The sequence below is a fragment of the Glycine soja genome, chromosome 9, assembly GCF_004193775.1.
Source record: "Glycine soja cultivar W05 chromosome 9, ASM419377v2, whole genome shotgun sequence".
Classification (NCBI taxonomy): domain Eukaryota; kingdom Viridiplantae; phylum Streptophyta; class Magnoliopsida; order Fabales; family Fabaceae; genus Glycine; species Glycine soja.
Genome location: NC_041010.1, coordinates 2,480,219 through 2,541,166, shown reverse-complemented (window position 1 = coordinate 2,541,166; position 60,948 = coordinate 2,480,219). Strand labels below are relative to the sequence as shown.

At 34.6% G+C, this 60,948-nt stretch overlaps 8 protein-coding genes, 1 long non-coding RNA gene and 1 pseudogene across 18 annotated transcripts; 5 read left to right on the top strand and 5 right to left on the bottom strand.

Moving 5' to 3' along the window:
• Positions 1 to 624: 624 nt before the first annotated feature.
• LOC114367502 (YTH domain-containing protein ECT2-like) lies at positions 625 to 4,936 on the bottom strand. 4 transcript variants are annotated; one of them, XM_028324690.1, is made up of 8 exons: positions 4,809 to 4,935; positions 4,124 to 4,268; positions 3,972 to 4,045; positions 3,459 to 3,887; positions 2,567 to 2,977; positions 2,214 to 2,426; positions 1,015 to 1,636; positions 625 to 987 (listed from the first exon to the last, which is right to left on the bottom strand). In XM_028324690.1, exons 2-7 carry the CDS (start codon positions 4,206 to 4,208, stop codon positions 1,022 to 1,024), a joined length of 1,827 nt encoding a protein of 608 aa, XP_028180491.1. In that variant the 5' UTR covers positions 4,209 to 4,268; positions 4,809 to 4,935; the 3' UTR covers positions 625 to 987; positions 1,015 to 1,021. The 4 variants fall into 4 exon arrangements, with proteins under 4 accessions (XP_028180491.1, XP_028180492.1, XP_028180488.1 ...); XM_028324691.1 differs by having other exon boundaries at positions 625 to 1,636; positions 4,124 to 4,233; positions 4,809 to 4,936; XM_028324687.1 differs by having other exon boundaries at positions 625 to 1,636.
• LOC114367503 (protein WHAT'S THIS FACTOR 9, mitochondrial-like) lies at positions 4,896 to 9,492 on the bottom strand. 2 transcript variants are annotated; one of them, XM_028324692.1, is made up of 4 exons: positions 9,058 to 9,492; positions 7,372 to 7,446; positions 6,423 to 6,631; positions 4,896 to 6,281 (listed from the first exon to the last, which is right to left on the bottom strand). In XM_028324692.1, the coding sequence occupies exon 4, from the start codon at positions 6,147 to 6,149 to the stop codon at positions 4,932 to 4,934; it is 1,218 nt and encodes a 405-aa protein (XP_028180493.1). In that variant the 5' UTR covers positions 6,150 to 6,281; positions 6,423 to 6,631; positions 7,372 to 7,446; positions 9,058 to 9,492; the 3' UTR covers positions 4,896 to 4,931. The 2 variants fall into 2 exon arrangements, with proteins under 2 accessions (XP_028180493.1, XP_028180494.1); XM_028324693.1 differs by lacking the exon at positions 9,058 to 9,492 and adding an exon at positions 7,757 to 9,047.
• A 1,425-nt stretch (positions 9,493 to 10,917) lies between these two features.
• On the bottom strand, positions 10,918 to 18,010 carry LOC114367247 (DEAD-box ATP-dependent RNA helicase 14-like). Of its 2 annotated transcripts, none has more exons than XM_028324394.1 (8): positions 17,843 to 18,010; positions 16,441 to 17,672; positions 15,152 to 15,373; positions 14,726 to 14,794; positions 13,921 to 14,190; positions 13,470 to 13,820; positions 12,663 to 12,940; positions 10,918 to 12,467 (listed from the first exon to the last, which is right to left on the bottom strand). In XM_028324394.1, the coding sequence occupies exons 2-8, from the start codon at positions 17,644 to 17,646 to the stop codon at positions 11,363 to 11,365; spliced, it is 3,501 nt and encodes a 1,166-aa protein (XP_028180195.1). In that variant the 5' UTR covers positions 17,647 to 17,672; positions 17,843 to 18,010; the 3' UTR covers positions 10,918 to 11,362. The 2 variants fall into 2 exon arrangements, with proteins under 2 accessions (XP_028180195.1, XP_028180196.1); XM_028324395.1 differs by having other exon boundaries at positions 16,441 to 17,667.
• Positions 18,011 to 22,110: 4,100 nt separating this feature from the next.
• LOC114367414 (solute carrier family 25 member 44-like) lies at positions 22,111 to 25,658 on the top strand. 2 transcript variants are annotated; one of them, XM_028324593.1, is made up of 6 exons: positions 22,111 to 22,390; positions 22,678 to 23,047; positions 23,532 to 23,704; positions 24,156 to 24,297; positions 24,472 to 24,631; positions 25,112 to 25,658. In XM_028324593.1, the coding sequence occupies exons 1-6, from the start codon at positions 22,323 to 22,325 to the stop codon at positions 25,150 to 25,152; spliced, it is 954 nt and encodes a 317-aa protein (XP_028180394.1). In that variant the 5' UTR covers positions 22,111 to 22,322; the 3' UTR covers positions 25,153 to 25,658. The 2 variants fall into 2 exon arrangements, with proteins under 2 accessions (XP_028180394.1, XP_028180393.1); XM_028324592.1 differs by having other exon boundaries at positions 23,508 to 23,704.
• Positions 25,659 to 26,439: 781 nt separating this feature from the next.
• Positions 26,440 to 29,371, top strand: LOC114367372 (ADP-ribosylation factor 1-like). Its single transcript, XM_028324539.1, has 6 exons — positions 26,440 to 26,590; positions 27,470 to 27,620; positions 27,750 to 27,820; positions 28,625 to 28,744; positions 28,817 to 28,935; positions 29,049 to 29,371. The coding sequence occupies exons 2-6, from the start codon at positions 27,473 to 27,475 to the stop codon at positions 29,143 to 29,145; spliced, it is 555 nt and encodes a 184-aa protein (XP_028180340.1). The 5' UTR covers positions 26,440 to 26,590; positions 27,470 to 27,472; the 3' UTR covers positions 29,146 to 29,371.
• Positions 29,372 to 33,244: 3,873 nt separating this feature from the next.
• LOC114367485 lies at positions 33,245 to 35,019 on the bottom strand. Of its 2 annotated transcripts, XR_003657221.1 has the most exons (6): positions 34,942 to 35,019; positions 34,358 to 34,412; positions 34,105 to 34,188; positions 33,812 to 33,903; positions 33,594 to 33,721; positions 33,245 to 33,513 (listed from the first exon to the last, which is right to left on the bottom strand). It is a non-coding gene; the product is annotated as an uncharacterized LOC114367485 (long non-coding RNA). The 2 variants fall into 2 exon arrangements; XR_003657220.1 differs by lacking the exon at positions 34,105 to 34,188.
• Positions 35,020 to 35,718: 699 nt separating this feature from the next.
• On the top strand, positions 35,719 to 41,315 carry LOC114366852 (annotated as a pseudogene).
• Positions 41,316 to 42,608: 1,293 nt separating this feature from the next.
• LOC114367955 (probable ribose-5-phosphate isomerase 4, chloroplastic) lies at positions 42,609 to 46,882 on the top strand. The gene is made up of 4 exons (XM_028325234.1): positions 42,609 to 43,087; positions 44,832 to 44,949; positions 45,044 to 45,110; positions 45,805 to 46,882. The coding sequence occupies exons 1-4, from the start codon at positions 43,040 to 43,042 to the stop codon at positions 45,875 to 45,877; spliced, it is 306 nt and encodes a 101-aa protein (XP_028181035.1). The 5' UTR covers positions 42,609 to 43,039; the 3' UTR covers positions 45,878 to 46,882.
• An 84-nt stretch (positions 46,883 to 46,966) lies between these two features.
• Positions 46,967 to 50,186, top strand: LOC114367954 (coatomer subunit epsilon-1-like). Its single transcript, XM_028325233.1, has 6 exons — positions 46,967 to 47,310; positions 47,453 to 47,604; positions 47,709 to 47,844; positions 47,970 to 48,125; positions 48,649 to 48,728; positions 49,854 to 50,186. Exons 1-6 carry the CDS (start codon positions 47,059 to 47,061, stop codon positions 49,948 to 49,950), a joined length of 873 nt encoding a protein of 290 aa, XP_028181034.1. The 5' UTR covers positions 46,967 to 47,058; the 3' UTR covers positions 49,951 to 50,186.
• Positions 50,187 to 52,086: 1,900 nt separating this feature from the next.
• On the bottom strand, positions 52,087 to 57,845 carry LOC114367833 (UDP-arabinose 4-epimerase 1-like). Of its 3 annotated transcripts, XM_028325041.1 has the most exons (12): positions 57,695 to 57,845; positions 57,552 to 57,595; positions 56,477 to 56,616; positions 56,051 to 56,175; positions 55,591 to 55,704; positions 55,395 to 55,502; positions 55,186 to 55,277; positions 53,785 to 53,926; positions 53,583 to 53,677; positions 53,179 to 53,308; positions 52,616 to 52,760; positions 52,087 to 52,525 (listed from the first exon to the last, which is right to left on the bottom strand). In XM_028325041.1, the coding sequence occupies exons 3-12, from the start codon at positions 56,535 to 56,537 to the stop codon at positions 52,290 to 52,292; spliced, it is 1,248 nt and encodes a 415-aa protein (XP_028180842.1). In that variant the 5' UTR covers positions 56,538 to 56,616; positions 57,552 to 57,595; positions 57,695 to 57,845; the 3' UTR covers positions 52,087 to 52,289. The 3 variants fall into 3 exon arrangements, with proteins under 3 accessions (XP_028180842.1, XP_028180844.1, XP_028180843.1); XM_028325043.1 differs by lacking the exon at positions 56,477 to 56,616 and having other exon boundaries at positions 52,094 to 52,525; XM_028325042.1 differs by lacking the exons at positions 57,552 to 57,595; positions 57,695 to 57,845 and adding an exon at positions 57,405 to 57,424 and having other exon boundaries at positions 52,094 to 52,525.
• Positions 57,846 to 60,948: the final 3,103 nt, after the last annotated feature.

Sequence of the window (60,948 nt, the reverse complement as noted above, 5' to 3'; positions counted from 1 at the left end):
AGATATATGTCTCCTATTTTATTCAATCACAGAAGTCAGGTTTAGCAGGAGTTAATCCCTCAGAATGTAGCGAACTAAGGCTTGAATTTCCTGTTATCTCTGAAAAAAGATATTAAATATGGACACTTCTGCTAAGGGAAATTCAAGCGTTAATTTGTAAAACCAATAATGAAATTATAAATTGTGGGTTGCATTAATTTCTTAAATTTTCAGCGAGAGAAAAATTACAAGAACCCATTAGAATCAAAATGTAATTAAAAGCATTGAATTGTGGTGAACTCAAGTTGCTGAGAAGTATCATTGCAAATCACGCTTCAAATTTTATATATTATAAGTAAATAAATTTTTTATTTACTTTTTATTTTGGCTTCAAGAGTTAAAACAATGATAATTGTTTTCTCACTTGTCATTTTCATTTCGATTTTATCTGAACAAAATTATCAAACAAGACTATTTCATGCATTCTTCCTTTTCCTTATTAGTTTCTTCCAAGAAAGCATGTAAAACAACTGATGTGTTTCTGATCAGAAGCTAACCTATTTTCCTCCTCTTAATTGACTAGGTGTGATAACTGGGTGCTACTTTTCAAATCATTAAAGTTGTCTATCAAAGAATTCCATCAAGTTGATGAAATGGCAATACTGAAATAGACTTTAAATAAACCAGATACGGTTATACTGTCATCTTAAAAAGCTCATTTAAGCTGTAACTCAACAAATGTGGCCAGAAGTTTTCACCGATTTCTCAACATATTGAATTAACAGACTCACCCCTTGCACGTTAACCACCAACAGGCTAAAAGCAAAAAAAAGGGGGGTTACATTATCCTATAGAAGCTATAGAAGTCAACACCCGCTCAAACACCCACGATATATAACAGCCTTGTGCAAAGCATCATTAGCAAATGAAACGAAATGATCAAGAAGAAACTCAACTTCCCAACTGTAAAATACAAGTGGGCAAACAATAAACTCATCTTTTACCACAAGACTAACACCAGATGTTTACCACAAAGCTAAATTTAACGATGTGATTCACTTTTAACAGAAAGAACACCTTTTCCCGGTTGCAATGCCATTGCATCAAGTGGGATACTGCCAACCTTCAAGAAACCAGAAGGCAAAGCAAACCCATTAACTTTTACCTGCATTGAGCCTTCCGTAAGAGCATCACCTTGTTCTTTATTACCATTGCTGACAGAGTGCTTAGCCTCAACTTGTTTGGGGGCAATAGTGACTGAACCAATCTTTAAGATAGAAGAAATATCTTCTTTATCCACAGCAATTTTCTCAGCTTTCTCATCATCCACATGCTTGATGCCAGTGACATCAGAATTACTAACAATCTGGTCAGGGCTTGAAACTGAAATCTGTTTGAAGCCATCAGAATCATCCTTGGGCTTCAAATTCTTCTCATAATTGTCTTTTAGTAAATCAACAACAAAATTCAACTTTTGGGGAGCTTCTAATACTGGTACAAATATTGGACTATTGAAACTCTTGACTAGCAACTTGGCTTTCTCATCCTGCATGATCTTTTGACGGTTTTCATAGTACATAAAGTCATCAAGCAAAGATGTCTTCAGTGTATTATTTTTGAATATTTTCAGCATTTCCAAACCTTTCCAATACATTATCTGCAAATAAGCAAGGGATATTAAATAATCAATGTAACAAGTTTAAGCAATAAAATAGACAAAAAGGATAATAAGCTACATTTATTGAAGTCAAAGCAAAACAATAACTGTATAATAATATTTAAATCCAGCATTAAAACAAAGATATAAAATGTGATGTACAACAATTCACCAAGTTCAATTGAATAAATTCATGTCAGAGATCATGCACACTACACTTCTTCACCCATTCAAACAACCATCCATTTCTGTAGCAAGATAGTTCAATCAAATCTACCAATCCAAAATGAATGCAATGACATAATTTTTTACTTCTGCTTTCAATTCGTCAAGAAACTAAACTTAAATCCATCACCAACACTTCAGTTATCCAAGCATTCATGAGAGAAGACAAACAATTATCTGACTCTCAACAATTGATATAATAGAATAGTACATCAGATAAATTGCATCAATCTGTTTTACACAGAACAGGCTCAGTGCAACTCTACTCATGTAATAACTTACACTATTAAAATGCTAAAAGAAGAACCTGCCATTTCAAAACTTATTAAAAAATTGAGCAGAAATAATATACCTCTTGTGTGTCTCTGCTATTAGTTACTGGCTTATTTTCATTGTTCTCCAGTGTAATGTGCCTAAAATTTGGATTTGGTACATCTTTTATGATGTGCCACTTCAAAGGAAAGCTTCCACTCCATTTATCTTGCTGCCAAAAGTCCATATTCTTGTTAAAATCAACTGTACCAACCATCTCTGCTACCCCACAGAACTGCCCACTTGCATTAACCTGCATTGAAAAAAGCAACATTACATAAGAAAAGTCAGTGTGATTAGCTTGCATATAGGTGATAGAGAATAGAAAAATATAAAATTATAAAGAACCAGGATCAAAACTCATTGAACATATCATTGATAATGAACACTCACAGAAAAAAATAGGAAAATAGGGCACACTTCAGACTTTTCAGCTGCTATTTTCTTTGCATCCTCATAAGCATTCTCCAGCTTCTTGTTTCCATGAGGTGTTGATGACCACACATTATATTTAATGCTTTTGTGCACATCATCCTCACTGTATGATTTTATAACAAAAAACTTTGCATTTTCATAGTCAAGGGAAAAGTCCTCCTTATTGTATTGATCAGGATATATGACAATGTTCCCCTGTTCATTAGCATCTCCTGCCATGGTTGTATAGGCTTTCACAGACAGCTGATGTTTTGATCTACTAACTCTAGGGCCTTGATTTTGCTCACCCAATACATCAGAGCTCCCATTTCCACCATTTGGTACTACTTTGCCATTGTGAAGCTTTGGCCTAAGTTTAGCAGCTGCAGACTGTCCATTAGAATTAGATCAAAAATCAGAAAATTCAGTATTTGAAGAAGCTATTTCCAATTGATGATAAGACATAACATTCCTAATAGAAATTGTAACTACCAAGTTGAAATGAAGAACCTGAGTTTCTATCCTACAAAAACAGAACAGTATAACAATCAAACAATTTTCAAGAAAAGTAACACTACGATAGAGGAAAATCCACATCAATTATCAAACCACCAGACATCATGAACAAAAGTTTAGCTAGGTTTTATTGATATGAGGATCTTCTAAAAGGCCACAAACTAATGCTCATCTAACCCTTGCATCCACATGTGTATTTATGAACAAAAATAACACATTGATCAGGGAAACATTAACCAAGTATAGTAGTAGTAGCAACTAATTTCACTCAGAAATGCTAATACTCATTTAACAATCTGCAGTAATGATCAGGAGAACAACTAAAATGTAATCTAAATAGGAGTAAAACTACTACCCGATGAACAGCCGGCAAAGCTAAATTGAGAAATCTACTCCCATCATAAGCTCTCGGCCTTTCTGATACCCTGGCCAAGGAACTTGTCTGATTTGATAAAAAATTTGAAGAATTCCTAGGAAAGTTACCAGAAGCTGAATTGAACTTATGTCTCAAACCTCTTCCATCAGGTTTACTGACAGAAGCACTGGCTCCAAAAAAGGAATCTGCAGAACTATCAGAAAAATTGTCTGGTTGAACAGAGGGAATATAACCAGGTGCAGAAACTGGACTTTGATAATTGGGGAGGGTATAATAATGTTGTCCTCCTCCAAGTGAGCCATCAGCTCCAATCATAGCACCAGGAATGTAAGGATTATATGGATTGTATGGAGACTGTGCATATCCATAGTTATAATATACATACGGCAAACTTTCATTTTGTGCACCCTGAAAAAAAACCAGAAACATAAAAATCAGCCACTGCCCCAACTTAGGATATAGAGTGAAACAGAACACAGAAGTTAAACTTACCATGAACTGAATATTGGGACCATCTACACCAAAAATCCTATGGTGGTCCTCCCATTCCCCGGGTGTTTCAAATCCTAAACACAGTGAATAACAGATAATCAATATTATGCACTGTCAAAATAAAAGTAACAATATGATGCTTTTATATTTACCTGTACAGTAATACCCATAATTGGTGGCAGCAGGGTAATACACGTTCTGATAACAAAAATACTCTGGGGCTCCTTCATTAATCATGACCTCAGTTTGTTCAAGATTTGGGCTTGTGAAGTGTAAATTTAAATCAGCACCTTCAATCTTAAGTTAAAGTGATAGACAAATTATTGACTATCATGCTACCTCAGGGATGAAGATGATACACACAAATGATTCATATCATTAATGGAACCCGAAAACATCAAAAGCTCAAAGAACAGAAATTACAAAAGATCATCAAACACAAGTTTAACACATTAACTACAGAATACATATTGATTAAAATAAAGAATGTCACACAACAAAATCAATCAACTTCAACTATGAGGCATATCGGAATTACACAATTTCAAGGGCAATAAAGAGACCATATCTACATGGTAGCAGGACAAAAGTAATCAAGTTAGAAAAGGCTTTAAAACATGTTATGACTCGCCAAAAAATAAATATCAGTTATTGACTTATGGTAGGCTAATAAGTACAAGCACAAAATAGAGTATAGCAGCATACATAGCCACACGCCCACACCACATACATAAAACATTTAAAACACCTAAAAATAAGCAAGGCTAAAGAGTTCAAGAGTTAATCAAGCTTTTTATTGAAGCTAATCACAATCGTGCGTAGAGATGAAAAAAATACCTCAAGGTTACGATATCACTAGATGTGCTGGTTCATTTTCAACTTCTGCTTATTATCAGCTACTTGTTTCTTTCTCTGTTTGTAAAAATTTCATGTTTACCTCAAGTGGTCTGGTATAAATTTTCACGCAACCTGTTCCAAAGAGCAACTTGCCATCTCATGTCCCTTTTCATCTAGATCATTTGAGTCTATATCCAATTTTGCATTACTATTAGAAAATCGATTATTCACCCTCCTGTTCCTTAAAATCACTTCTGATTTCTTCATCAACTTGATGTATTTCTTCCTGACCCTCAACAGAGGATGCTTCTCAATAGCTGATTTATTGCTGTAAGCTTCCTTTAGAATGACTGTACAAGTTTTGTTCCTGAAAGATAGATAAAACATATGGGGATGCCGCTCAAACGCTCTATGAACTTTCTGTGGCAACCCAAAATACTTCTTGAGGCAAAACAACTTCTTCCTCTCGGCTGAATGCTCGACAAAAAGGGAAAGCAGTTCGTGAAGAACTCCCACAAGTCTTTTATCTGCTATGTCAGAGTTTGGATCCAAGTTTGAAAAATAATCGTAAGGTGAAATATATGGAAGCTTCTGAAATTCATTTAGCCAGTTCTCAATCTTCCTCCTCAACCTTAAACCCTTTGATGGAAAAAATGGAAATTCAATGGCTTCCATTGGACCCCCAGAGTAAAAACCACTTTTCATTGCATTTCTCTCCATTACAGAATAAATCTTTTCTCTGCTTTCAAGAGCCAACCCCTTCAATCCATCTTCCATCTCTACAAACCTGAAAGGTTCATCAAGAATTTGCTCCGGGTGCTGCAGAAAATCACTAGGCAACCCCAAATACCACTGCATCCCTTGAATTATCTTTAAAGGTAGAACATGCTCTCTGGTCATCAATATCATCTTCCTCAACCTGGACCTTAAGTCCTCCCTGCATTCTTCATATACTCTCTTCTCATCCCTGTCAATCTCAGCAACTTCCGGTGTCAACCTGAACCATGGAAGATTGTATTCAGGACCCGTAAACTCCTCAAAGATGGATGGATACTGCCTCATAAACCTTGCAACCTTCATGGGAACATCTAACTCTAATCCCCTCTTTGACACTGCAGAGATAGGAATGCAGCCATTGGGATCCCGGACAATGCAGTTTTTGAGGGCAATGATAGGCTTGAGCTGAATGGAGTAGTGGATGTGCTCAATTGAGTCATAGTATGAATCCTTTTTCCATTTCATATACATATTCACATAACTGTATCTCTGGATGTGCAAAAAATGATATTTAAAGGAGAGTTTGATTGTTTTGACTGCAGGTTCCTTAAAGTTGAAGAACATTGGAGTGAATAAACTTCAAGGCAGCAGTTTTCAGCGAAATGAAGTGGTGAATCTAATAAAAAAAATACTTGGGTTTGTGATTGACAACTAGTTCCTGAGAAAGCTTAGTATTATGTAGGAAGAGAGTTTGACCTGAAGAAGATTAAGGGAATGATTCAGTCACAAATGGAATCAAAAAACAAAACCTCTAAACCAATAATGAAATAAAGTTTAAACAAACATGATGGCATAGTTCAAAACAGAGCTAACAAACAAAATTATTGTTTAACTTACAGCACTGGATGTGGTGGTTGGACTACCCGGTGACGATGTCATAGGCGGCGGTGTTGTGATTGTGAGGAACCGGTGGAATGTGGAGAGAGAAAGGGTTGGAGAAAAATAAATCCACTGTGTAACAACTGTATGCATTAGATAACCTAAACCATAGTATGTAGAAACACTTGCAAACAGCTCCCGTAACCTGAGGATTGATACTGTGAAACCTAACAAACACGAAGGATAATAAAAATACAAAAAAAATGAGCCACAAACAGCAGCATGCCAAGAGGACTAAATTAAATGTAGAAACAATAACAAGAACCGCAAGTTCAGTATATCAATGAGTTTTACGTCAGCTGCCAAAAGCCTAACACAACCATCCACCTTTTACCCAGACTCAGCACCGCCAGTGAAGCCACAGAAAGAGAAGTAATGTAGAAACAGTAACAGACAAAAAAAAAGTCTTCGGGAAAAAGAATTTCATTACTCCCTCTGATCTTTTTTTCTTAAACATCACTATATCAATCATATATCAAGTAAATTCCATCCTACGAAAATGAACCAGTTTGAATTTCTAAACACCATTCCCTAATTTACTTTTCTATATGGATAACTAGGAACTTATTTTTGACTAGGCATGTGTACTAGTGATGCGTAACAATGAAGAGGAAAATTAGTCTTCTAGAAGAGGAAAATACTTGTGAACATGATTAAAGCAAGGAAGATCATTATACTATATATACATGGAATGAACATGATTCGATTTTGAAATTAACGATTCATATACAATGCAAGAAAACATTCAAACAAGGCCTATTTAAGAAAAAAAAAATAGTAATAATAAATTCCTTTTATTCAATTTTGCTTTCAAAGGGAGTGGGCTGCTAGATATATATTAAAAATGAAAAAACATGTAACAAGGCCTGCTTATGCATAGTAATTAGATTAAGGGAGAGAGAGAGACCTTTTATAATTGCAAGGCTTATAACAACTCAGTTCTTGTACCAGTCTCCGTTTGATACTTATATGACCTTGGTATCTGTAGAAAGAAAACAAATTTAAGTGAATGATTTCACTTAAAACAGGGCTGTATATTTCAATTTCCTATCAATTTACTTGAGGTTAAACACGTATCAGATTGCTCAAGTCGTGTGACAAATAAAAGTTCAGTACAATACAACAATTAAAAAAAAAAAACACATATCAGATTTGTGTTAAATAATTAAAAGACAAAAAGCCAAGAAAAAATGACGTTTATTATTTTGAAACTAAACCCAAGTTGGGAGATTTCTATTCTACCACTCAAATGACAAGACAATATTGGGTTAGATGATGTAATATGCAGTTACCATTTTGTACGATGCTGATTGTTGCATCAATTGTAAGGTTGCAGGAATTAACTGGTTCTATTTTTGAGTTAAGGTAAAGTTCACAGGTTTCCCCATTTCACATTTTTGGCCTAAAATTATCCTTTAGACACACTCCCACTCATGTGTAGTCTCTCTCATTCTCACCAACAACACCCCTGGAGCACATAACATTTTTTTTTTTACGATACCCAATTAACTTAACATAGTTACCCCCACAGAGTACTTTTCAGATTCAACCTACCCTTTCTTTCTAGCTCCTATTTTTTTTTTCTTCGCTACACCTATTCTTTCTTCTTCCAATCAATTCGAAAAAATCCAACTTACCCCTTTTGTGTTTTGGGGGGATCAAGTTCCTTGCCAACTATCGACCCCGATCTCTTTTCATTTTTTTTGGTATTACTAGCCTATCCTTCGTAAATCACACTAAAGCAGAGCACCCAACTATGGCAAGGCCCCCTTAAGTAAGGGTTAGGTTAGTCAATCCGGCCCGAGACGCGTTCGTTGACAAAACCGCCATAGGAATGGAGACCTTTCAATAGAGCGGAGGCAAACTGATAAAAAAGAGGCCCTACTCACTACAAACGAATACACCACAAGATCGAACTGCACTCATGCCTCTCCCGCATCAAGTTGACCGACCCCCTAGGTAGTTCTTCTATCAATCATGTACGTAGGTAGGGTCCTCCATTCTGATTGGTATATCATGAAAAAAGAAAGCCATTTGCACCAGGCGCACTGCAATTTCCCTTGCCTAGATGTTCGCCTTTCTAAGTCAAGTAATGGTGACCCGCCGAAGACTGGAGCCTCAAAACATGTTGACGAAGACCCCCGAACTGAGGGGACGACTTTCACTCCCCGGAAGAAGAATAGCCCCGCTCTCTAGCCGACTGATCCCGTGGATCATATAACTGGGAGGGAACGTGTCACATTAGAGGTGAACGATCAGAGATGTCCGATAATTACCACGATGAGGCTGGTCCCTCTTTGATTTTAGTAGACTAAGCTATTACAGCCATAATCACTCACCCTACGAACCTAGATACCAATGCTCCCCTCTATTTGAACTCACCCACACCGAACACAAGAAAGGATCATGTCCCTTTGCTTTGACCCTTCAAACCTATGAACCTCAGAACCCCCAAAATTTATCCACCGAACACAGGACACTCAAACCTCTGAACCCTCATCTTATCCAAACGAAGCACATAACAAAATGAAATTCAAACCAACATCAATAGGATTGTCATACTAACATCAAACAAAGCAAAGATGAAAAGAACCTTGCTGTTATAGTTTTCCCCTAACGAACCCTTGACGGCAACAGTTATCACGGACTCAGGTTGGTGCGGAGAGGCGAACTGACGAGCGCGGCGTTGCAACCCAGGTCACGGTGGCAAGGCGCACTGCTGCAGCTGAGGCGCTGATCACTGAAGCGCGCGCCGTTGCGACGCTGCATTTTCCGGCGGAGAGTGATGGTGGGGTGCGGCGAGAGTGACAGCGGGTTAGCTCGAGGGTTCCTTCATCAATACTCTGTGAAGCAGTGTACTGTGTACTCTCTCATCTTCAATAATATGTAACATCATGATGAAATTATATTAATTTTGTGCTAGTATGCGACGGAAGTATGAAATATTTTCCTCCCCATATTAAGATGAAAAAGATAATTTTGTCCCAAAATAGGGATGGAATATAAATTTCGTCTCAATTTAAAAAATATTCTTTTAAAAATTTTTGTGACGGATGTTTGTGGCAAATTCCATCGTAAATTAAAATTTTCGGCACCAAATATTTTTCTGTAAAAAATTTCCATTCTAATTAAACTTTTTTCTTGTAGTGAGTGCCACTTCTTCACATATATATATATATATATATATATATATATATATATATATATATATATATATATTGTTTTTCAGCATTGGCATCATCATCAGCATCCAGTATAAGCTAACAGGTTTAGATGATGAGGAAAAAAGTAAAGTAAATGCACAAACAAAAAAAAAAACATCGAATATAAAGCAATGTCACAGAAAATCCAGTACATGAGAAGCGCATAATCATTTGCATGTAGCCTACATAAAATAAAATCTATATAGAAAGCAGAATTAAAGACAACACTCGATCGCACACCTAAACCAGGTCACATAAGCATTGTTATTCAACAAGGGACTCAATGTGATTCAGATTCCTAACAACAATTTCACCTAACAAAGAAGCATTGAAATTAAAACTCTCAACGATTCGGTCTCCAATGCTGAAATCTTTATGCTCGCTCTGAAGAAACACAAGAATTAACTGAGGAAAACGAAAAGAAAAAAAAAACGCGGTTAGGTTAAATGAAAATGAAAGCAAAAGGGCGTAAGAAAAGAGAAACGCAAAAATGAAGATATTTTACATAAAATTAATTAATTATATTAATTATTAATTTTGACATAAAATAAAATTTTAAAGATGACAATATATTATGTAGATATTTTACATAAATTTACAATAGTATATAAAGTATGAAAAAAAAAATTCCGTACATTGCACATGTACCAAATCTAGTTTTTCCAAAATCTGAATAAACATAAGAAACTATGTACGAACATTTCTAAATTCTAATCATCTCTTAAACCATTTACAATTTTTTAAATTTAAAAATAGAAATGCTTCACTCTTGGCCGGTAATTTCTCGGTTCAAACAGTTCTTTACTAAGCAAAGAGAAGCTAGGCAGCTACAAAATGGTAAGAAAAAGTTATGTAAGCACGGTTTACTATAGGACAAAACTTAGATCCAATCCAGTTTTTTATGTGTTTTGGTATTGTCCTCCCATCAAAATGGGAATGGCAACTCAATAACCTACATTGATCACCGATATTCCAATTCAGATTGGAAAAAAAAAAAAACACTTTACAAACTGCATCTAAGTTTCATTTTGTAAAATAAAGACTTGAATTATTTTGTAAAATAACTTGAATAAATATACGTAGTTATTAAATATTAAGTCATGTTGGAAACACTCCCAACTTTTAAAAGATACATTTCGACGCATCAGATTTGGTAAATTAAGTTTTCAATTTTAATATCCTTTTATATTCAATAGTTCGTTTTTATATTCTTTTACAAATGCCCTACACTCGTTAGCAACAGCCGAAAAGAAACGGGAAAGGCAAAAAATTAAACAATAACCCCAATGTCAGGTGACTAGAACTCTAGCCGAGTACAAAACAATAATTGATTCCGCTACAATTGTTTATCCCAATTCCACAACTAATACTACATATGAAATATTAAATAATGCCCTCCAATTCAACCAACCAGACATTTGCATGTTCCCTTGGCAAATAAGCAAGCTTGATGAGCCATTACAAATTGATCAAAATTAACCACCTGCGTTACCCAATAATGCTGCAGTATATCATATTAGAATGTTCACTCAAATTTCTTACACCAATACCCCTGAATGAACCTCTTGCCACAAGGTAATCACTATTTAAAGCCAAGCCAAACTTAAACAAAAGCGGAAAGGTTAACATAACCACCAGTCCACTCTGAAGACAAAAAGTTAGAATGTCTTTTCAAAAAAGAATCGAATCAGGGCTCTAAATATCAGAAACTGATTGATGACTAAGGTCTGCTACAGCTTCTGGATTACCTGGATCAGTGCTACTAACAATAGGTTGCTGCTCCACTTGTTCAGTTCCCAAAAACGAATTCCCTTGTGTGCCAAGACCAGAAGACACGGGAAGCATTCTTGGATCTGAAGTTCCTACTTCATGCGCCCTGATATCCTTTTGATCAGGAAGTTGTTGATCTGACCTATCACGCCTATCATAACTGGGGCTGCGGCTACGACTGCGGCTGTAACTTCGACCACGGCTACGGCTACGACTACGACGTGGACTAATACTACGGCTATAGCTGCGACTACGACCACGAGACCAGCTGCGGCTTCGACTACGGCCCCTGCTCCAACTCCTGCTTCTACTTCTGCTACGACTTCTGCTGCTACTTTTGCTATAGTCCCATGTTCGGACTCTTTCAGGGCTACGACTATGACTTCTGCCTCTACCTTTGGAAGAAACATCTCTTCTATTGTCAAATCTTCCACGTCCACGACCTTGTCCACGCCCCTCCATGTTGTACCGATCATCCATACCACGTTCACCCCTACCCCAACCAACATGACCCCCACGAGGGCCACCGGATCCCCTACCCCTGTTGCCCCTACCAGGAAAGAAATCACCTCGCCCACCTTGCCCACTACCTCCATCCCTCATGCCACCACGACCACCAAAGCCACCGCCACGTCCACCAAAACCACCATCCCTAATGCCGCCACCACGTCCCCCAAAGCCACTGCCACGTCCACCAAAACTGCCATCCCTCATGCCACCTCCACGACCACCAAAGCCACCACGACCACCAGTATCCCAGCGCCCACCACCACCACCACCAGAGTCAAATCGACTCATCCCACCTCGATCCTTTCCAAAGTTTGATGGCCCACGCAAAGCCATCTGTCTTAACTCTGGAAGCACGTGCTGATTAGCACCCTCTAAAACTTTGATTAAATCACCCGCATGTTTCCAGTCCTGCTCAGAGAAAAAGGTATATGACACTCCAGTAGCACCCGCCCTTCCAGTTCTTCCTATACGGTGCACATAGTCCTCAATTCCAGTGGGGAAATCATAATTGATCACCACCCTGTATCATGGAAAATTCATAAAATTCAACTACAACGCATCATCACACAACTCCTAAACAAAGCTAAGGCCATAATCTGCTAAATAAAAGGAACATCATTATCTAGCACATGCAAAAGTCATACAAAAGATTTCATAATATGACCTATTCATTTATATGCTTGAGTATAAGCACTCCAGACACAAACAGGCTAACCTTATATCCTTAATATCAAGCCCACGAGCTGCAACATCAGTCGCAACCAGAATTGGTGACTTCCCAGTCCGGAACTGACCTAAAACCCAGTCTCTCTCACCTTGAGACTTGTCGCCATGAATTGCAGCAGCCCCAAAAGTCCGGCCAATACTACGAGCAAGCTGGTCACATAACCTCTTTGTGGAACAAAATATTATAACCTTAGAACCCCGTTCTTGGGATCTGAGAATCTGCTCCAAACGCCTCTGTTTCTCCATTTGTGGGACAACTTCAACATACTGCCAGTTTACAAATTACATATATGCAAGGCAAAAAAGAATGTAAATCACCAAGAAACTAAAACAAAAATATTGTTCTTCATTTGGAACATATTACAGTAAATTCATTCAAAGAGAGAAATAAAGATGGATTATTTAACTGATTGCAAATGAAAGTCAGGATACAAGATAATAACATTTTTTTTTATCGGCACAAGATAATAACATAATGACCATGAATACAACCAGACCTAAGCTCAATAGATAATGCCATAAGGCACAACAAATATATCCTAGAAAACGACAATTAAGAAAAGTCATTCACACAAATTAATGCATGCAACCAGACCTAGTCTGTATTTTAATTTCTGTAAGCAATTACACATTTTTTTCTGTAATAATGCTTGCAAATATATTTTCTATAAGTGAACCATTACCACATACTTGCAGAGTGCACTAAATGTGACAACATTTCCCCCTCCTCCAAAACAAGATAAAAATAGAAGTACCATCAATTTTGATTTTAAATGAATGGCCATTAATTAAATACCTGTGTTATAGCTTTATTTGCAGCAAGCTCATCCACATTTCCAATGTTAACCTGGACAGGATTAACAAGAAGATCACTAGCAATTTTTCTTACTTCTTTTGGCCAGGTTGCCGTGTACATGAGAGTTTGTCTGCGAGGTGGAATCTCATTCACAATCTTACGAATTTGAGGCTCAAAACCCATGTCAAGCATTCGGTCAGCCTCATCAAGCACAAGGAGTGAAACTTGCCCAAAGTCAATTTTCTTCATTTCAAGTATATCGTTGAGCCGACCAGGTGTGGCAACAACAATGTCTGCTCCCCGGTCTAACTCTTTTAGTTGAAGGGCTTTAGGTGCTCCACCGTATAAGCACTACAAATGGAAAAGAAATCAACAGATGCACCAAATGATTAAGGCAAACATTAATAGATTAAAACTCAACAAAAAGGAAGAGATAACACTTGGGACAAACCGTGCAAGAGACTCGCGATGATCGGCCAAATTTGATGACCTCATCTTGGATCTGTGTCGCAAGTTCACGTGTTGGAGCCAAAACCAAGACAGTGGGGCCATTCAGAGAATTATTACGTCGCTGTCTAAGAAGAATGAAGGCAGGCATTAAGTAGCCTAATGTTTTCCCAGAGCCTGTTTTGGCAATTGCGACTATGTCTCTACCTTGTAGTGCAACAGGCCATGTTTGAGCCTGTATTGGTGTTGGACTTGAGAAACCAGCAGAATATATCTGAAACGAGAGTATATGGCAGCTATCAGATCAATGAATGGTGCACAAATCCAATGCCTTTTGATTTAGAAAACACAAAAATGCATTCAACTGTGAGATAATTTAGCAGACAAAAAACAAAAGGACCCATAGGTTATGGTTGCTTACTGAAGCAACTTGAGGCAATTAAAAAAGGCAAAAAAGACATAAGAGGCAGAGCCAATAAGCAACAAATCCCAGGTCACACAGAAATTTGAAGAAAGGAGGGCCATCCACCCTTATAGAAGATGCCCAAGAAAGGCTCCAACCCATCCCTTTTGCAGGCTCCAAAAATCAGGATAGTAGTTGCACGTGTAATTGTGCCAATAGCAGGTTAGCAGTGCAGCGTACGACATATGCTCCTGCTCTGGAGCAGATATCGCACCTGCGACAAGCGAAAATAGATAAGTTTAAAAGTAATTTTAAGTTAAAAAATGGGGAACAGGAGTAAAACAATTTCTTTCCTAGGAAGCACCAATGCATACAATACCATACAACAGGAGAACAATAGACTTACCTCTCTCAATATCTCTGGAGGGAACCCTGTAGCGTCAAATGTCATGAAAGGAGGTGGAATGTTGTCACCCTGTCCAGCAAGACATAAATATTGATGAAAAGAAAATATAAAGATATACAAAAAATATAAATTTAAAATAAAGTCAGTCATTCTACAGGGAAATAAAAACAATAGAACCACAACCATGCCGATTATCTGTCACAATATCCCTTAACAGTCAAAAGCAGATCATATCATAACATACATACATATACACGATTTTCAGTTTGATTTTGAAGCATCTTAACTGTTTGCAACATATGATACAATTACAACTAAATCATAAAATCAAATATGCCTAGGGTCTTGTAAAAGCTTGGTCGGTATGCTATTTGTAGTAAGATACTAAACTAAATTTCATACACAACTTCCAATAAAAGTACTGACCGTAGCTGTAACTTCATGTTGCTGACAGTAAATTTCAGCCGGTGAGAGATCAGTAGCATCTGAAGAACCCATATAAGGAGGCCTCATTGAAGGGTTAGTAGAGAGAGGTGAAGGTCCTCCTATTGGAGGAACAAACATGCTAGGCACGGCATTCCCAGCAATACCACTTCCATTTCCACTTGGCATTACATTTTGAAAAGGAGCATTGCCAATCCTCATATCCTGCAATGATGTTTTACAGAAGCATAAAATGGAAAAATATTGAATTAGGATAAAGAACAAGCAATATTTGGGGGGGGGGGGGGGGGGGTGAAGCTTTGTAACATGCATTATCAACACAAAGATCAAAGATCAAAGGCGCCTTTAAAGCACTCAGAGGTTTAAAACCTTGAGGTAAGAAATACAAAAAAATTATCAACATTAGAAAAATGAGTAATATATTTAACTATTTTGCAGTAATATGGCATATTAATAAGAAGTTCACCATAGAAAACCACTAGTTCCTTGTGCTAAGTGTCTCTCAAGGAGTGGAATATGTTATTTTAGACATGCTGATTATTTAAGCCCTTTAGCATCACTGTTGGCAAGTTGGATGCTTGAGTTTTTAGAGGTACCAATCAATAAGGCACTAAGGCATGTCTTAACTGGTCCAGAAAGATGCACCACTGGTATATAATTTGGATTGATGCAAAATAGTTGAATATCATTTGAGAGAATGGAAGGAGGGAAGCTTTAACCTTATATCTCCTGGAAGGAGGGATGTTGGTTGGAGAGAAAATGAGAAGTATACCATTTTTATGATTGCAAAGCAAATAATAAGTACGAGGAGGGGATGATGGAACACATGTAAATTTTGTGCCCTCACATGAGAAGAAAATGAAAGTGATTTTTTATTGAAATGACACATATAGTATACCTATCAACTTATCCACCCACCATTACATTCAAGGGTATAAAAGTCATTTAACATGAATAGATATTTTCTTTCCACTTCCCCAAACAACTCTATTCTTACTTATTTTTGTTCTGGGGGGAAGATGAATTTCGGCCAAGTGCACCATTGCAGCAATTTCACTGAGAATTTGTTTTTCTAGAAGGTAGTGAAGATCAAAAGGAGGTTTCCATTTGTTAAATCAGTATTTTAAACAGTCAATGACATTTTATTAGCATTGAAACAACTTTAAAACATCATTCTAGCAATCAAATACCAGCACAAATAATACAATAATTAGTTAAAGATTGAAAAGTGAAGCAATGGTTAAAAATAATACTAGAAAGAAAAAAAGTACCTGCTGATTTCTTGGAATCGGTATTGGAGTTATATCTGGCTGCTGACAACCCATTGTTGACATATCTTTGGTAGAATTATAGTCATACTCATTCCCTGCTCTACCATGTAAATTATCCTCGTGACCCATCTTTTGGCCAGCAGGGTGGACATTGGATGGATGACCATGCATCATGCCTGGGCTCATCTGGCTATGAAAGTTAGGACCATGTTGGTAATATAAATCAGATCCAGAGGGTGACTGTTGCATACTGCCAGATAAGGCCCTGAATTGCTGTGGTTGGCCAGCATTGACACCTACATTAGGCACTTGACCAGAACCAACTTCAGCAGGATTGTTCTGGTTGTTCTGAACGGGCAAGGCACTCCTTTGTGGATAATGAGACAGCGAATGTCCAACCTGGCTTCCATTTTTAAACTCCGCTACCTCTACCTTTGGATATGTAGTTTGTTGGTTTTCAAAGGGCTGACCATGCATGTTATGCTGAACCTGCTGAGAGTTAGGTTGCCCGGGTGATACCATGTTTGGCTGAATGTGCTGGGAGTTTGGTTGCCTGGATGTAATCACATTTTGCTGATACGACATGTAATGCATGTTTTGGGAAGTGAATTGATGTGCTTGTGGTTGTACAATATGAGAGCCCTGATCCTGAGGCATTCCTTGCCCAAAATGCTGGGAATGGATCGCCTGCGGCGGCATCTGATGATGCATTTGCTGTCCTTGCGGTTGCATCATTGGCTGCCTGGCTTGATGTCCTTGAGGCTGCTGCATCATTTGCTGCCCGTGATGGTTCTGCTGCTGTGCTGCCTGAGCACCCTGAGAGGACTGCTGCTGAGTAACATGTGTGATATGGGGACTCTGCTGCTGCTGCTGCTGCTGCTGTGGCAGCATCGATTGGCCATGCTGTTGGGCAAGATGCTGTTGCGAGGATTGTACTTGCAGCATCTGCTGCCCGTGCTGCTGCATCATCCCGCCAGGCTGCATTGTATGAGCCGCTGGTATAGGTGCCAAGCTCGGCGCAGAAGCCACAGGCGCAGGCACAGGTGGCGTCGGTTTTTCGTATTGTGTAACATTGGTTTCAGGATTCCAATAGTATAAAAGACCAGTGCTGCCATCAATCAACCCCTTCCACGGTTGAGGAAGGGTAGGGTCATCAGGTGCATATCTGGGACCAAGCCCAGTAGAAGCTGCCTCCGCCGTCGCCATAACGAATTACTATATCTATCTCTACACTAAAAAAAACTATTCTTCAAACACAACATTCAAATCCTATAGAGATTTTAAAAAAATAGCTAGCGAGATTGAATTTTAATCAAACACAATCAGAATCTAACGGTTTAATACACGACGAACACAATCCAAAATTATGAACCCTAGAAAACAAGTGAGGAGCGAAACATACCTTAGGTTTTTGGGTGAGAATCTATGAGGGTGTGTTGTTAATGATGATCGAGCATGGTGATGCTGTGTGTATCTGAGGAAGAAAAAATTGGGTAAACAAGAAAAGGCAAAAACAGAGGCAGCTTTGGTTTTGTTGAATGCAGATGGGTTAGGGTTGAAGAGAATGAAGATGTAGATTGTGAAATTTAAGCTGAAATTCGGTGGACCATACGATTGGGAAATCACGGTTAGTGGACGGCTGCGATCTTCGCTTGTTCTTGTGGGTCCGCTGAATATTATTTGTACGCTCCTGATCGTCTTCGTTTTCCAACTACAAACCTTTGCCGGTTGATTTTGTTAAATATAATATAACTCCAATGAGAATAATAGAGAGAGAAAAGTACAGGGAGAATCACAACAATGTGTATTTTCTGTAAAAATAAACTTATGTACAAAAAATATCTCGAAGATTACAAAAGATCATAAATCTTAATAACATATATAAGAGAAAACATTTTAAACCTTAATAATGTATATATGGACGGTCATAATTAGATTATTGATAACAAAATCAATGATTTTCACTTTTAGTGCATCCAAAGCCACAGTGTTATGTTTTACTTTAGGGTAAAAATATAGAATTCTAATTATTAATTTTTTATTAACTAATTAAACTCGTTATCATGTTCATATACAAAACTATTAATTTCTCTAATTTAACTAGTATTTTTGTGAGTGCAATGCAGCATAGGCATTTAATTTATATATTTACAATAAATAAATATTTTTGCAGGTATAAATTATAAATTATGCTATATATTATAATCATGAAAAATATGGTTAATATAAGAGACTCTATTAAATATGGTCAATTATATTTTTCAGAATAAATTAATTATCAATAAAATTAATAGATATTTTGTAATAATGTCATCTAATAAAAAATAAAAAAATTAAATATATAAATTATATTTAAAGTTATTGATAAATAATTTACATTTTGATAACAGATTATTTCAAGGGTTGATAATTTCTTTAAACATTATTAAATTTAAAAATAAAGATTAAAATATCAATTGAAAGAGACATATTAAAATCTTTAAAACGTTATCATTGAAGAAAAACTTCTAAAAAGTACTCTTATTAAAAAAAAAAAACAGCTTCTAAAACATCTCTTGTTTAAAGTATCTATTTTAAATTATCTATAGCTTCTAGTATTTTAGCATGTAAAATACACATAATAAATATTTGTTTTATATAACTAAAATTTATAATAAATAAATACTTTTGAATATAGAAATCATACTATAATTAAAATTTATCATAAATAAATATTTTAAATATATAAATATATTTTATATTTATGAAAAATAATTTATATTGTAATATAAGATTATTTTAAACTATTAATATTTAATATATATATATATATATTGAAATTGAATTTTAAAATAAATATATAAATGACAATTTCACACAAATAAAAAGTTAAGAAAATAATTCCTAAAAGTGTTTGCATTGAAGAAAAGTTCCTAAAAATAAAGATATTTATGGATATACGTCACTTCCAAACATAAATTGACTCAAATAATTTAGGTTAAATATTTTTGTTTTTAGGTCCAATCAAAATCAATTTATTGAATTTTGTGTTGGATCACAGGTTTTAATATATGAAAAGTTATGTTCGATAAATTAATTGGTAACTGAAAACTAAAAAATAGATTATTAAATTATAAATATTTGATAAAACTAATTATTGAAATAGTTGAAAAATATAAAATGACAAAAAAGTAATAAAACTATTATTTATTTTAAAAAAGTAATTAGGAAAATAGATAAATATATTAAAGATAAAAATGGAAGAAATATAAAAAAAAATTATAAGCTAGAAGCTACTAAAAAAATGTGTTTATTGAATAATTAAACAAGTTTTAAAACTAGAAAAAACTAGAAGTTAACTAAAATGTTTTGTCGAACATAGCCTGAGCTAATTATTTTTAATTAATGATATCATAACTTCAAATTTTATTTTAAAAATATCAATTGAATTATTTGATTTAAGTGGTAGTTGTATTTAATGACACTACTCATCTTTTCAAGGGATAATTTTTTCCACCAACAAGTATAGCTTATCACATTAATAATCTTTACTATAAATAAGGGTATAAAAAAAATTAACAATTAATGCAATTAAAAGTGATCATATGTTTCTTATACTATTTTTTCCTGAATATATGTTTCTTATATCACTATTAAGGAACAATAAAAATGTTCTCATTTGTTTTTTTATATATAGGAATAAAGGTAGTAGTTCTTAATGATACTCTTGTTCATTATAGTTGTTGTTCTAATTTATACAAGGAGAATTATAAAAATATATCTCATTTTGGTGTGTATTTTTTGGTTAGACACTTTTACCCTTACTTTTTATTAAGTAACTACTAGGTCAAATGATTTTTTATAGACCTTATTAGTATTGACTTAACAAAGGAAAAAGTTTTGCAATTAATAAGACTATAAGTGTCTTTGTACATAAAGATGAAGCCAATTGTCTTACTAATACAATATAAGTTCCATTTTATATATAGTTATGCAAATATACACTTGTATGTAGAGTTGGACAAATGGGCTCGAGGCGTGAACCACCCATAAAACCCAGAACCTTGTATATGGGCTTGATTTGTTTAACCTGCTTTAAAAGTGGAAGTCAAAGATGCAATGATTTTAATGGTTTGCAACAAACATTTAGAGACTACCTATAAATACCAAAGAATAAAAACAATAAAACTTCGCTTGTGATCTCTTTTGTTAATATTGTCTCATTCTATTTTAGTGTCTAGACAAAAGACTTGAATCAAATATTGTACACTTACCTTATTGAGGCATTATAGTCATTGATCTTACTATTATATTTTTTTTATAGTGAAAATGATGTAAACTTAAAAGGCTTTGTGTTCAAAGAATATTAGACAATTGCTTAAAGAAACAAGTAAATAAATACTTGTGATTGAGCCTAAAGAGACCTGAGTCAAAGAATACTTGTAGTAATTATTCCACTAGTGGAATCATTGGTAGAGTATTAACGACTGAACATAGTACTAAGTTAGAGCAAACTAATATAGAAATATTTGTTTTCTCATCTTTCCCTACTTTTATAAGTTTGAATATGTTTTCAAACAAGTTTATAAACCTAACAGGTTTTATAGTTTACAGTTTCAAAATTTGAATTTGTACCATAACTCAAGCTAAGCTTTGGGATTTGGTATTCAAATGGCATGGTCATTTGGCTTCATAGAGTAAGTGGTAGAATCTAATTCAAAGTCTACTTATCTTTGGTCTAGCAGGGTTGTGCGCGCGCCTTCTCATGCTTGTTATAAGTTGTTTTCAGTGATCAAATCTTTCAAAAGTTCAGTGATCAGGATGTTCGGAGTCATGCTTTAAGGAAGGGAAACCAAGTTGTTGATGCATGATCAAAGTTTGGCATTTCTATTAATGTTATTTCTATAATTTTTTATATTTTATTTTGTCTTTTATTTATAATGCTGTAAAGGCTAATTTAATCTTGTAGTTCTTAATAATAGTTTATTGTTGTGGCAATAGCCCTTGTTTATATATATAAACAAGGGAGAATTCTTTCGTATGACTGATTTGAAAAATTTATAAAAACACAATTCAATCTCTCTTATTATCTTTTCTTTTGGATAAAAAAAAATCTCTATTTCTTTTTAGTTTCTTACATTAACTACAAGTTAATTACTCACTCTCATGACTTATTTATCTTCCTCCTCTAGTCCCTTTCTCTCTCTTTTATTTTATTTTTAAAAAATGTACAAATTATTTTTTCTACTATATATAGAAGCTAGAAGAATTAAATTTTATGATTTTTATTTGCTTTGTTTTTCTGTAAATAAAATCTCAAAATTCATCTTGTTTATAAAAGAAAATGTTACCCTCATCACTTTACGAATATTTACAACTCAAATAAGAGTATTTCTCATAAAAATACACGTGTTATTGATAAAAAAATATCCAACTATTCTTTAAACCTAATTTAATGAGATAAAAATGAATAAGATAAATTAATCATATATTTTTAAAAATACAACAATTTATTTTATTTTCATGAATCATCACCAAAAAAACTTAATATTCAAATTTAAAACAATTATAAAAAACATAAAAAATTCAATTTAAAATAAACAAAAGGACTAACCAAGGTGAGAAGAAAAATTATTTAATTAATTATTATTTAATAAAATAAAGCAAGAGAAATCTCGTCCCCTCGGAATATGGCTCGAACATTCTCCCCAAGCGGTTACCCCTTCCAAATAGGCAAAATACCAACTTTCATTCAAGCACTTGTAGTTCTTTCTTTCTGTTAGACACAGCAAAACACAAAACATTGTTCGTTTTCATATTCATAGAAAGCTAATTAAGCAAAGTAACACCGAGAGAGGGGTTCGTTAAAACACTGTTATTTGTTAACAGTACTGTTCGTGGCCATGGAAGCAGCTGAGCCTGCCACCGCTCCTCAGTTGGCCCTCGCCGACACAGACATCAACTGGGACAGGTACTTACTCTGTTATTCGCTTCACTTACTTACACTTCAAAGTTCAAACCTGTTTCTTTTATCGGCAAAATGTTAGTTCGTTAGAATATTAGTTTTGTTAGCATAGACGATGGATTGATTGAACCCGCGATCTTTCGTCTCTTTCATTCTCTCTTAACTATTCAAAGTTCAAACCTTTAACTCTATACTGCATTCAGAAAGGTATAGGTATATATGACTTGAACTTGATCACGAACTAAGTTGGTTTTTTTTTTTTTTTTTGTGGGTGTGTGTGAAAATGATATTAGGTTGGATAAAACAAAGTTCCACATGATTGGCGCCATTCTCTTCACCGTTCAATCAGCGCTGCTCCATCCAACGGCGGTGGTGAAGACGCGCATGCAAGTGGCGGCGGGGTCGCGAGGAATGTCGGTGTTCAGTCACATTCTCCGGAGCGACGGCATTCCGGGTATCTTCAGAGGCTTCGGCACTTCCGCCGTCGGTTCGGTGCCCGGTAGGATCCTCGCTCTCACCTCTCTCGAGGTCTCCAAAGACATCATCTTGAAACACACGCAAGGCACTCACATTCCAGAAGCTTCACGCGTCGGCCTCGCCAACGGGGTCGCCGGCATGGTCTCCAACTTGGTTTCTTGTGTCTATTTTGTGCCCTTGGACGTGGTACTTCATTACACGTTACTTTTTTCTTTTTCTTTTGATTGGGTGCTTGTTAAGTTGGTTTATGTTAGTTGGGTCGTGGGGGTTCACCAGAACAAGTTGGAGTACAGGGGTGATGATGTGAAGTGCCACACGGGATGAAAATGAAAAAGTTAGACACCATATAAGTGAGATTTTCACTCATGGATCATGAGTAATTATATATTTGATACCACTCTTTAATCCAAAACCTTAAAACTCAACTCAACTTTCGTGCGTTTCTATTTAATATGAGACTTCACCTTACACTTATATTTCAACAAGATTCAAATCTCACGTGTCATTACCTTTGTCTGTTTCCTTTTACTTAATCATCTTTCATGATGGTTTTGTTTGATGTTTGTTTTTCTAGATTTAGGGGTTTTGTGTCTTTTTTTTTTAATGATTTTTCATGAATGGTTTTGTTTGATGTTTGCTTTTTTAGATTTGTCAGAGGTTGATGGTGCAGGGTCTGCCAGGGACAACGTTTTGTAGAGGGCCGCTTGATGTTGTTCGTAAAGTTGTGGAGGCTGAGGGGTTTCGAGGCTTGTATAGGGGTTTTGGATTAACAGCTCTAACCCAGTCACCTGCTTCTGCACTTTGGTGGGGTTCATATGCTGCCGCACAACACCTCATTTGGAGGTACATCATACATGCTGTGTTCGCTTACTACAATCTACTAAAAGGGTGTTTGGATCATCATATGAAAAGCTTATCATTAGCTTCATTTACAAGCTTATTTTAATGGACAAAACTTGAACTTAAGTGGAGCTCCTTAATGTTTTTCTCTAATCAGAATTGGTGCTGTCTCCATACTTAGCCTAATAAATGTTAGATAGATTATTGAGCTAAAACTCCAATTCTGATTAGAGAACAACATTAAAAGAATTTAAGGAATCACTTCTAAGTTTTTGTCTTATTTTAACAAGCTCACATGTTTATCAAAACAAATTAAGAGTTAAAAGCATTTATAGGAAGGTTATCAATTATAATCTACTTTCATTGGCCAAAACAAGTCCATTTAAGTTTTTCCAAAGGCACCCTAAAGACTCTAAAAGATGTTTCCTTCTTGTGCATGATTGTTGGCTTTTAGGAGTTTGGGCTACAAAGATGATACAGGGAACAAACCTTCACATATGGAAATGGTGACAGTTCAGGCTACTGCTGGGATGGTGGCTGGTGCTTGTTCCTCTGTTATCACTACTCCCATAGATACTGTAAAAACACGTCTTCAGGTATGTGAAATGAAACTCTTGTTTTTAGGATTTTCTGTTGTTAAAGAAGGAAGGGATTTTTAGTAGTTTAAATTGGGGTTGATATTTCTGTCAAGGAATCAGTTGGTGCTTATTTTTTGGAGTGTTTTTTTTTTTTTTTAAACTGTATTATGGTTGTTTTTTATTTGCACCAAGGTTATGGACAACTATGGTTCTGGAAGACCATCAGTACTGAAGACAGCAAAGACTCTCCTTAAGGAAGATGGTTGGTGGGGATTTTACAGGGGGTTTGGACCAAGATTCTTAAACATGTCACTTTATGGAACAACCATGATTGTTACTTATGAACTGATAAGTATGTCTCCTATTGCTTATTTATTTTGGCACCAATACTTTTTTGAGAATGGTTAGGTGATATGAGGAGCCACACGTCCCTTTACTTGGTATATTATTCACATGAAGTGATTTCAGCTTTCTGTTATTTGGGGAAGCTCTTGATCTTTAAGCAAGCATTTGGCTTTAGTGATTTTGTTTGTATGTAACATCATTCATGACTGTCTTCCTCGCCAATGACTCTGTGTGATTCGTGTGCTGAGAATGTTTATTGAATTCTGTGTCAAAAACCTTAGCTGATTGGCTCTAACATATATCTTGTTTTTCATTCTTTCATCTTGCATGTGCTATTATATGCAAAACTGTCTTTGTAATGATCCTGACTCTGAATGACAACATTATCTTTTAGTAACTGGTCTATCCATTCTAAAGAACGTGATGCTTCATTCTTAGTTATAAAGTTAAGCCTTATTTGATTTCTCATTTAAACCCCTTTTGACAGAGAGATTATCAGTTCAATCAAGTCTGAAGTCTTTTACTTAAGAGATGCAACTGCACTGCAAGAGCAGAGACAGAGATTCAACACATTTCGTTTTAGCATGTCTAGCTTGTGTTCAGGAACAACCTATTGATGGATACGTTCAACCTCAAGCAAAGGCCTGATCAGTCTACCCTTTTCTCAAAGATGTGGCTCCTTTTCTATATTTTTATTAACAACATAACTTTTGCTTCTTTAGAGCTGCTACACCGGAATTCTTGTTTCTTTTGTGATTTGTTTTGAGTATTTGGGTGGGGTGGAATATAACTATTTAAGTCATAAGTGCTTCTGAGAGCTTCTCTACAGAAAATATAGAACTTTTTTTGGTAGAGAAGTTTTGAAAAGCTCTTAAAAGCATTCTACCTTTGTATCCAAACAGCGCTGGCATTACTTGTAGTACACAGCCCAAAAAATCCGGGCAATTTTGCAGATAATGTAGGATTCCTGATGGAACAGATTTAATGTCTTCCCTTGTCATTATAATCCTGTCAAGTTCTTTTTGACATTATAATTCGTTGTTCATTTTCAAATTGAACAATATATATGCATTGCTAGAATTCTATAGGCATATTACATAAAGTAACGTTGTGTATTTTCAAATTCTGTTTCGGGTTTATTTTCAAATAATAAATTGCATAGCAAATGCTCTCCAAATTCGTTGTTTATTTTCAAATTCTGTTTGGGGTTCTCATAACCTTAAATAAAATGGCTAATGTTGTTCTGCATCCTTAAACTTGATAAACTAGAAAAGTAGAGCTAGGCTAAGGTAAACGGTTCACAACATAATAGAGTCCAATTCATACAATGTGAATTAATCAAACTTTTTTGTGCAGCCAGAACTTTTCTTTATTATTTGAAAAATATTACACTAGCTTTTCTTATATATTATATTAAGCTAACTTTTTAATTGTTCGATAAACGTTACATTGTGTTCCTTATAAGGGAGTTGATGTAAACCTTTAAAAAAGAAATGTTTGTGCAATCTCGTGAAACTTAATGGATGTTAATACAATTTATTCTTTTAAATTAGTTTTACTAACTTCTAAAATAGAAGAGTTGGATCATGAATGTCATTGAAAAGAAACTGTACTAGACAAAAACAAATGAAACTATACATTATAGTTGAATACTAATTATTTTGAGTTAAATTAAATGTAAAAAAATAATTAAATTAAATATATTAGGTCAATTTCCTTAAGAGAGGATTGTTTGATGCTTATTTTTTCTTTCTAGGAAGAATTTAACTCGTTAAAAAAAATAAATAGAGCTGGGGAGAGTTTTGTTTGCCCGGTACAGCCCAAATAGGTGGATAAGTCCAAAAAATTCACTCCCTCACACTTATTTCCGATTTTGGCGTTACCTTTTTTTAGAAAGAGTGTGTTGTTTTTTTCTTTTCCTGAATCTACATCTCGGTGGACTTCTCTCTCTTCTCGTTCTAATCATGTGAGTTTGTCTCTTTTTTGAAATATGAATTCAATTCCTTTCATATATTTCTCGTTTATTGTTTGTAATGTATTCAATTTGAATTTGTGTATAAGATTTCATCGTATTGATCAAAGCATGGTCCCATTTTGAAATAAATTTCTTTATATGTTAATGATTTCCGGTTGTGACTCGATTGAATTTTCTTGTAAGGAACTGAATCACTTATTAGCAGATCTATGAATCGGGCTTCCGTGATGTATAATGTTGATTATATAATTCATGTTACATTCATTCTTAAGATTTTTTAATCATAAAGAATTATTCACTCAAGGGAGCAAATCACTTTTTTAAGTTTATTTATCGTTCTAAAAGTAAGAGAGAATTTAGATTTAGCATTTGCAATTCTTCCCTATGTAAAACTCTCAAGCATTGTAAATCATGGATTTTTTGGTTTTCCGTGATCACTTAGGTTGACATTAATAAGTATCGCTTTCGAGAGGGGAAATTATTATATGAATCAAGTCCAGTACACGGCCATAGTTCTATCAATCTCCACATGATATATAACTGTGTTTTTTAGTTTATAATGAAATTCGATTGAGTATCAAGTAGAGATTGATGGGAACCATGATAATTTTTAATTCAAGACTATCTAGTAATTTCTCCTCCCACCTTAGCTGGTGTTATGTGTAAGTTTTGCTGGTAGAACTTACAATAAGGCACTTCATAGGAAAATATGAATTTGGAATAACACCAGTTACTACAAATAATATTGCCTATCATTATCATGTTCATAAAATTTTAAGTTAATTCAAAATTATTTTACTATTATGATGTCTATCCTAGATCTTGCATTTGATGCCTAACTCCTCCACTTTGGGGTTATTGTAATGGCAGATAATGGGGTTGTCCTTTGGCAAGCTTTTCTCAAAACTCTGCGCTAAGAAAGAGATGCGAATTCTCATGGTTGGTCTTGATGCTGCTGGTAAAACCACAATATTGTATAAACTCAAGTTAGGGGAGATTGTCACCACCATTCCTACTATTGGTATGTTTTCCTTTCAATCTTTTGTGATGCATGGAAATACTCACCAAAGTTTAAACTATTCAAGAATTTGTATTGTTGTTTTTCATGCTTTATTTTTCCTATCATGTTTACATGATTATCTATATACAGGATTTAACGTGGAGACTGTGGAGTATAAGAACATTAGCTTCACTGTGTGGGATGTTGGTGGTCAGGATAAGGTGATCATTGGTTGAATCATATGTCAAATTCTCTCTCATTTAATTTTTTGAGTGCTTTTGAACTTTGACATTAGCTTCACTAGTTAACTGTGATAAAAAAGTTTGTCCAACACTTCCCATTTTATCTTACAGCCATAAAATGTTGTAATTCGCATCATAAAAGTGGTATTGTAGAATAGTAGAAGTTCTAGAATTTAGAATTCTGTATAAGGATATATAGTTAGTCCAATTCCTGCACAAGAAACCAACCCTCCAGTTAGAAAAAGTGACATGAAAGATTGTATAAATCGTAAAAGTATGAAACAGTAAGTGTTATGCTTGAGCTGCAAGGATGCCCCATTTGTGTGAGAGAGTGTTTACATGGGTAAGGCTTCTTGCAAGATCATGATGGCACTCTGAAATTAAACGCTAGAGTTATATATTCTTGTACAAGTGATTGCTAGATTACATTAAACTATGATTTGCTACTTTCTTAAAGTACATAATTGTGGTTCATGTATGTCAGGAACCTTACTAGTTACTACCCGATTTTTTAAATTTAGCATTTGCTGTCGTGGGTCTAGATAAACTTCTAAAAAAGTACTTACAAGAAGAAAATAAGATAAAATGAATTAAGTTTCTCTCACAAGTTAAATGAAGGAACCTGCATAAGCTAATTTTAACTTGTGAGAGAGGTTTAATTTATTTTAACTTCTTATTTTCTTCTCCTACAAGTAAAAATTTATTGAAAGCCTTAATCTATTTCTATCAACAATGATGATGCAAGAAGTAACTAGTAATTCAGTAACAAGGGGTTGGTTTCAGATTCGACCATTGTGGAGACACTACTTCCAAAACACACAAGGGCTTATTTTTGTGGTTGACAGCAATGATCGCGACCGTGTTGGCGAGGCTAAAGACGAGTTACACAGGATGCTGAATGAGGTATTTTTGTACATACATGTATGTATGCATAAAAACTTCCCTGCTAATTTGATTTTTCGTTTCCATGAACAGGACGAACTAAGAGATGCTGTGTTGCTTGTTTTTGCAAACAAGCAAGATCTTCCCAATGCAATGAATGCTGCTGAAATAACTGATAGACTTGGCCTAAACTCTCTGCGCCAGCGCCACTGGTAAATTAAGTACTCAAACTATGACATACTAATTACTAACCTTTGTCTATACAAAAAAGTACTCAAACTATGACACACTAATCAGTCCTTAATACGTGTCTTTTTTTTTTCAGGTATATTCAAAGTACGTGTGCTACTTCTGGTGAAGGTCTATACGAGGGACTAGACTGGCTTTCAAATAACATTTCAGGCAAGGCTTCCTTCAAATGATAGAATTGTGTTCGTCTACATCAAGATTTGTTGGCGTCAGTGCTGTTGTAGTTTTATGATCTTTTATTACCCTTGGTGTGTTGTCTTGTTCTTCTTCCTGTCTAATCTGATTTCAATTCAAATAAATACTATTGATATGCATTCCTAATATTTATTTTTTTAATTAATGACATCTTGATGTACATTACCTTCTTGTTCCATGCAATAGACACTAAGTTTTACCTTACGTGTATTGTATTGTTTAATATAACATTATCAATAACATTGGGATAATATTAAGAAAGATGGTAGAAAATCCTACTAAGTGATTAAGCATGCGTGTTGGGTTAAAAATCCTACTAAGATGGCGCCATTATACAAATCATGAGAGGTAGAGTTAAAAAATGGGAGAAAATTAAAAAAAGAAAGGAATGATTTAAAGATTAATAACTTAGTTTGTGTATTATTTGGTGAAAGATTACTAGTTTGTGAATACTAACACCTTATTATGAGTCATTGTGACGTGCCTTGATCCATTGAACCATCTCACTGTAAACAGACAAACGACAAGACATGTTTCAAATTGGTAGGAACAAATGCAATTAATTTGTACATCTAGGTGATGAGAAACTTTATAGATCTAATTAATTTTCTTAGGATTGTATTTGCTGTTGAACTAACATTCTGAGAAGGGACTCTTACTTAATTTTAAGTCAATTTGACTCAAATCAATGGGAAGCTCAATCATTAGTTGAATTAAATCATTGAATTGATTTTGATTTTCAAAGGAAAACTTTGACTAAGTTCAGTTTAAGCTCTCTAATTCAAATCTGGAAGACTCCGCCTTGGTGTTAAGTAAATTAAAACATGTTCACAGAAATTTCTTTCTTTTACGTTTTTTCAATTATCTCTGGTCAAACCATCATCACCATCAATCAATCATTATTATTCTTCAATTCCTAGGCTTTGTTTGCTTCCCACTGCTTTATTTTATTCTAGATTTTTTCCTTGGTTTCTATACTTCAAACTAGGTTGTTACCTTGGTAGGGTTTGGATTGTTTTTGTCATTTTTATACTTTTCTATTTTTTTTATTTTTCTATTTCTTTAAATAATGAAATGTAACTAACAAGATTTTTTTATTTGTACATGTGTAATTTAAAAAAATTTGCCCACTTAAAAAATAGATATTACGCTAGTAAGATGAATTGTTTTAAAATGAATATAATGTAAGAAAATATAAGAAATAAAAAAGAGAAAATAAATTAATATTAATCTTATTTCTTTAATTCTTTATTTTTTTTATATTATTCACGATAAAAAGAGAAAATAGATATTATTCTCGTAATACTTGGGTATTTTGTTACATATGGTGATATTATTTTTTGTGTGATAACGTTATAAACTATTTATTGTTCCCATTATAATTTTTTTTGGATCCGTCGCTAAAATTTAATTATATTTCTTGAGATGAATTTTGTTTTTTAATAAGTGTAATGTGAAATGGAAAAGAAAGTCTCCAAGTTTTAAAACATTACATTGAACAACAAAGGAGGGGCAAATTAAATGTAGTGTGTTCTGTGTTAGTTTGTCTACAATATTTTAATTTTTTTAGTCGATCGTACAATATTTTAATATATATATATATATATATATATATATATATATATATATATATATATAAAATATTTTGAGAAGGAAGAATAACACATGCATGTATGTTTTATTATCCACGCGTGTAAATGCTACTAAAATCTACACTGTAGTACTGTAGTTATAGTACGTATTATAATGTAATGCAATAATATAAATATTGCCCCGGCGCCCTCAAATCTCTCTTCTATGATATATTTCATCGCTATTTATTGTGTGTCATTATTCTTGTGATAAAATAAAGTGTAAATCAACCAAAGTATGAGTTCAACAACTGTAAAATAAAATATTTAGATGACTAGTTAGTTAGTTGAGCTAGTGTAATTGACATGACTTTTGAGTAAATATAGGATAGTAGTCTTCCAACCAAAACATAAAATAGTAGGACATGTATCATAAGAAATTTCTCCATTATCAATGTTATGATAAATCTGTATGAATATCTTCTATTAGAATGTCACTCATACAATGATAATACCTATTTTTTACTTTATTTTTAATATTTTCAAAATATATATATATATATATATATATATATATATATATATATATATATATATATATATATAATCATGACTATCCAGCTTCTCACCAAGCACAATTAATCACTATTGATTCACTCTCAATTCTCTCAAATTTCTCACCATATACAAAACACAACACATTGTCCTGAACTAATCTTAAACCCTTGAATTTAAAATTTAAATATTTTAATACATTAAATTAAAGATAAAGGTATCTAGATATTGTATTACAAAGTTGTGATTCTCCATGAACATTAACATGATTTATTTTATGTTGAGAGGATCAATGTAATTTTTGTAAAGTTAGATGTAATTATTTTCTTTGAATACTATTATTATATTTAAATAATAAAAAATATAATCATTATATTTTTTATTTGATGTAATATCAAGAAAAATAATGAAGAATAAATACATTATTAATGTTTTTTTTTACAAGAACAAACCTAAATATTACTATTTCTTTCACTTTTAAATATATTCTCAAAATATAATATTGTCATACTAAAAAATTTAAAAATAAAAATATTTATACATTACATTAAAACAACAATAATCATATATAATATTATGTATAATTATCATTTTTTAATATTTAAATAATGATAAAATATTTCAACCATGGCTTGCCAACTAATGAAACAAATTAAACCTTTTTTCCCATATCAACAAACCATTAACATTTGATACCAAGACGGACTACCTATTTCAATTGCTGTGCTTTCTTAAATTGCATACCTATACCAGGTTCAAGTTTAGATGGATATTTGCGGAGTTGATTATCCCTCTCGAAAACGAAGATTTGAAGTGGTATAATTTACTGAGTACTCGGTATAACTCACGCATTCGTGTACAAACCTGCAGACGAAGTAACACGAATATCTCCGGTAGTCCGTCTATTTCCATCAGCCGGCCAGTGGGAGCGAGAAGTTTGGGATATGTTTGGTGTTTCTTCCATCAATCATCCAGATCTCCGCCGTATATCAACAGATTATGCTTTCCAGGGTCATCCATGAGTGGAGATGTAGAAGTAAGCTATGATGACTCAGAGGAACGTGTGTTTTCTGACCCCATTGAGATGACCCAAGAATTTCGCTATGTGAGAACACACGAAAAGATTACCTGGAGTGAGTGTCAATAAAATGGATGCGTGTGTGAGAGGAAGTAATTGGAGGTTGGGTTTTCTCACAGCCTTGGTGTGATTGCCATGGCGAGCATCAAATTTCAGCCTTGGTATGATTAGCACCAGAGTACGGAAAACATAGTGAAGTGGCTTCACGGTATGGAATTGTCGTAGCAAAGTATGAAATTTTAGATATGAAATTCGGCAACGTGTTTAGGACCGTTATGGAGGCACGTGAGGATGGTGGTGAGAGTGTTGAGAAGTTTCAAGCACTTATATATTTTGTTCTTGTTGTATCTTCAATATCTTGCATTGTGTCTTGACTGTTGTGTTTTTTTATTTGTGCAGTGATGTTGAGGAGTGCATGTAAAATATCAAAATTTACCACTAATCATAAATATTAGTGGTAAATTTTACTTCTTTTTTACTTCAATATCTGCATTTTACCATTTAGTGTGTGTTGACTACTGTGTTTTAGACAAGGTGAGAGAAATGAGAAATATTAAATTTCATGTGTAGGATTTTTTCATATGCAATGATAGATATTTACTAGGTAAAAGGTTTTTCACACCTGCAACATCAGTGACGATCTTTGAAAATTATCTTAAAAAAATTTGGGATGATACTTTTGTGATTAAAAGGATTCGTGATTTATTATGTTTGTTTGTTTTGTAGAGCAAATGTTGTGTTGTTTTCTCTAGAACCAATTACTCCTTAAATTTCGTTCTCAATCATTGAATTGCTAACTCGATCCGTAAATCTTTGTTATCAATGGAGTTGCTCACGCCCTAGAAGGGTGGCTCCAAATTATCCTTGTTTAAGTGTTTAGCAATGTTCCATCATGTAATGCTCAAATGATTATGAATGAAATAGCATAACTCAATCTCCATAAAAAAAAATTCATTTTAAAATGATAAAGTATAGTGTGTAGCCGTATAACTTGAGACAAAATAAATGACTATTCCTCCACCATGGAACAAGAAGTTTACACCCTTGTACATTTTTTCAAATTTCCTGTTGTCACGGTTAAAGTCTAGGGTTACTCACGAGTCAGAATGTCTGGTACAATGCGATGAACCATGCGACAATACCTGCGTATGGAGGACATGAAATATGATGGAAATGATTCACAAAAGGAGATAAACACAACACAGGTAGAAATGTAACATACCATTGTTTCGACCTCAGCCTAAAAAATTCTCCAGCATAAACCGTATACATGCATGTTTTGATGAAGTAACATCCCAATCCTTCCTTCGACATCTTGTACATTAGTGCAACATTTTCCTCAGAAATATCCTACAAGATGAGGGTTGGTGAGCCATTAGGTCAAATTAAGTCGCTAAGAAGCTTTCTACAAGAGCAAAAGAATAGCATATTCGCAAATACTCTTAAGGTGGTCCAGAAGATACTGATCTGCAGCTCTCCAGAGGTCCTCAGCAATATCCAAATTGACATTTACTGTTCCAGTGTATATATACCTGGAAGTGCCAATCGAAAATAAATTCATAAACAAGACATATTATTATATGAGGAAGATCAACTTACTCCTGATTACGATCAGATAATGAGTTATGAGAACGAGAAATAACTCTAAAAGAGGTCTTGGGGGTAAGGTAATCCTCCTCTTATTATATTATTAAAAAAAAAAAAACAGACAAAAGAGATAGCAGAAAATGCACCTCATCATCAGTTCAAAGACACCCCATTTAATATTTGGAATCACTATATTTTTTAAGATCCCACCATACAGAAATCTTAAGTTTCTAGACGAGGAGGACAAGTCACAAGCGAAGGTAAAGGGCACCATGGCGGGAAATGACAACAATGTTAACATGTTAATTATTAAAAGTCAACTTACTACATACATAGATAGTAAACTATAATTAGTAATACTAGAAAGTAAAAAGAATCATTGTCAAGGGGTCATCTTACTTGATTGAGTAGGGTGTGTGATGAAAAATCTCTTTACCTACTGTGTCTTCGATTTCTACAGGTTAAACGAAAAAGAAGATGAAATAACAATTTGAAAAGCAATCCTGACATAGACAGTTGATTCTTACAAAGTAAAACAAACAATAGTATTACATGCAGCACAAACTAAAACAAACAATATATTTAATTTAAGTCCTTCTCAGGTGAATAAATAAAATCAAAATTAAGGTTCGGATTAAAAGCCAAAGAAAAAATAACTAAAAGATATAGTAGTACGCTACGAAGAAAACGCAATCCAATTATTCTCGGCCACAATTTTCTCCTTAATTTTTTATCGGTAAAATCGAGTGAGCTAGCTACTTAAGACAAGGCGAGCGAAGTAACCGGGAAAATAGAGATTAAGAAATGTAGTGTGAAAAATTGAAAACCCGAACCTCGTTCATTCATCGACCCGAACTAAACCGATGCTCTAAGCTCAGAAATTAAAGAGTGAAAGAGAGAATTGAATTAAGTAAAAAAAATGAACATAGAAAATAAAGATCTAATATGCAACAAAAAGCAGAGAGATAGGTCGAAGATCGAACCTCGAAGTGTTGAATTGAAGAGAGAGAGCGAGAGAGAAATTCCTCCGAATGTTCGAAACCGCTAAAAAGCGAACGGAGGGATGGAAGGTGAGGTATATATATATATATATATAAAATGTAAACATTGTTATTATGTGGAAATTCCTCAGTTGGCGAAATAAATCATTAAAAGAAGGATAAATACTGATTTTAGTTCATAACCGTGACAAATTGATTTCCTAAAATATATAAATTTAAATATAGTCTCATAATATTGCATGCAAAAATTATAAAAAATTGGTTCTATTATTAAATTTATGAAATTATTTTATCATTAAATTATACTATTTAAAGGTCAATTTAATAATAAATTATATTTTTTAAGGATCAATTTAAAATAAAATTGTAAAATTTATGAATTAATTTGTGATAAATTTGTTCATAAAATTAATTTGTTATATTTTTTATACATTCAAAAATTAAATTTAAATTTTTAATTTTTATATTATCAAATTTTCACCATTTCAGACTTTGAACCTCAGTCTCACTCATAACCAAAATTAATTTATTGTATTTAGGCTTGAAAAGTGGTGTAAGACTGTAAGAGCTTGTGGTTCTGGACAGACTTGAGTTGAATTTGGTTGTGGTGTTTAAGAATAATACAATCCCAAGCCTACACATGCACTCCACAATTCCCTCATTGACCCATCCAAATATTTATAAAAAAAAAACATATGTACTTTATATATTTCTTAATTAAGGAGATTATTATTTTTGATACGAAAAAGAAAACTTACCATGGTGAGAGACAAACAAGATCTATGCATAAGCGTTCCTAGCTTTTTCAAGTGCCCTATCTCCCTCGACATCATGAAATCCCCTGTGAACCTCTGCACCGAACTCACCTACAACCGCTTCAACATCCAACGCTGGCTCGACGACGGCAACAACACCTGCCCTGCCACCATGCAACTCCTCCCAACCAAACACTTCATTCCCAATTGCACTCTCCAAAACCTCATCCAGATCTGCTCCGATTCGCTTCGTCGTCAAACCGCTTTCGAACCACTCATTTCCTGTGACCAAGTCATCCCAATCGTCACCAACTTGAAAACCAACTCAGACTCCCTTCGGTTCGCTTCGCTCGCCAAACTACTCCACTTCGCCAAAGATTCTCACCAGAACAAATCCTTCCTCGCCAAAATAGAAGGCTTTGTGGATCAACTCGTTCGATTCCTCGACAATGTCGATGGCGGAGTAACCGCGGGAACTAGTGTTAAATTTCTCGAACGAGTAGTTATCGTGTTAGGTTTGGTTCTCGAGAGCGTCGAGTCGCGAGGAATTGAAAAACTCTATTCTGAAAGGAAAGAGACAGAGCTTAGATTCTCTGCTTTTAATTCTCCAATGAGGAAGCCCTGATTCGAAAATTGCCTCCGCTAGGGTTCTGCAGTTCATAGTCGTCGACGCGGATACAAAGATTTCAATCGCCGAGAAGCAAGGCGTGGTGGCCGAGTTGCTGAAATCGGCCTCGCCGGAGAAAGATCTGGCGCTGATAGAGGCCGCACTGACGAGCCTGATGGCGATTTCGGTGCCGAAGCGAAACAAACTGAAGCTGGTGAACCTCAGAGCAGTGAAGGCGATGAAGAGGCTGATGGGTGTTCAACCTTGTATTCGAGACCAAGGCTAGTCTCCTACGAACAAGAAGAAGATAAAAATGATATGCTGGATAATTGTCTGCCTCATTTATAACGCGAAAAGGGCATTTATAGTGAATAATTGGTTGTACATAGGCTTAAGATTAGCCAACACATGGCTGTCACTGTGCTATTAATTACAAATAGACTGAGTAACAAAATTACATGCATTACAGGCATGAAAAAAAAAAGAAATGCTACTACACGCACTACTAACGACTTCGTCATCACAATCGGTGCACGACTAACGGTTTTGTTATCACGATTTACGCTAAAGTTCTTCTTTCTCCTTTACTGGGTGGTGTAGTCCTCCAAGTAGTTTGGCCTCTGCGTGTTCCTTCTAGGACAGGCATGTGGGGTCGTAACAATACCCATGTCCGGTAAAGTCACCTTGTCTTCAAGGTGAAAAGTTTCGCAGAGTGTGGTCCATGATTCTCATGAGGTATCCTCTGGTGGAAGGCCATGCCATTAAACAAGAACGAGTAGTGAAGGAGGAACTTGAGTAGTATCCCACTTCATTGCTAGAATGACCATTGGCTCGATCAATGGATGATTATCACTCGCACGAGGTGGTAAAGGGTCGATGGTGTTGGGAAGTGGTCCATGGTGAGGTTTGAGGATTGAACAATGGAAGACATTGTGGATTTTGGATGATGGTGGAAGTGCCAAGCGGTAAGCTACGGTACCGATAAGTTCAGTGATTTGAAAGGGCCCGTAGTAACGTTTGGACAATTTGTGAAAGGTGGAACCTGCTAAGGAAGTTTGGCGGTAAGGTCGGAGTTTCACGTGACCCAATCTTTGACATTGTAAGAAATGTCACGGCATTTGGAGTCGGCCTGAGTTTTCATTGTTTGTTGCGCCTTTCTAAAGCGAGCTTGTAGGGATGCTGAGAGGTCCTGGCGAGCGGTTAGCAAGTGATCAACAACTTTAATTGGCAATGACCGGTATGTAAGTAGTGAGGGAAGGTGGATGGTGAAGAGCTCGCACCAGAAATGTCCCACAAAAATAGGGTCACGGTCTAAAACTAAACTTCGAGGGAACCCATGTAATTTGCAGACCATATTTATGAATAAGGAGGCAACCTTGCTTGCCGTATAAGTGGATGGGAGCGCCCCAAAATGAGCACCCTTGGTGAAGCGATCCATGACGACAAGTATGGTTGTGTAACCTTGGGAAGAAGGTAGGCAAGTGATAAAATCTAAAGAGAGATCCTTCCATGGGGACGCTGGTATCGGTAAGGGTTGAAGGAGACCCGCTGGACGTTTGGGTTCGTATTTGATTTGTTGGCATGTGAGGCATTGCCAAACAAAATTACGAACGTCACTACCCATAGTAGACCAGGAGAAGTTGGCCTGGAGTTTGTGTAGAGTCTTTGTAAAGCCTATATGGTTGCCGATAAGAGTTACATGAAACTCTGCGATGAGGGAAGACCGAAAAGGATGGTCAGGGTCTAACCAGATTTTAATTTTGAAAAAGATGAGGTCATCTTGGAGCCTCTAATCTGGGTTTGGGTTGGAACCTGAAATGAGGTGGTTAATAGTGTTGTGTGCCGCTTTGTTAGTGCGCATGTAAGCACAAATAACATCAAGGAATATGGGATGGGGCATGGACAAAATAAAATATTGTGTCGTTTGAGGGATACAGGATAAAGCATCAGCTACAACGTTGGCGGATTTGTATTGGATTGAATAGTCGTATCCAAGCAGCTTCGACAAATAGACCTATTGTTCCGACGTCTGGATGACCTGGTTCATTAGCTCACGTAAGCTCTTGTGGTCAGTGAGGATGGTGAACTTGTGCCCTAACAAGTATTGGCGCCACTTGGGCACAATTGTGGTAATGGCATGAAGTTCCCTAACGTATGTGGAGGCACGTTGTAAGCGGGGGCAGAATGCCTGGCTGAAGAAGGTCAGTGGGTGTCCATGTTGCATGAGAACGACACCCATAGCTACACTTGATGCATCAGTTTCTAAGGTGAATCGGGCGTTGAAATCAGGAAATGCAAGGACTGGTGCATGAGTTATGGCCTGTTTGAGTTTGTCGAAAGTCGATTGGGCCTCGACATGCCAGTGAAAGTTATCCTTCTGCAACAACGCCATCAAGGGGGCGGTGATGGTGGCATAGTTCTTAACGAACTTATGGTAGAAGCCGGTGAGACCGAGAAAGCCGTGGAGAGAGGTGGTATTAGTGGAAGTAGGCCACTAAACCATCGCGTGTATCTTAGTCGGGTCGGGTTCAACCCCTGAACTGAAAACGATGTGACCCAAGTATTCCAGCCTCTGTTGAGCGAATGAGCACTTGGACTCCTTCAGATAAAACTGATTTTGAGTCAAGCACATAAAGACCTGTTCGAGGTGAAGGATGTGATCGGCAAGGCACGAGCTATAAACGAGGATGTCATCAAAAAACACCGTGATGAAATGATGGATGAATGGTTTCAATAGCTCATTCATGCTAACCTGAAAGGTTGAAAGGGCATTGCAGAGGCCGAATGGCATAACTTTGTACTTGTAGTGCCCTAGGTGAATTCAGAAAGCAGTATTGGCGATGTCATTATCTGCCATGAGAATTTGGTGAAAACCTAGCCGGAGATCAAGCTTGGAAAACCAGGAAGCCTTGCCCAATTCATCCAATAGTTCATCAATCGTGGGCATGGGAAAACAGTCCTTCACCGTCGTCGAGTTGAGGGTGCGATAGTCAACACAAAACCGCTAGCTTCCGTCCTTCTTCTTCACCAATAAAACCGATGAGGAGAAAGGGTTGTGGCTGAGTTGGATAAAATCGACAGAGAGCATTTCATTCACTTGGTGCTCGATTTCGGTCTTCTGAAAATATGGGTAGCGATATGGCCTAATATTGATTGGTCAGAGTTGGGAAGAAGGTGTATTTGGTGGGAGATGAGGCAATGGATGGGAATCAAAGTCATCGTCGTCGGCAATCAACAAGAAAAACCGAGCACGACAACGATGGGAGGGTGCTCACTTGTCGCCACAGTTATAGCACAGCCCCAATTCTCATTTACGGGCCATTTCTTCCGGTGTAAGACGCAGAACCTAAGGTTTTGGGTTGGGTAGGGGGTTGGTGGGTGTGGTGGTGGGTGGGTTCGGTAAAAAAAGAGGGAGAGAAGGAGGGGTAGACGAGTTTGGAGGTGGCCAGGGGCGATATGAACGACGATGGTCCTCCAACTTGTCCTTTTGTAGTTTGGCAAGGGAAGTGGCTTGTGGAAGGGAAAGAGGTTGCAGGGCTTGTACCTCACGACGGAGCTCCAGACTGAGACCAGAAACAAAGCAACTGAGTAGCGAAGGGGGGGACAAACCGACGATGCGGTTGGCCAACCTTTCGAACTCGAGTAGGTAGTCATTGACAAAGTTGGGTTGGGTGAGTTTAAACAATGCACCTTTCGGGTCGTCATAGAAGGTTGGAGCGAAGCGGGTTTCGAGCGCCTAAAGGAGATTAGACCAAGAGGTGACAAGGCCGTTACGATGCATCCATTGATAGCAACTTAACGCGGGGCCATCCATGTAGAAGGAGGCAACGATGATTCATTCCTCTTTCGGTGTGTGATGATAGTCGAAAAATTGGGAGATCTTGAAGATCCATCCCATGACATCGTGGCCATCGAAACACAGAACCTCGAGCTTGAGGGAGTGGCGGGATGCATGAGAATGGGCGGTGGGGGAGGGTGGTGTGGTTGTGTTTGGTGGTTTTGGATCTGGTGTTATGTTCGGCCATTGGGGTGATGGTTGAACGTTGTCGACAGGTCGAACCAATGATGGGTGTTCAGCCTTGTATTGGAGACCAAGGCTAGTCTCCTACGAACAAGAAGAAGATAAAAAGGATATGCTGGATAATTGTCTGCCTCATTTATTATGCGAAAGTGCATTTATAGCCAATAATTGGTTGTACATAGGCTTAGGATCAACCAACACGTGGTTGTCACTGCGCTATTAATTACAAATAGACTGAGTAACAGAATTACGTGCATTACATGCGTGAAAAAAAAAGAAATGCCACTACACGCACTACTAACGGCTTCGTCATCACGATCAGCGCACAACTAACGGTTTTGTTATCACAATTTGCGCTGAAGTTCTTCTTTCTCCTTTACTGGGTGGTGTAGTCCTCCAAGTAGTTTGGCCTCTGCGTGTTCCTTCTAGGACTTGCATGTGGGGTTGTAACAGAGGCTGTTGACGGAGGTGAATTTGGGCGCGGCGGCGATGGAGAAGGTGCTGGAAATTGTGGAGACGGCGTTGTCGACGAGGAAGGGGAGGAGAGAGATTTGCGAGGACGCGACGGAGTGCGTGGCGGCGGTGCTGAGCAAGGTTTTGAAGGTGTCGAGAGGGGTGACGGAGCACGCGGTGACGACGCTGTGGAGTGTGTTACCTGTTCCGTGATCGCAAGGTGCAGGAAGCGGTGACGCAGAACAATGGCTTAACCAAGATTCTGTTGCTAATGCAAAGCAATTGCGCGCCGCATGTGCAACAAATGTGCACCGATTTGCTTAAGATTTTTCGGGTGAACTCCAAGTCTTGCCTTTCCTTCTACGACACCAAAACCACGCATATAATGCCATTTTGACACTCTCCCTCAGTCACACGTAGTAATTATAATGCTTGTCAAATGTAAATCAAACCAAATTTTGTTTGGTACAGATTTAAAAAAAATCAATATCACAAAAGGAAATATTCATTTCAAGCTCCGTATCGTATTCATTTCCTTCTTTCTTTCTTTCAACCTTCTTGCACGGTTAGGTTGCTAAATGCTAAAGTCATAAACAAAAATGGTACCATATTTGGGTAATTCTATGAAAATACGTTTAGTGCCAATTGTGACGAAGGATCGATGATTCTTTTGCTGTATAAGGTGAATCTCAATGGTCTTGCACTCTTACTAATGTGTGCAATGGGCCGAATAGCTTTTCCTCTTCTACAGTGATAGAAAAATATTTTGTACTAAAAAAAGAGTGTGGTTTCGGTAGCTGCGACTGCTATCTGTATCCAAATCCGGAAGAATTCAAACATGGCCTTTGTTTAGTTACTTCATTACGTTCAAGAAGAAAAAAAAAGCTTACCCCTCCTCGATTATAAGAAAAGAATAGACACATTTTATATTTATTAAGGAGATTCTTTAATTTCATTAAACTGGATTATTTTTAATTAAAAAATAACATTCTTTTCTTAAATTATTCCTCATTAAATAAGACTTTGTTAATTAAGATTTATTTATATTTGAGAAAAAAAATTAAAAAGATTTGTTGATTATATTCGAGACCAAAGAGAATGCCTCATTACATTACTCTCCTATATTTTTTTAAGAAAAATTATTAATTATATAAATTATATTGGTAAAATAATTATTTTTGATAAAATATATTTATTAAAAGAGTTATAATGTACTGATTGTAAATTATTAATTATATAAAGTATAGTATTGTTTTCTTAATTTTTAAAAGTTAAATACTAACTAATGTCCTTAGAGTATTGGTTAAGAATTTTTTTTATTTATTAGAATGTATAAAATTATATTGCCCATGACTTATTTTTACATATTCTCATAATCTACCTAATAAATATTTTTTATTTGTAATTTTTTAACCAATATTTAAAAACACCGATTAGTAACATCCATTTTAAAATACTGTAACAAATATTTGAAACTAAATTAGAAACATAAAAAAAAAATAGAAACCTAAGAAAACGTGTAACTTGAGTGAGAATGAATGAATATGAAATTCACCGTGAATGCATTGGTTAGGAGTTTTACAAGGTAGTTGGATAATTACTCGAGACGTGAGTCGTTTTTCATTTTTTGAGCAATAACAACGCGGTTTTTATTTATAAATAAACCTATTTGGTGCTTAAGTGAAGACTATTAGTACAATGTACCTGCATTTTTAATGATGCTAATAGAACAATAGGGAGATTACGGAACTGTGCGTATGAAGTTCCGGAGGGAGAAGTTACTTCGGGTTAGGATTTTAATTTAATGCACATAAAGCAAACAATTTGTTGAGAAAGAAAGAAACAGAGTGCCGCAAAATGCTGAAATAGGGTTGCTTTGCTGACTGTAACGGGAACTTTCTCTTTCAATTAAAATTGTTTGTTTGCTAGAAAGGAATGAAAAGGAAGCCTCGTTTGCAATCCCTTGTGAAAATTTTCCAAAAAATAATTAAAAAAACTCTATCTTATATGCTTAACTTTTGAAGAAATCTATCGTTACAATGAAAATAAATGAAAAGGAAAAAAAGTAATGCTGGACTGTCTTGATGTTTTGTGCATCTTTGATTTTATTTTTTTATAAAACTGAAATAAATCTTAGTGTAGATTCATTGGCAATTACTCTGTTGTAGATTGATTTTGCATTTGATGATGCTGATGCTATAGAAGAAGGAACATTTGTTGCTATGTTTTTTGCAGCTCAACTGGATGACAATTGCTGAAGAGATTGATGATATGTTTCTGGGTGATGCTGAGGTTTCACTCTACATTTACTCTTTTGCTGAGTTTATACACATGCATATAATAAAGAATGTTTTAACTGGTTGCTTGCTTACCAACTTAAACGAGTGACTGTGACATAAAGATCTCCTTATTTGTTTTAAAGATCATGATATTTTGATACGGTTTGCTTTGTTGATGTGTATAGATACTGTATGCAACTGAGTATAGGCTTTTCTGTTAAATGATTTAGGATTTTGTAATGATCCACAACAACAACAATTCAAAGCTTTTGCCACTAAGTGGAGCTGGCTCCATGAATCAAACATGCCGTTGTGTTATTACCACCAAATTTATGAAGAGGCTATTTAATTCTAGATCTTTTTTCAATGGTTTCACATAAGAGTCTTTCTTGGTCTACCTCTACCTTTGGTACTCAATCTGATCAGTTCTTCTAATAGGGCCTCTATGGTCTTTTTGTCACATGTCCAAACCTTATTCTACCATTTTTTCCTCAATACATACCACTAACTTTCTCTCTAATATCTTCATTCCTTATTGATTATTTGATCTTTTATTATGACATCTCATCTTAGTTATGATCTGTTATTCTGTGTAGAAGTTTTGTACACTACTATCCAGTCATTTGATGACACATCAAAAGAGTTTGATTATGACAGAAATTACATGAGACGCCATACTCTTTTGTGGCATGGTAACACATGATAGAATGATAGTGTAATAAATAAAGTTTTATATAAGCAGTGAATCGAAATTAAAGCAAGATTTATTACCCAGTTTTCTGGAGAACCAAAGGAGTAAGTTAATACAATGATGCAGTCATGTAGTTATTGGGACCTCCCCATTTGGTTCACATGGTCAATTAATACTTCCCATGTTTAGTATGCAGTCATTTTTTTTTTTCATTATAGTATTTCTCTAGACAAGAAAATTACTGTTTATCCCCAAAAACAACAATACATTCACAGTGGCACCCCATAGCAATTTGCAACACTTGCCAAACTCTTTTCCTTGCCAGTGAATAGACAGAAAAGGATGAAAGGAGTCAAACAAGTTCATTATCCCAAAAATTGTTAAGAAAACCCAATTACAAAGTTGCTAATGGAACTTAACAATCACAATGCTAAAGGATGATTATTTGTCTCTGAAGAAAACATATGATACAGACATCAACAGGAATAGCCTTGTCAATCCTACAATTCTGTAACAGATCATTTATATTAATTCTAAAAAGTGTCATAGTCCAAACAAAAGCCTTTACCCTTTTTAGAAACTAAACTTTCCAGGACTTAGATATCGTAAGGTTTTGAACAGTGGGATTTTGAATCAGAAACTGGAAAGAAAAAAAAAAGATGTACTGGAATAAACAAGAAGGTCCTAAAAACCATATCCTGTTATCCCGAAAGGTGAAGCAATGACATAAAATGTTGCTGAATTACAAAAGAATGCCAGAGTTTTTGGTTAGGAGTTTCTTTCTTCCCATCCTTCAGGGAGAAAGTTGTTTTCTTGACTTCTGTTAGAGTGCTAACACATGGTTTATCTGGGTTGGTTTATATTGTGGACTTATAAAGGGATTGGAAAGCTCTTTTGAACCGTCTACTCTTTCTTTGTTTCCTGTGCTCCTCCTCATATTTTTATTTGATCAAGGAGGTTTTCTTGTGCTCCTCCTCATATTTCTCTTCATTCTCTTCTCTTAATTATTTTATCAAGAAATTATTTACATTGTGATTATATTTATCATGGCTCTTTGTAAATGAAGGTCTGGAGAAGACCATCTATAGGGCAAGCAGGTCCACTAGGAGGTGACTTCCCAGTAGTCACCAGCGAAGGACATAATATTCCTGATGTTATCTTTACATCTCCAATAGAAAACCTTGGTAAGTTCTGCAAGTGTGATGCCTGTTTCAATTTTCAAGTGATAAACCTCATTATTTGTGCTGGTCCGTTCCGCTGACTTAGTATTACTTGCAGCTGAAGTAGCAAAATGCCTTGATAAAGTTGATGGAGTTGTGGACCATGGTGTCGTATCTAAAGTCCCGTTAGTTTTCTCTATTTAACTTTTATACTCTTTTAAATAAGTAGTTGACAGTCACACTGATTGAACTGAACTAAAGATAAGATGGTCACCACATCAAAATATCTGATACTGCTTTGAGTCTCTCTTGTACTTGAAATGATTGGTAGAATGATTTTCTGTTGAACCTGATCTGATTTTGCGATTTGGGCAATATTTCTCTTCCACAATTCTTTATCTAATGCACTATCTTAATATGTTCCTCAAAATTGGTTAAGAAACTCTCATCAGAAGGTTTACCACACATATAAAACATCAAATGATTCACTCAGACAATTTCATTTATCTTTCTGAGTCTGTCAGTATTCAATGAAAAAGTATTGCTTGACATATGCTTCAAATAATGTTAAGAACTTAGCGGTTATATCCTCTAACTGACAAAAAGAGATGCAAAGGTTATAAAGTTTTAGTTTCTTTTCGTTTTAGAGTTGTAGTTTGTGCTATAGGTGCACCAATTTTTTTAGTCCAAGGAATAAAATTCAAATGCAACCATGGTCAACATCTTGCTCACTTTAAAACATCACAGTTTCACTAAGTTGGTTACAAGTAATTGCCTTGGTTTTGTTAATATTCTTTCTAGACGAAAGAATCATGGAAAGGGGTTTGCTTGACAATATCAACTATTCGACTTATTTATTTCTATTATTATGTAATGCAGATGCACAGTTGTAATTGCTTCTCAGACTGGACTGAAAATTTTGGACAAACTAACTGCAGATATAGTGGGTTAGGCTTCAGAGCTTATAGCTCTGCTTTGCACATGAATGTAAATGTAGTTGTTTTTTCCCTCTCCGTTATGCTTTTTACCTGCCTGTGTTTTTTCATCCTCCCTTCCCAAAGAAATGAGTAATTGTGACTGTATCAACACTGGCAAAGGAAGCTTAGGGTTATGTGTGTTTATAATGTTTATATACATGAAACTTCATTTGCCTTTTTTATTTTATTTTTTCTATTTTCAGTTCCCATGTGCTTCTATCATCACCATGAATAAAGGATGGGACTGGGGGCTGGTTTGTTTTTCTTAATCACATTGCATTACATCAAATCATGTAGATTACATTTAAAAAACTCCACACGACAACAGACCAGCAGGTTATGTTATGACAAACACGATTCTATTTTAGAAGCACACAACAAAATTATATTTCTGCTGCATTTTTTACCACTAATATACCTGATGGAACAATTCCGTTATAAAAGTATATAATAAAATCGTGTTTCTGTTCCATTTTTTTCACCCTAAATTTATGTAATAAAAACACGATTTCATTGTACAAAATATAAAACAAGATTATATTTTCAAATTGGAGAGGGAGAAGAAGGCAACAAAAGTTGGTGACTTGGTGGGAAGAGAAGGAGGAGGGGAAATGGAGGTGTGAGGAAATGATGTAAGGGGTAAATAGGTTTTCTTGGGATTTGGATTCCCTGCAGTCGGAGAAGCATGCATTCACATAGTTAAAAGATAAGAATTGTCTGATTAAGATTTGACGGTTCATAAATAATTTCGAATTTTCGATAAATTCAACTTAAAAACACTTTTCAAATACTGATGGTTCGATGAAATCAGATGGTCCACATTCCTGACTGTGTGATTGTGTGAAGCAGGGAATCCAAATCCGTTGTCTCAAGGGTTTATGAGAAAATAGGGGGTGAAAATAGCAATTCAGAGGGAGAATAGCAACTCCCAGATTGCAATAGTAATCAAGTTGGAGCCCAAGCCTAATAATAGCCCAGAAACACTGCAAGGCTGAAGTCGTCTAATTAAGCCCAATAACAGCCCAGAATAATTACAACGCGAAACAATAAGAGTGCGATTCTGAGTTCTCTCTCTCTCTCTTTCTTTCTTCCACTGTATCTGCGTGTGTTTGCGAATTGTGCAATTTTCAAGATCTGAATCAGAGAATAGATAATAATGGCTACACCGGACCACCTGTTCAACCTCCGCAACAACTTGTATCTCGGGGCGTACCAAGCCGCCATCAACAGCGGCGACGTCACCAACCTCTCCCAAGAAGACTCCCTCGAGCGCGACACCCTCGTCCACCGCTGCTACATCGCCCTCGGCCAGCTTCAGTTCGTCATCTCCGAGATCCATGACGACGCTCCCACACCTCTCCAAGCCGTCAAACTCCTCGCTCTCTATTTCTCCTCCCCCGACACCAAGGTCGCGCCTTCAATCCTCTCTGCCTAACAAATTAACATTTGTCCAAATATATAAATTACATTTGTCAAATAAAAAAAAAAAAACCCTCAATTTCTCGTCTCCCTGCTCATCTCGTCTCACGTCCCTCCTCAAAATCTCGCAGGATTCCGCCATCGCGAGTCTCAAGGAGTGGCTTGCCGATCCCGCCATTGCAAACAACGCCACGCTGAGGCTCGTCGCCGGTCTCGTCTTCCTCCATGAAAATGATTTCAACGAAGCCCTCAAACACACCAATGCTGGTGGAACCATGGACCTGTATAATTATAATTATTATTCCTTTTTTTTTGCTTTCCTTTTTTCTCATTTTATTTAATTGTTTTAGTTTCGTCATTGTAATTATTTGGGTTTTTTTTTTTAAGGCACGCGTTGAATGTTCAGATCTTTATTAAGATGCATAGGTCGGATTATGCTGAGAGGCAGCTTCGGATCATGCAGCAGATTGATGAAGATCACACTCTCACTCAACTCGCCAATGCCTGGCTCAATTTGGCTGTGGTACTAATTAATTAATAATTTTAATAAGTGTTATAATTAGAAATTAGAAATGATAATGATAAAGAAAAGAGATGAATTTTGGTGTTTTTGATTGATTGGATTGGATGATGGTGGTGGTGGATCAGGGTGGGTCAAAGATCCAGGAGGCGTATCTGATCTTCCAGGATTTGTCGGAGAGGTATCAGTCCACCAGCTTGCTCTTGAATGGCAAGGCTGTTTGCTGCATGCACATGGGCAACTTCGACGAAGCCGAGACCCTTTTGGTTGAAGCTCTAAACAAGGCATGTTTTACATATTTATGTATCATTCACTTCTATGGATTTGACGACACAATTGATATTGCATCATGCTTACAATTTGTCCAAGATTTGAAATTGCTGAGTGATTTGATTGAGTTCAAAATGATCTCAATTGTCTTCCCATTTTGCAACTATTCATGGGATCAATGTTTTTTTAAGAATATTTAAAAGAGATATGATAAACATACACCCCATCTTGGGGTGTGTTAGATGAAGGGAGAGAGATAGAAAGAAAAAAGAAAAGGGAGAAAAAAAAAAGTGACAGATGTGATAAGTATTATTGTAGAAAAGATGGAGATATGAAGATAATAGGGTTCAAAGTGAATTTATGTTTGTAATTTTTCTTTTAAAATTCATCATGTACTGAAATGAATTTTTTGAGATATTTACTTCGTGCTAGCTCTTGGTTTTAAACCTTTAAGCTGTTATACTAAAATGGCATTTGATTGGGTGATTTGTTGTTTGGGAAAATTGTGTGGCGAAAATGTTTCTGTGGTTTATACAGGATGCCAGGGATCCAGAAACTCTAGCCAATCTAGTTGTATGCTGTCTTCACCTCGGCAAACCATCTAACAAATCATTCAGGTAAACACGCACTCAGGACATTGTATGTCAATTGAAAATATCCTAGCATGGATGTAGTGTCATACATGGGCTGGCTAAATCTTTGGTTGCCTTGAGAAAGTGTTGTTGTTAACTAGTGTTTTTTTATATCACTTGTTAAAAACCATGTGTAGCTCTAAGTGTGATAGTATTTGGTTAATGGGAGCTCCAAGATCATCACGGATGGAGCGATTTGTTTTAAATGCTTTCAAAACATGCTTTCAAACCCTGTTGTTATAGTACTAGAATTTATATGAATTCAAAATTAAACCAAACAATATTTCACGGATCACATATATTGGAATCCAAACCACACCATGGTTGTCAGTTTGGCTTGTTTCCCCTCCAAGTTTCTTTGGAGTATCAAACCTTATTTATACCATATCAATGCTAAATTTGTTGGTTGTTACATTCTAAACATATCATTCAATAATGATAGCAGTTAGTAAAGTTAACATCGGTTGTGTTGATTATTGAATGATTGTAATTAGTCAAGTTAACGTCAATTGTATAAATATGAGAACATAACTTAGTCTTAAACTCACATTGCCTAATAGAAACTTTAAATTTAGTAATAACTGAATCAAGCACTGTAGTTCTAGTTCAAAGAGTAAAATGGTAAAATGACAAGCACAGAACTGTAATTTAATTTATAGATTTATAGAAAATGTGTATCATCTTGGAAATATTTGTATATACACATTTGTTCAGTTCAAAGGGTTAAATAATATTGAACCAAACCATGTTTCCTCTCAAGCCATGCTGGGAAAACTATTTTGAAGTTGGAATGTCTCTAGTTTAAAGGCCTTATGCTTTATAGGAATCAACATACATGTAATTTTGGCTGACTCTCTAATTTCCTTTGTAAAAATAGCTTGCATCTGCACAATCTGTCAATCTTTAATTTTTACTGCTAATCACCTATATAATTTTAACGAGTGACTTGGGTTAGAGTTTTTTGTTTCTTATTGATTGGTTGAATGCCCCCCATTACTTTTTCTTTGCCTTCTGTAGATCTGGGTAAGTATTCACTGTGTCCAATATAACTTTCACTCGTATTATCAGAGGACTTTTGACCAATGAATGACTTGTATTATTGCTTTGCAGCCAGCTGAAAATTTCTCACCCAGAGCATGTATTGGTCAAACGGGTATCATCAGCTGAAGAAAGTTTTGATAGAGCGCTACAATCATTTTCCTCATGAGTGTCGATGATTGAATTTCTTTCAAGAGTTGAATGGTGTGAGATCTTCCCATGCAATTTTTACACCTTATCGTGGCTATTGTATTGGTTCCGTATCTTAGAACATACTCAACTGGGTAATGTGTCATAGTATTCAAATTTATAATGTTTGGTTTACTTTAGTCTTGATGTTGTAAAAGCTACATCTGACATTAATTTTTAAACAATTTCATTTACATCGTATATTTTACTAGAAAAGGAAGAAATACCAATAGGTTTTAAGTATACAAGATTACGATTGTGTGGATGGATAGGGAAACTCTATTAAATTTTATCCAAAATTTTGCATTCTTGCATTTTTATTTTTCAATTAAAAATAAAATAGATTGCCTAGCATTTGCAGCATTGGCATTGGCATTGGCCTATTTTGATAAATAATACGGAATGATAACCTGACTCGAAAAACGAGTTAAGACTGCAATAGTGATAAAAAAAATACAAATTAGAAGATGAAACCTTTCTTTACAATCAACGGTATGGCTTTGTTATTCGTAGCTATGTAAAGTCATCCTTATTCCTTAGCATCTATCAGAACTCTTCGTGGATGCTGGGTGATGGTAAAAATATTAACTTCTGTCAACATAATTGGATTTTCCCAACCTATTGTGACCTCTTTGAACCTTTCCAACAGCATTGGTCTCTCTTTGAAAGCTCTAATAGCAGATTTTATTGTAAATCATTCATGGAATCTGCCTGAATGGTTCAATCCAAAGGGCCCCTGCTATAGCTGCGAAAATCATTCAGATTATCATCCTCAGTTTTGAAGCTGAGGACCTTCTAGTTTAGCATGGCTCGACTTTTTGGATCTCTCAGCTTTGAAGAGAAAAATGACATGGCGGCCCTACATTCCCCCAGCGTGCTATTTTGAATAAGCTAACTACATATCATGGTTTTAAATTGCAGTCACAACATCAAACATCAAGGTGTTAAGAATTGTATCAAGCTTACCGAAGGCACGAGCTTTCTCTTGGGCACATTTTTCGTGAGAGGAATTTTAGCCACTCACGATACTTCTGTGAATAGTTTTTGCTGGTTGGATTTGATTCCACATATGATAGTTTTTTTAAAAAATAAAAATAAATAATAGCCAAGCTTTACCTAACTACGTATTTAGGTAGTTTTGTTTTCCTTTTGAATCTCTCATGGGTTTGGCCTTTGTCCTCCCATGCTCTTTTGTTATTCTGCTTCTTTTTTGTTAATATATCTCGGTTGTGCTGCTTTTGGTTGATCAATCAGAACGCTTTTAAAAAGTATAGAAAATGACAGACAATTCTACAATGATATTGGACACGTCAAAATTTTGATCGAATCTCTGTTCAACCAAATTGATGTATAGACTAAAGAGGTTCTTTTTTTTGTGTGACAAAAAAATAATATTAGAGCAAAAGAAATAAAATCAAACATGCAAATAATATCGGTGAAATGAATTCCTGGGCTCAAGTTGTTCCAAGAAAATGAGACAAGAGTAGCTTTCAGATTCCTTTTTATTAGCTTTTACTTTCTACATTCCATGAAAGAGAATAATGAGAAAAAAATTTATAGGATTCAACATGATAACACCTTTTTTTTCAAGATAAAAAAAAATATCCCAATACTATATTCCCTCCATCTCAAAATAACAAAATAACCGATGTTTAAGGTTGCTTCACACATATTAAGAAAAAACAAGTATTTCAAGAAAATGATATTTATTAGGATATAATTTTACTAAAATATCCTTATTCTTTTTCTTAATTTCAATAAATATATTATTAAGTCTTTCAAGACAATCTCTTCAAAAAAAATAAAAAATTCTTTCAAGACAACAGTATTTATTATCCAATGTTTTAATTTTCAAATTTGAACCAATTTGATAATAATAGTTTTTAAAAGGTTTCCATAAGGACTCCCTAGTCTTGCAGAAGATTGAATTGGAAGTTTATTTTACCTATGTTCATTAATCTTTGATAAGAAAAATTAATGAACTTTTTCAAATGACTAATATAATAACATTAACTTTTGAAAAACTGATTATTTTAATCAATTCCCCTCCCTGTATACATGATTGCATTTCATTTGCTCTAGTGAGGTGAATGCTGCATTGGCAAGAACCAAAAGATAGAAGAAAAGCTATACCAACCAGAGGCTGGGCATTATATTATTTATTATTATTGACTCATTGTATGTTGAATACACATGTAAGTATAACGAATCAACTACCAAACTCCCTAAGGACGACCAAAAAGAAAAAGAAAAAAAAAATCCTGAGCACCATGTAAAAGAGCAGTTGATGGCCAACTGCTTGGCTGAATGGCTAGAAACTCAGATTGCAGATGAAATACCGTAACCGTTACGATGAGCTTTTTGCCATTTCCATGCAACCTGCAAACTCTTCTCAAGGTCAGTGTATTGTGCGGTCCAATTCAGTTCCCTGTTGATCTTAGAAGGGTCACTATACACCTCGGCATAATCGCCGGGTCGACGTGGAAGGTAGTCTACTTTGATGTCCACCCCTGTGGCCTTTTTGCAAGCATTCACAAACTCCTTCACTGATCTACCTGATAAATGTTAAATAATAAACTCCCCATGAGAAAATAGGTGGATTTGCATTATTAAAGCACTATTCAAAGAGTTGTAATAACACCTACCCTTTCCAGTTCCAACATTGTAGATCCCTACTTTAGCAGGTTGTGCCTTCTCAAGAGCCTTCACGTGAGCATCAACCAAATCAGTTACATCAATGTAGTCTCGTATGCATGTTCCATCCGGTGTCTTGTAGTCAGTTCCTCTAACCTGCACGGTTCATTATAGTTTTACAATGGAGAAAATTAGTTTTCAAAACAAACAAAATCACTCAGCTAGCTTTCAAGTGATATAAATTATAGTAGGGTTTAAGTGATATAAATTTGTCGTAGAAAGTAAACAAGTGTATTAGATTGAGATTTTAAAAGACTTTTTTATGATAAAAAAAGTGTGGTATTCAATTAAGACTATCAAGATTTTCAGTGTGTGTGGGAATAGCAAGATTATCACAAGTTTGATAACTTTGGAAAATATGATCAGGCTTCCTCCCTATGTTCTCTTGGCAATGCATCAAAAGCTATTTCCTTGACTAATCTCCTAACAGGATGGATGGATTTTGTGGAGTCTCTCTGACTTATGCAAAGAATTCTGTTTCAGCACAAAAGTAAAAATGATAATCTTAACATACCTTTAAGCCAGTTGTAATACCACGAGCTGCATCAAAGCAGGCACCAGAAATTCGGCCATGTTCACGAAGTTCAGGTCTTGGAGCCTCACCCAATCTGCCCTCTGGGTCTGATCCAATCACATTGAAGTATCTGAATGTTTCCCAGAGAAAACAATAATTAAAACCATAACTAATTTTGAATAGTTAGTTATATTTAAATCGTTCCATTGATTGGCTACACCATGTTTTGATATGAAGAAGCATATCAGGGGTCTCCCTCAAATCTTTATCGAGGGATAAACACAAAGACATTGACATCAAAGAGACAAGGGTAAGAAGATTGCATGTATATATTAAAGTGGCAGACAGCAGGATATCTGATTTAAAATAAGGGAAAATCCACAATATAAATGTAAAATACAAACCTCAGAATCATTACTGCCATCTTAGAATTTTTGGAAAAATCAAGGATGATATCTTCTGCCATCTTCTTGGCTTTTCCGTATGGATTAATTGGTTTCTGGAATTGAAGAACATCAATTTTAATACTACATCCCAATGTGTATTAAAGTCATAGCAAGAGTTCTTAACCAAACTCCACAATACAACCACACCTAGATTTCCCACCTGTTCTGTTGTTTCTATAATAGGCATCTTTTCAGGTTCCCCATATGTTGCACACGTACTAGAATATATTAATGTCTTCACACCATATTTAGCCATAGACTCCAATACCAACAAGGTATTCGATGTAATATTGTGATAATACCTGACAAAAAAATATGTTAAAAAATACAAAGTAGAATTGAAATAGATGAATTTTAACACAAAACCATTTCATATAAATCTCACAAAAATAATCAAGCATCCCCCCCTCCCGGGTATCCAGGAATTTTATTTGGGGCCAAGTAAGTTTACTAAGTTAAAAGCAATACAGTCTAGAAGACTGGTTTTCTACATTTACATGCATTGGTATACATAATTTTCTAGAAGACTGATTTAATTAATTGGGGAATTCATATAGTTTTACATAGTCTTACTATTGCAAATATCTTTGGAACATCAGGATGCAGCACGAGAACCACACAAAACTCGTCAGTCTATTCAATAATGCAACAGTCTATCAAAGGGGCAGTATGTTTGCTGAATACCTTATGTAAACTAACTTCCATGGCATAGAGAACTATTAATATTGTAAACAACCACAATGCTAATCGAGTGCATCTAATCATCAACCTCAACTAAGAGAGTTATTACAAGATACCAATAGAACCAACTGGTAAAAGAGAAAAAAAGATATGAATACTCAAGAAACCAAAAGACTTCTATTAATTTACCTCCGTCTAATCACTATACCGAACAGTCAAATACACTTTCGGAGGTTAATTTAAGAGTACCTCGGCACCTCTCCACATTACTATTACTTTCCCACCACTTGCCTTGTTTACATTTTACAATTGCTTATTTATACAAGGCCCTGTAACTACTCAGCCTATTCAGTCAGTCAGTCAGTCAGTCAGTTAGTTACTGACTGTCCCATCCCTCCCCTGACCCATTTTTATTTCTTCTGACATAGATCTGCTTGGTAATGGGCCTGCTATCAGATACACAACTACACACTGACAACATCACTTACTATTCTACTAACAATTAGATCCGACTCTCAACCAAATCATATCTAATACTTGAATATATGAATTGTATATTCTAAAATGCCTCAAGAGAATGTCCCCTTGGCTGTTTATTTATAGTAATCAATGTTTAATTACAGTAATAATCTAATCCCTTAATTGTAGGGATAATAATAATCAAGCTAAATCAATTAAATAAAAAATAGTAACTAGAAAACTAGATCAATAACATAAATAAGGAAACAATCCTAATGTAAATAAGGAAATAATCATATCAGATTTATATCTGAACAATAATTATAACAAATATCAATAACATAATACATTTTCTTAAAGTTGTTATCATGTGCACACTCTTAAACACCTGAAATTGGTTGAAAGTTGAAACAGTACTTACTTAAGAGGGTCAAGTGTGCTCTCTCCCACGTATGCAACGGCAGCAAAGTGCATCACGGCATCAAATTTATTATCTGAAAATATTTTATTTACCTAATATCCAGTCAAGTAGACAACTTTTCTTGGGCATTCTCTAACATTATGCTTCAACAAAATGTTCAAATTCAACACCAAATAATTTCTATTAATAAGGAAAGATTATAAGGATACAGATTCTTTATCTCCCAAGTCAGCATATATAAATTGAAGCCTTCCAGGTTCTGGAAATAAGTCTTGAAGAACCCTGACAGCACCCAAATTTCCTCGTGACAGGTTATCCTGCAAAGAAGATAAAATGTTTAGCAGGCAGACCAGTAAGTGCATTCAAATTTATCACAGCAGTGTTCGGTATTATGAAGAGGCAAACCACTATGGTGACACGATAATTTTCCCTCAGAAGTCGTAGGGTAGCATGTGAGCCGATATAGCCTGCACCTCCTGTCACTAAAACATGAGTGACACCTGGTTCATGGATGGAAAACTGAAAAAGGCCCCAAAATAAAACAATCAACAAATAGAGCAAAAGAGTAAAATAGCAGTCAATTTACATATACAAACAATAACAAGAAAAGATAGAAAAATTACAGAAAATAACATTTCTGTAAGAAAATTTCCCTTATAAATCCTCATTTTTCTTTATTCTAATTTCTTTCTTTCTTATATTAATCTGCCATCACTTGCAAAGTGCAAACACCAAACCAAAACTACACAAGCTTCATTATTCTTTAATTTGATAAACAGTAAAAATAACCTGTCATCTCTATTAATAATTCATCTACCACTTCAAGATAAATCATGATAATGATAATGCAAATATATAAAATTACCGGACTCGGGGGATTCAAAGATGGAGATCTCTTGATCATGATAATGCATAATGCCGTTAATGCTGCAGCAAGAAAAACTTTTCCAACAAAATTGCCTTTCCTTTTTGGATCCACGTAATCCATGCCTAAAAGTCAGAAGAAGAAAAAATCTTAAAACATCAATTTAATTATAATGAGAAATAATGATGAATTATAAGTAAACAACCAAGCAACATGAAATAGATTGCATAACTTTGACAAATAATGAATTTACAAACACCTTATGCAAATACTCGTGTGCAACCTATCATATACTGATGTGATAGAAAAGGCAATGCTTTTCAATTCATATTTTGAAATTGATTGATATTTTATGAACCTAAACTTCATTCAATATAAACAGAGAATTCGTCATACAACCATTTCTTCTCAGTTCTACAATCTTACCTCCCAAAGACATAGATCTGGTTGTCCTGGGCTGACTTCTGATCCTATTAAAATTTAGCATTTGCAAAAGTAACAAGGTCTTACTCCCCAATACAAATGATCATATCAAGTTCCAATCCCAAAAGGATTTCAATGATATGCTGCAGTGAAAACCAGACCATGTAAGTTTATTTTTCTCTGGAGAGAAAACATCAAAACAATCCTGAAGAAGTTCACAAACTGAAAAAACCAGCACAACAAAAATCAAACAAAGAGAAATATCTGTAGAAGGGTAAAACAAGAAGTTTTGTTTTTTGTATGTAAAAGTTTGGAAGGTTAAAAAGAACATAAAAACAACAATGAAAAGGGGTAAAAGAAGGATTCAAAAAGTTTGGATACTACTAAACACCACAGAACTAAAGCAAACAAAACCCGCCAATTCACCAATAAATTCGAAACTAACAAAGTTAATGAGAGAGAAAGTATCCAGAAATGAAAGATCCAGAGAACTCCAGAAGAAAGAAAATCCTTGTAAGATACAAAGCAAACAAAACAAAAAGGCTTAAGATTGCTCACAGTCACGGCCATGTTTCACCCCAAAAACAACATAGCAAACGACAAGCACATGAATAATCTGTCAGAGTGGGTCAGGGCAAGAAGGCACGAGGGAAAGAAAAAAAAAAGAAGAAGAAAAACCCACAAAACCACTTTCAAAAACAACCACCAAGAAATCCAGAAAACAGCCTAGGACCCCCAAAAAAAAAAAAGCTTCAAAATTCCAACATCAAGATCCAACACATACAACAAGCAAGCATAAGAAACCTCGTCAACTAAAGAAAACATATCAACTGAACAATAATTCAAATTCAAAAAACAGACAAAAAAACTCTTTTGTTTTACACTTGCAGAATCACCAACTAATAACCAACCAAGAAGATCAAATACCAACCCAGATACTGAAAACCAACAGATTTGTCAAAACCGAATCAAAGGGCTTAAATAGCCCAAGCCAAATAGTAGTAGCAGCAACAAAACCGTCTCTTTTAAAAAGGGAAAGAAAGAAAGAAAAAGAGAGAGAGAGAGAGAGAAGAAGCACCTTAACAGTTTAACCTTATGCGGTTGCCCAGAAGCACGTAAAGCCTTAGAAGGTAAAAAAAAAAAAAGAGTGTAAATTTAACGGTTTTATGAGAATAAGAAAAGTGGGAAATCTGAAAAAATAAAAGAGAAGAAAAGTAGTACTAGATTGTGTGCAGAATGCAGGGGAGTGGAAAGAGAATGAGAAGAAAAGTACAAATGGGGAGGGTGGTGGTGCAGTGGAATTTTTGGTGTGGCGTTGAAATTGTGGCTTGTGAGAGAGAGAGAGAGAGAGAGAGAGAGAAGAATGGGTTGTATTTGTACTTCTAATATAGGCTGTGCCTTCTCTGCATCCATGTTGTCGAAGCGTTACGGGGCATTCAGACCGGAAGGAAACAACGTCGTAGACTCTCTTTTTTTTTTTGTGGTTTTATTTTTCTTTTTCTTTAATATTTGTTTTTTTTCTCGCTATTCCTTAAGGTATAGTCAGAGTTTTTCTTTAATATTGCTTTTTTTTTCTTTAAATTGTTTTTTGAAGTTTGATTTTCTGGAATAGAATTTCATTAAATAAAAAGTTAGAAAAGAGTAAGTAATATCTTTTAGTCAATTATCATGAGAACAATAAAAAAAACATTTTCATAAAATATGTTTTATTTTATAGTCAATTAGAAGGAAAAAAAAAGCTTTAAAAAAATGCTATATACTATCGTTTATCATAAGTTATCTTATTAAGTCAAATAAGATGACTCTGAACGAATTCATAAAATATTTTTAGAATTTTTTATGTCCAAAAATATGTTTATTCTCTTATGTCAAACATGAAAATCTTTGATACCAAATTTTCTTTTAAGATAAACATTTCTTATACTAAATGTAGTGTATTTAAAAAAAAACTACTAAAAGTCATGTAAAAATTTAGGATATTTAATTGAATTTAATTTTTATGTATTGTAATTTATTATATTCTTTTATATTGTTAATCAGACAAAAATCATATTAATGATTAATAGTTAATATAAAAGATAATAAATTTATTATACATCATAATTAAAATTATTTTAATTAAATTCTTATAATAACAATGTTAGTATATTTTAATCAATTCTTATTAATTTTAATATTGTTGTATTATGAGTGTAAAATGTTTCTACATGTTCATTTATACTGTATTAACACCTTATTTGATACTTTAGTTATATTAAAAATATATAAATCTCAGATTCGTCAATTAGTGCATCAAAATATCATTAAGGAAATGTTTATAAGAACTTACTTACGTGTTTGATATGTTAATAAGTTGTTTTCATCTTATTTTACTAAGTTTTTCAGAATAATTTAAGAAATTTTATAATTTATATAAAGAATTTAATGGTGATAATATAATTTTTAAGATAAAATTAATAAATTTATCATAACTTTTTCTCATGTGTAAAACCAGTCTAACCTTATTATATTTTTAATTGCAAAATTTATTCAATCAACACTCCAGCGCATCCTAAATACAAATGTAAATCATCAATAATAATAATAATAATAATAATAATAATAATTATTATTATTATTATTATTATTATTGTTATTGTTATTATAGCAAAATATATTTTGATATATCTTTTTAAATAATTAGTTTGTTATCAAGTGAAGCTCCATTCTAGTTTTATTATAAGAAAATTATGTTGTATTTTAGTATGTGAACCTTAACCTGCACCATACTTTCTCGGTCTACTTTTTTAAAAAAAAAAAAAAAAACTTTCTCAATTTTTTTTAAAAAAACTAATTATTCATTTAATTTTTATAGTTTTTAAACTTATCTTTTTTATCCTTATGATTAATAAGTAGATTTTATAATTCATGAATATAAAATCTATTGTTAACGAGAGATAAGTTTAAAAACAACAGTAATTAAATCTAAAAAAATACTATTTATGTAATTCTTAAAACAATCAAACTTGTTATTAAACAAATTAAATACCATTCAGCGAAAAAAATACAAATTAAATACCAATAAAAGAGTATGGTATTAAGTATTAACATTTAAACTCAAAATGTATTTTGATTGATAAATCTTTAATTTAAGACTTTTTCAGAAACTACCCTAACAAAGATTATAACAGAATTTTATGTTTAAATTTAAAAAATAATTTAAATAACTATTTATAAATTTTAAACATACCAAATTAAAAAAAAACATTTTCCTAAATAAAATACAAATTAATAAATTAATGACAATATATAAAATATTTTACATTTGGAAACTCATCAACGAATAAACATTTGTTTTAGTTTTATTTTTTTACAACGGCAGCATTGAAATTTTAATATAGGACTACAAAATACTTAAACCCTTATTAGTAGGCCAATTTGAGTGGATATATTTGTTTTAATCCCTTTGAAATACAGGTGACATAAATATAATTATCCAAGAAAAAGGTACTTCGATCAATTATTCTAAAAACAAAGGTACGTCAATTCATTCTCTTCCAAATTCAAAACAACGTAAACTTTTTTTTTATGTCTACGACTATGGAGTACTGTAATTATTGGATTAAAACATTAATGCCATTTTTTTAATGTCATTTTTAAGCTTTTTTAAGACAAATGCAAATTGATACATTTATATTTAAAAGAAAACAATGGTTAATATTTAAGCTTAATTCAAATGAAAAATTTGAAAGTGAATAATGCTCTCATTCTTGAAAGAAAGTTGACATGGTGCTCCTACAGCAATGTTTACAAAACAAAAATGAAAAAAATCTAATAAAAAAAGTATTTATTGTCATGAAATTATAAATATTTATTTCCTTTTATTAAATATTATTTTCTTAAATTCATTTTTGTAGTATACCATATTTATTATTCTCAACTTCTTAATAAGCAATTAAAACATTTGTTAGGAATGTTTATTTAAATAAAAATATTTTTAAATTAGAAAACATTTATTAATTGAAATACTTGTTAATATTATCCTTTTTTAAGAAATTATTATCTTTTTTCTATAAAAAAACAAATAATTATGAGTTTATTTTATCCTAGAATGAACACAATTTATTTTACCAAAACTACCCCAACGGTTTATAGGTTTATTATTAATTTTATTCATAATAAATAATAATGTCTTGTTTTTTACATCATAATGTCTTTATTGGTGGATTTGAACCCTCTCACTCATTTATTGTTATTATTAACATGATATATGTTTAACTCGATGCTTATTCTAATAAAAAATCTGATGAACTGTTTAAAAAAAACATGATGAACGTATTTGTTTGAATTTAAATTTAATTCAACTAAGAGGTAATAATGAAATATGATCGAATCATTTCAATTTTTTATATAATAAATAAATTTTAAAATTATATAAATTATAATTTAAATATAAAATTTAAAACGAATAATATCTAAATGACATATATAAAATA

What these genes read in the sequence shown, in the direction of transcription:
- LOC114367502 (XM_028324691.1), bottom strand. Translation starts at nt 4,208, where the DNA reads ATGATTAATGAAGGAGCCCCAGAGTATTTTTGTTATCAGAACGTGTAT. An exon ending in TTATGGGTATTACTGTACAG is followed by an intron (nt 4,046 to 4,123) that starts GTAAATATAAAA and finishes CACTGTGTTTAG; the next exon opens with GATTTGAAACACCCGGGGAA. An exon ending in GTCCCAATATTCAGTTCATG is followed by an intron (nt 3,888 to 3,971) that starts GTAAGTTTAACT and finishes GTTTTTTTTCAG; the next exon opens with GGTGCACAAAATGAAAGTTT.
- LOC114367503 (XM_028324692.1), bottom strand. Translation starts at nt 6,149, where the DNA reads ATGTTCTTCAACTTTAAGGAACCTGCAGTCAAAACAATCAAACTCTCC.
- LOC114367247 (XM_028324394.1), bottom strand. Translation starts at nt 17,646, where the DNA reads ATGGCGACGGCGGAGGCAGCTTCTACTGGGCTTGGTCCCAGATATGCA. An exon ending in CTCCAGAGATATTGAGAGAG is followed by an intron (nt 14,191 to 14,725) that starts GTAAGTCTATTG and finishes CTCTCGTTTCAG; the next exon opens with ATATATTCTGCTGGTTTCTC. An exon ending in CTTGATATTAAGGATATAAG is followed by an intron (nt 12,468 to 12,662) that starts GTTAGCCTGTTT and finishes TCCATGATACAG; the next exon opens with GGTGGTGATCAATTATGATT.
- LOC114367414 (XM_028324592.1), top strand. Translation starts at nt 22,323, where the DNA reads ATGGAAGCAGCTGAGCCTGCCACCGCTCCTCAGTTGGCCCTCGCCGAC. An exon ending in ATTTTGTGCCCTTGGACGTG is followed by an intron (nt 23,048 to 23,507) that starts GTACTTCATTAC and finishes TTGCTTTTTTAG; the next exon opens with ATTTGTCAGAGGTTGATGGT. An exon ending in CTGTAAAAACACGTCTTCAG is followed by an intron (nt 24,298 to 24,471) that starts GTATGTGAAATG and finishes ATTTGCACCAAG; the next exon opens with GTTATGGACAACTATGGTTC.
- LOC114367372 (XM_028324539.1), top strand. Translation starts at nt 27,473, where the DNA reads ATGGGGTTGTCCTTTGGCAAGCTTTTCTCAAAACTCTGCGCTAAGAAA. An exon ending in ATGTTGGTGGTCAGGATAAG is followed by an intron (nt 27,821 to 28,624) that starts GTGATCATTGGT and finishes GGTTGGTTTCAG; the next exon opens with ATTCGACCATTGTGGAGACA. An exon ending in TCTCTGCGCCAGCGCCACTG is followed by an intron (nt 28,936 to 29,048) that starts GTAAATTAAGTA and finishes TTTTTTTTTCAG; the next exon opens with GTATATTCAAAGTACGTGTG.
- LOC114367955 (XM_028325234.1), top strand. Translation starts at nt 43,040, where the DNA reads ATGACAATTGCTGAAGAGATTGATGATATGTTTCTGGGTGATGCTGAG. An exon ending in TGTTTCTGGGTGATGCTGAG is followed by an intron (nt 43,088 to 44,831) that starts GTTTCACTCTAC and finishes TTGTAAATGAAG; the next exon opens with GTCTGGAGAAGACCATCTAT. An exon ending in ATCTCCAATAGAAAACCTTG is followed by an intron (nt 44,950 to 45,043) that starts GTAAGTTCTGCA and finishes TATTACTTGCAG; the next exon opens with CTGAAGTAGCAAAATGCCTT.
- LOC114367954 (XM_028325233.1), top strand. Translation starts at nt 47,059, where the DNA reads ATGGCTACACCGGACCACCTGTTCAACCTCCGCAACAACTTGTATCTC. An exon ending in GCTGGTGGAACCATGGACCT is followed by an intron (nt 47,605 to 47,708) that starts GTATAATTATAA and finishes TTTTTTTTTAAG; the next exon opens with GCACGCGTTGAATGTTCAGA. An exon ending in CCATCTAACAAATCATTCAG is followed by an intron (nt 48,729 to 49,853) that starts GTAAACACGCAC and finishes ATTGCTTTGCAG; the next exon opens with CCAGCTGAAAATTTCTCACC.
- LOC114367833 (XM_028325041.1), bottom strand. Translation starts at nt 56,537, where the DNA reads ATGCTAAATTTTAATAGGATCAGAAGTCAGCCCAGGACAACCAGATCT. An exon ending in CTTTGAATCCCCCGAGTCCG is followed by an intron (nt 55,705 to 56,050) that starts GTAATTTTATAT and finishes GGCCTTTTTCAG; the next exon opens with TTTTCCATCCATGAACCAGG. An exon ending in ATGGCAGTAATGATTCTGAG is followed by an intron (nt 53,309 to 53,582) that starts GTTTGTATTTTA and finishes GGAAACATTCAG; the next exon opens with ATACTTCAATGTGATTGGAT.